Source organism: Neopsephotus bourkii, unplaced genomic scaffold (assembly GCF_033783945.1).
Source record: "Neopsephotus bourkii isolate Nb327-2 ecotype Australia unplaced genomic scaffold, CSIRO-AGI_Nbou_v1 NB_787, whole genome shotgun sequence".
NCBI lineage: Eukaryota > Metazoa > Chordata > Aves > Psittaciformes > Psittacidae > Neopsephotus > Neopsephotus bourkii.
In genome coordinates this window covers 1497087-1569175 of record NW_026901283.1, presented here as the reverse complement: position 1 = coordinate 1569175, position 72089 = coordinate 1497087, and the positions used below count along the sequence as shown (strand labels likewise).

The 72089-nt window shown below is 46.0% G+C and overlaps 1 protein-coding gene across 3 annotated transcripts; it reads left to right on the top strand.

The window, feature by feature from the left end:
- The first annotated feature begins 35615 nt into the window (after nt 1-35615).
- Nucleotides 35616-49468, top strand: PITX2 (paired like homeodomain 2). Of its 3 annotated transcripts, XM_061355220.1 has the most exons (5): nt 35616-35753; nt 38040-38095; nt 38279-38416; nt 46213-46418; nt 48155-49468. In XM_061355220.1, the coding sequence occupies exons 2-5, from the start codon at nt 38050-38052 to the stop codon at nt 48716-48718; spliced, it is 954 nt and encodes a 317-aa protein (XP_061211204.1). In that variant the 5' UTR covers nt 35616-35753; nt 38040-38049; the 3' UTR covers nt 48719-49468. The 3 variants fall into 3 exon arrangements, with proteins under 3 accessions (XP_061211204.1, XP_061211203.1, XP_061211202.1); XM_061355219.1 differs by lacking the exon at nt 38279-38416; XM_061355218.1 differs by lacking the exons at nt 35616-35753; nt 38040-38095; nt 38279-38416 and adding an exon at nt 44909-45391.
- Nucleotides 49469-72089: the final 22621 nt, after the last annotated feature.

The window sequence follows — 72089 nt, the reverse complement described above, 5'->3', positions numbered from 1 at the left end:
CATACATTATCTGTAATGTATAAAGTAATTTAGCAGAGGAAACACTAACATGCAGAGGCAGCTCTCCCATGCTATCCACATGCACAACTGTCAATTTACTGCTGAAATGACACTTTGGTGCACTGAACTGGTTACATTTGTTTTTACTTTGCCCAACTGCAATTAAACCTCCTGTCTTCGATTCAATGAAGTTTTATCCACTGGATCCACATGTATCTTTTGTAATTACGTCAACACCTAAGCTTTAATGAAAGCTTTTACTAAATGTAAGACTAATTTTTAGGATGGCTGATGCACTCAAAAGTTACAAGACCAAATCCCTGTAAATACACCCCCAGCAGTCTTTTCATCATTCCAAAGGCTGAAGAACTGACTCTTCCATGATCATACACAGATAGGACTCAAACTTGGTGTCCTTGGCACTTGTGTATTAATACACAAGTCCCAGCTATAATCCTAGTGTTACACAAAATACAATTTTATCACAGAGAATAGAGTACAGCTTTCTAAATATTGTCATAAGAGACTTCAAGAGGCGCGCACATGCCTGACAGGCTACAACCTCATTGGCATTGCAGAGACATGGCACAATGCCTTCTACAACTGGGGTGTTGGAATGGAAGGATACAGGCTGCCCAGGAAAGACAGGCTGGGGAAAAGAAAAGGAAGAGTCACCCTCTACATCAACAACCTGCTGAAGTGCGCAGAGTTCTGCCTGGGGACGAATGAGGAGCAGAGCCAGAGTTCATGGATCAGGATTAAAGGGAAGGCAGAAACAGGGGAAATTACAGCAGGGATCAGCCTACAAGCCATCCTACTAGGAAGACCAAGTGGATAAGGCCCTCTACAAACAGACAGGTATGGCCTCTTGTTCACAAGACCTAGTCCTCATGGGGGACTTCAACCACACCAATAACTGTTGGAGGGACAACACGGCAGGGCACAGCGCATCCACAGGATTCCTGGGATGCACTGATGATAACTTCCTTCTCCAAGCAACAGAAGAACCAACGAGGAAGGGGGCTATGCTGGACCTTCTCCTCACCAACAAGGAGAGGCTGATAGGGAATATGAAGCTGGCTGCAGTGACCATGAAATGTCTATGAATTCAAACTGAGAGAGCTGGGATTGGAGAAGTCTCTACATAGACCTTATAGAAGCCTCACAGTACCTAAAAGGGGCCTGCAAGAAACCTGGAGAGCAACTCCTTACAAAGGCTTGTAGTGACAGGACAAGGGGAAATGGTTTTAAACTGAAAAAGGATACATTTAGATTAGACATTAGGAAGAAATTCTTCCCTGTGAGGGTGGTGAAACACTGGAACAGGTTGCCCAGAGTAGTTGTGGCTGCCCCATTCCTGGCAGTGTTCAAAGCCAGGTTGGACAGGGCTTTGAATAACTTCTTCTAGTGGAAGGTGTCCCTGCCCATGACAGGGGGTTTGGAACTAAATGATCTTTAAGGTCTCTTACAACCCAAAGCATTCTATGATTCTATGACCTTCTGTACCTCACACCCAGCATAGTTTCAACCAAGCTTTGATTATTCTTAACAGGTATGTACTTAACTTTTCTCAGTGTTCTCCAAGAACAGATTATACAGTCTCCCAACAGGGTATTTCAGTGTTTCATCTCTTCTAACAAAGTAAGTCACTGAAACCTTACTTCTAATCCATCTTCCTGCAGTTCAAGCTCATTACTACTTATCCTACTCACCACAGAGATAAAACTGTTTTAGAACAGACTTGCAGACTATTGTGTCATCCCTTCTGGTACTCCTTTCATCAGGTTAAAGAACCAAATCTATTCAGTCTGTCCTCACCTTCGTAACATCCAACAATTCCCAGTGCTTTCCTTCTGTTTCCCCACAACCAGTCCAAGTCTACTGACATATAAGGATCAAAACTGGATACAACATTCCAGCTGAAGTCTTACAGTGACCAGAAGGGAGGAAAAGAAATTGTGTCCTTCCTGTTAAAGTCCTGTTCAACTTTTTAGCAATAGAGCTAAAACGCTTCTCTATGCTTCTCTTGAAACTTAGCACCAGATCTTTCTCCACAAAACCTCTGCTTATCCCATTGCTTCTCCATATTTATGAAGGCAATTACAACTACCAAATAATCAGTCAATTCCACTGAATTTCATCTTGTACTTTACAGATAATTTAATTTCCAATTTACCAATATATTTTAAATTCTACTCCCACCCTCAAACACAATTGCAGCTCAAGCCTATCTTCAGTTCACTGCAGCCTTTAATAAAATAGCCAAGTCTCAGCGAACAGACCCCAGAGAAATTCTGCCTGGTAGACTCTTTCATTTTGGCCACAAATCACTTTTAGCTCTTCTATAGCACAATTGCCCAACTGATACTGAGCCTACCTCACAATAGTTTCACCTAGCTCACATGTCTTGAATTCATTATGAAAGTGTTGTGTAAGACTGTTTTAAAAGCTTTTCTGAAGCCAGGATAGAGGGGGATTTATTGCTTTGCCTCTATTCACAGATATGTTGCCCTGCCATAGAAAGGGGTTACATTAGTTAAACATGATTTGTTCTTCAGATATTTCTGGCTGCTCTTCGTCCTCTATTTCCTAGATATTTCCAAACTGTACATTAATTTGTTCCAGAATTTTACTAAAGATTAAAATCAGTCTGAATAGCCTGCAAGGTCCCCTGCTCCTTTCACCGATCCCTTTATTTTGAAAGATAAGCAAGCATTGTCCTTTTTCTCACCTTTTAGTACCTCATCCACCCTCCACAAATTTTAAAGAGATGCTTATTAGTCAACTGAATAGATCACTATGGTCAAGAACAGATCCAGATGACATGTGATAAATCTAAGGCTTACTTTCCTAGGTAATGCAGAAACATCACCTCCTTTTCAGAGGCATTAACTGCACTGGACAGCAGCGTGCAATTGGCCCATTCCGTAACAATGGACTCAAAACAGTTAAAAACTTCAGCCTTCTCAGAAGCCATCCTCAGAGGCACTGACCAACTTTATGTATTACATCCCAAAATTTTTACTCTCCTGAACCAGGGGCAAAGCAAATCCTCTCAAGCAGTAAAATGGAGAAAGAAATCCTGCAAGCTTTCAGACCAGATTGATCACTCAAGAGACACAGCTAACTCGGGTAAATGTCCAAACTCAAGGTTGCTTTCTGAATTGATGCTCTTGAGGTTTAGCTCATACCAATCATTAGTCACTACCATTTATTAGCTTGCAGATAAACTGAAATAGATCCTGGGAAAGAGAGAAAAACATTCTCCCAGGACCTTGGTTATTGATTTTATTTATTAACCAAACTTAAGCTAAGGCAAAATTAATAACTTTCTACATGCGTAGCAGAAACTTGGAGGAGAGCAGGAAGCTTTGTAACACTGTGTGAAAGCGGGCCTCTCCCATTTGTATACCTCTGAAGAGGTCAGCTTCTATCATAGGCCTCACAAATTCAGGACACTAAAGATCAGTGAGCATTAAACACCAGGATACAGAAGCAAGGCACGCACCAGGTTATTTGGGAGGCATACCAAAGGACTTCACCAGCATAGCTCTTAGAATTGACCCCTGCCACACTGATTCTCAGACCCTAAACAAACAGGCGTGCACGAAAAGACATTGAATTTCTCATGTCTTGACAGATGGAAAATTTGGAGCTGACTAAACCCATGCCCAACCCTATATACTTAGCCCAGATAGCACTTTATTGACCCCTGGCTGATGGAAATGCCAGAGGAGTATCATCTGAATGTGACCCCTTAATGTAGTCCATGTGTGAAAACCTTAAGAAACAGTTCTCTTTCCAGTGGAGGCCAGGAAATGAATGAAAAACATCCGCTGAAGTCAAGGGATTTACATTGGCATAAATCTGACACACAGAAAAGTTAGAGATCCAAACTCTGTCCTGCAAACTGAGGCCAAAGGGATCCCAGGCAAAGATTATCTACAACAGTGTCCATATTCATAACCCCATCATTCAGTTCAGAATCATAAAAAAGCCAGTGCCTTATTCTGTAACACTAATGAATATAAAATATTGTCCTGAAATAAGATTCCTTTGAAAAGCATTTTTACATATAAATATATATACACACATATAAATATATGTAGGCCTAAAAGCGTTTCCAACTCAATTTTTTCAAAAAAAGCCTACAGACATAAAGTACTGAAATTGTATTGAAATTCAATAGGAGACTTGACTACTAAATCTTATTTCAAAAATCATAGTGTAAACTAATTATTAATAAAAAGTGGATCTTCAGAAACATTTACTTCACATACATATTCCCAATATGTATGGTCTTTGCCAAAACAAATTTGTATTTGCTTCAGTGCAAACACGTTTATACACCAATATTTATAGATTATGTGATAATGAGTCACAGTGGTGTAAAGCCCATTTTCTGTGCACCGAGATGAGTGTAAGAATATTGAAATTAATTCTAACTTCCTTGTTGCTTATGGAAGGGCATCCTTTTATTGACATCTTTATTTAGCAAAAATGCTTTGAGAGATGTATTTGACAAATAATATTGCTCTTACATATCTCATTGCTTGAAAAACATGACTTCTCTGAGGAAACACTAGATCTTGTAACAGAAATATCTTTAAATCTTTTAGATAGCCAGTCCACAGGGAAAGGTTTAAGAAAGGATCAAAGCTTGTCCTTTCAGCTTGAATTATTCCATTACAGCTGAATGTGACATAATTACAAAAGATGTTGGATGTGGAATCTCATCAGGATTATCTGACACTCATCTTTGTTGAAAAAGTCTCCCCAGCTGTTGCTCTGATAGCACAAATGTGACAGGAGTGCAGAACACAAAACTAGTTGCAAGTGACCACTGCTTTGGGGCTGATTTGGGTTCCCTGCAGCACATTGTGACTTCTCAGCCAGCACAAATATTGAGGCTGTTTAAGACTGACTTGCAGGTGAGAGGGAATACCAAGTATACCATTGAATTTCTGAATAAGAAATTAGCTTAAAGGCGCCCATAAACCAATATCTATGTCATTTAGCTGATGCATATAAACAATCTTCTTTCTTATGTAAGGTCAGCATAGTGCAGCGAGTAGCTGCTTGTGTTGTTGGTTTGTTTTTTTCCTCAAAAAAGCCTGCTATGTTGTCGGAATAGGTTTTCAAGACAAGAACACATTGCTGCTTACAATATGTAACACATCCTCTTTACAGTCTACATTTCTCTCTGCACTTAATGCATTCTAAACCAGTACATACAACCTCAAACAGCAAGGAATACGTTTCTTATAGTGCCACTATATTTTTTGTGTGTATGTATGTATATTTTCCTTTTTTACTTCTGTATAAGGAGCTCAATTGTAAACTATAACATCAAACATCAAATCCTGAATAATTACTCATTCCAGAGGATTTGGTAGCTGTAAAAATACTTTTCTTTCCTTCCTTGTCATGGATTACATTTCCTTCATACATTATTAATGAAGTTAAACTACTAGTAACATGCCAAATGTGCTGCATAGGAGATTTGTGCCTAATCCAGCACAAAACAGGCCCAGTCACATAATGATAGAAAAAAAAGAACAAATGTCAACAGTTTCACACTGGGACTAGATTAAGCAGACCATACTTGCTGATTCCTTACACAGGGATTATCTCACTTTTAGTGCTAGGAGAAGACAAGCCACACTTCTATGTTATTAACACAGAACTGCACCTCAAAAAAAAAAAAAAAGACAGCAGCCCTTGAATCTGCTTACAGATAGACTACTGTTTATTAAACATCACAAACGCCCCTTTAGATGACAGATGCAAAAACAGGATGCTAATAATAGCATAGATCAAAAAACGCTATCTTACTGCTTTAGATCTCAATCCAATTTTCAATGGAATTTGTGGATAGTCCTTAAGAGGATATTACTACACAATTAGACTCCAACTGAATGCAAATTAAATTAAAAATCACTGGTGTCTATGGGATTTACCTTCCTACTATGGAAAACTTTCTTTGGCTTAGGACCCAAATCATGCCAACAGCTAACAAGTGTTAGCCTGATAACTAAAGTGTTCACTGAAGCCAGTAAAACAGTGCTCACTCTTAAGCGTTTACAGGATCAGGCGTTTGGCACAAAACTGCCTGTCAACTAAGCAATAATGATGTCCAAACAGACTAGAAATTGCCTTTTTTTAATCTACCTGGTTTACAAGTTATATTTACTAAGCCCCCTGTGTCACAGGCAGATGTCTACTGAGATAAAACAGTAATGGTTTTGTAAAATGAATATTGCTTTAAGATGCTTGGTGCTGCATCAGGGATGCTGAAGCCACAACACTGACTGCAGAGCCAGTGAAAACTTGCTTTGTCATTTCAGATTTGCTAAAAATGTTCAGGGAGTAGCTGTCCCAGCAGACTAGGCAAGATCAGGTGTCATCTGTCTACACCACTCTTAACTTTATGCTGGATCAGATATCATCTCTGCTACCACAGCTGGCATTGGGCTGGTAGCAGCAGCACAGCATGTGCTATGCCTGACTCAACACAGCACAACTGAGTGCACATGCTGATCCAGACCTAGTTAGTATTAGCAGAGATCTGGCAGGGAGGACTGTTGAATCACAGACTAAATTTTTAACTCTAAGTTGCTCTTTTACAGGTACACAGTTTCCTCTTCCAACTTCAGCCCTGTCCAAGTCAAAGCTACCTAATCTCTGGAAGCTACCGTCCTCTTCATTGTGTCAATTCACCTGCTTGTGAGGCTGGACTCCAAACCAGATATGTTTGAAGGGACCCTGAATTTAAAAGTCAAAACATTAAATGCACGCTGTGTTCATGTTTTGCAACTTGGGTTGCTTCAGAAATCTATACAGGAACTTAGAAATATCTCAGTGGCAGCACAAGGACAAGTCTTTTCCCAGTAAAGGCATGCCTTAAACTAGTTTTGACAGCACTTACAGATAGACATTCTGTAATCTATCTGCCCTCTACCCAGGATAAAATGTCCAACATGCATTAGACTATATAGAGCTATTTCTTAAATCAAATTAAAACTTATTCAGCGCACTGTACACTTATTCCAGGCACTCTTTTTCACAAGCAGAGGGAAAAGAAGTTAACAAAATGAAAGTAGAAGGTTATTTTGTGCAAGCTCTAAAGTATTAGTAAATCTAAATAATTATATAGTCACTAGCACATAAAAGTTAATTTGCTTACTAAGAGCCTGGTTTATACTCCCTTATTGAGAACGTGAATCATTGCAGTCATGAGAACCCATGCCTTTTAAGTTTCTTAGGACCTTCCACTAAAACTCATGAAGAAAACAATACACTGTGTCCCGATGACCTTCCTGCATTTCTCCTGCACAGACACCTTCTCCCCACCCCCACCATGGCAGGCAGTGAATGGGGAATACTGAAGGCAAAAGGGGAAGAAAATAACCTAAGTATATGCTTAGAAGAGATGGCTGAGATGCCATCTCTCTATAAAGAAATAATCCATGGATTGCTAGAAGGTGCAGCAGACTACCTCCATGGCGCTCCTCTGCTTCATACTAGGCTTAACATTTGTTCCCCTCATAGTACACTCCAGACCGTATAACTGTGTGGATCTACTCTGCTGGAGCTTTGTACAAATACCCCGTGAAATGCAGTTCCTCACTGCAGAAGGGGGCCCATGAGGAAAATGCTAGTCAGCATCAAATTCTTTCCACAGCCTATGGACATTTATTAATCCAGCCCTTTTCCTCCCTAGTCTGGGGCCTCAGATTTCCCTAAGCTCCGTTTGGACCCCACAGGCAGCAAGAAATGGTGCTTCTGAAGAGGTTTGAATATGAAGGCTGGGGAACATGCTAGCATACAGGTTTCCTGCTTCACAGATCTCATTGAACTACGTGACTTTATAGCATTGTCTAAAGACAGTGGAAAATAAATTTTAAGCTCAAGTTCATGTGACTTTTCTGGCACCACTTGCAGTTACTTAAATATTGTTTTTTGATCCCATTAAATGGGTATGAAAGGCCTGGCTTCAAAGCAGTAACACCATGAACTGCACACTCAGCTTCAGTAGATTCTAATTCATAATTGCAGCCTATGCTTTACCCAGTTTCAAAGTAGTTACCAAGTCAGAAAACAGTCATTACGTTACATTCAGTAAAAAGAGTACATCCCAAAAGAGGTGTCTTTAAAGAAAAGAAACAGGACAACTTTCACTGACAACATTTATCCTTTGTATTATGCAAAGCTCTCCTGATTCATCACCTATTCATCTGCTGCAGCCACATCACTGGCCAACATCTGTTTGCATCTTAAATCATAGCCTTACTGTGAACTCTCTCCAGTTATGTCCCCCTGATAAAGTACAAGTCCCTTTCCAACAGGATCTACTGGAAGTAGTTCTAGGAACTATTGAAGGATTACGGTATAAAAAAAAAAATCCACAATTATTTTTTGTTTTAATTGCTATTTCACTAATTATAGTATTTCTTTTAATTTGTTACATTTGACTATTTTGTTGTTTTAGGCACTTCAGGTGAGAAAGGTCCCAGAGCAGTACTTTGGGTTAATGCAGAGAAACTGTTTCTGGTATTACTCCGTTCTGGAGGGAAACAGCTTGATTTCAGGACACTGGCCCTATTCATACCCTGTTTTTTTGATCACTGGCTTTTCTCCCCCATACGCCTAGGCCTGACTCAGGCATCATGCAGAAGTCTTGTAAACAAACACATCAATCATCAAGAGCATGTCAATCACTTGGTGTGGCAAAGGTAGAAAATTATGAGTAAAAAGCTTTTTATGCTAATATGGAAAACAAACTAGATGGCTAGTTACTGGAAAATATGGGCCAAGGGAGCTAACAGATGCAGTGAGCAACAGTATCTTTTAAGTTTTGTAGGCTTGCAGAATTTCAGCACCATTCAGAATTTTAGCCTTTAAGCAGTAATTTTGGCATGTGCAACAAGGTTTCTTGACAGCTCGCAGCATTTAAAAAAACATATATATCTACCTCGTAACATGCAAAGAGATTTCCCCCAAGAACAATAGGGAACACATCCTCCTGAACTGGAATACTTGATATTTTCAGCCCATATGGGGTTCCTGAAGATACACTCTGGACATTTATATCCCAGAGATACATTTTGACACAAGAGGTTTTCTGAGGAAGTCTGTGCCACATATTTTCACCCTTCTCTGTTTAACCCATTCCAAGAGAAAGAGAAAGAACTGCCTCCTTTTGCCTAGTATACTCCTTATTTCAGCAAGGAGTGTTGTCTTGGTGCTTTTCTTATTCACCAAGACACGCAACAGAAGCAATCTCCAGACTTCCTCCAAATGCAACAAGCAAGACCAAGAAATATCTGCAGACCCATCCCGAGCAGGGAAAAAACTCTCTTCTTGAAAGATAGTTAGCACAGTTACATGTTGGACAGGAGGTTTTACTTGTGCTCCAGGTAACATTTCCATATCAAAAAAGCCAGGAAGCTTGCAACATTGGAGGCTTGCAACACAAGGACATCTATCGTTGAACTCTGGTTACGTTAGGCACAGTACAATTAAGCCAATTAATGTTTTACAAGTGTGATGTTGGTATTCTGCAAGGGATATTTCTCCATTAGAAAATCCTGATACTTAAAATGGATTCAGAGGGACTAATAAATTGGTCCAGTAGGTGTTAATCAATAATATACATGAATAACCAATGAAAAAACTGTCACTGGTATGCCAAAGGGGAAATCATCCAAGAATGAAATCACTGCAATAATACAAGCGCATTGTATCCTTCAACAAATACATGTAAAGCATACTGGATAGAGACCAATTCCCAGTACAAAACCATGTGCTCTTTTAGAATGCCTCAAAATACATGATTTTATAAGGGATTCTTAAAGGGATAGATTTTTTCCCTAATTGTGAACACTGGTAAGTTTAATTCAAAGATGCACATATGCTGTGCTTGTAAACTGGATATTTTGTTTAAGTTTTGCAGGATTATTTTTTTCCCCTTTTTAATTATTCCTGCAGACAGCTTTTTGCCAGAGCTCTGAACCCCAGAAGAAAATCCCTGGAGATTTACATGAAAAAAGCTTGCCTTCCCTCTTATTTGCCTATTGAACACATGCACAGTGACAGATTGTCAGGATGGGCAAAGCCTATCCTGTTTTAACATCCGAAACATCTGCCCAAGATCCTCAGACAGTCTGCATGCATTTAGAAAGCTCTGACTTCAGTCAGGTTAGTAATGTTCATTTTAGCTCTCTGCAGCTTACAGTGCTGACCACAGCTTCTGCAAGAGTTGAGCTTGTGATTTTTGCCATTCAGAATTCCCTCTCAGGTATAAACTACTGGCCTCCTGTTTGTTTGGCTGTCTACTTTAGGACTTCCAGTAAAAACCCACAGAACATTTGGCAAAAATACTTACTGTCTTTGAACTTAAACCAGGCCCCAGATCTACATATTAAATGCTTGAAGTTATTGCAATTACTTGCTTTGATAAGGGGGAAGTTGAACTATGTCCCTCATTTTCTAAGAAGGAGAAAATGAACTAATACCTTATAGGATTACTTTTGTTCTTTTCATTAACTGTTTTCCACCCCCCACATCGTCAAAAACCCATTGGCTCATTTGGCCAACCACAACTCCATAATCTCGCATCCAACAGTGCTGAACAAATGGCTGCTACAAAGCTGGCACAGGAAATTTTGACTCAAGATTAGCTATATTGATGCTGAATATTTAGATTATCAATAAAAGACAGGTGAAAAATCCTGAAGATACCCAGAAAAAAAAAAATAAATATTACATCTTGCAGTCCACATCCCTTGTAAGACTTGGAAGCTTTATTTTCAATGAATGGCTACTTTTTGCCAACACTTGAACAATAAAATCTACATTCAGTAAACCTGATATTTTAAAGCTTCAAATAAGTAGTGTTATAGCCAGTTGTGAAAAACTGCACTTGTCTCAAGAAGCACCAAGAGGCAGCTTGTCAGAAAGGGGACTGCCGCTTGTCTAAAAAGCAGTAGACAAAGGCAGCCTCATATCTGAAGCCGTTAACCTGGTGGTGATGGACAAATACCTTTCAGAGAAGTGCAGTAGTTTTACAGGTTCTGATACACAATGTTAACCTCAGCACTATGAAACCATACCACCATTCAAGTCAGTGAAAGTTCAGATCTCAGATGATGTTTCCAGAGAAGTTTTGCCTGTACTGTTGTTCATTCAGCAACTGGCATTATATCTCTGTACTGAAATATATATCTGTACTAGTACTTACTTTGTTGCTTCTCTGCCTTATACTGGCATTTCTTTTTAAAGCTTGTATTCCTTTGGATCAAATAGGTGTGATAGACTATCTATAATCAGGAAGCAAAGGAAAGAAAATTACAATAGAGAGCAACCAGTATAGTATGTGCCTGAACTAGGTATACAAGGTAGTTGATGTAAATTCTCCTCACCTTATCCTATTTTATGCTGTTGCCACTCATCCCCACCACATCAAATTATATGACAAGATCTCTGCTGTAGAGAGCTTGGCCCTATGTCTATTTTTATTGTGCTTCCTCACAGGAGAAAGTTTATAGCAATAGAAGCTTTCTATTGTATTGACATTTGCCCTTCATCCCTGAGCTAGTCCCAGCCACAATAACTGACACCTAACTTCATATGGACTCAGACTGCTGTTCTGGCAGCCAGGAGTTCCTAGTGTGTTGAAATGTTACAGCCAACTCACTTTTGCTCAGGAAAGGGTGCTTACACTGAACAGGAAAGCAGAAGCCTTTTCAGGCAGTAGGAGTACCATTCCAGTGACCTTCTGTCAATAGAGGAGCCTTCCAGGCATGGGTTAAGCCAACATTATAGCTACTTCACACTAACAGGTAGCTAAGCTGGTGACCTGCCTGCCCATCTTTTCTGCAGTCTTGCAAAAGACTTCATCTAGGAAAAAAATAAACAGGAGGCCTTTGACAGGCAACACAAACAGAGTATGTTTTGTCAGTAACACCATGTAAATCTAGCAACAGATACGATATGTTGACACAGACATAATAATGTGCAGCAGGAGCATGAGTGTGCCTAGCCCTCCCACAGGTATCCAGCAAGCTTTTCCTACTCAGATCTGCAGTGACTGGACACATATGGCAGGTGCAGGAGGTTTTAAGATTGCTCCTGCATACCTGCTGGTGCACAGAGATTTGCTGGCTCTATTTAAGGCATTTACCAGATCCTGCAAACCCTTCTAGGATCAGAATTGATAACTGCTAGATTGCACGCAGGATGATTCTCATTAGAGTTGATGCTAACAGAACTATCAAAACTCAGTGTTTTTAAAATCCTGTTCTTTCCCATCTCTGGATTTAGCAATAAAATTTAAGGCACATGTTGGCAAACATTAGTAGTTATGTCTTCAAAACAAAACATACAATAGCAATAATCATGCACTCACAGGACACTCAAAATAATGGATAAAATTCTACAAACCAATAAGAGGCATTCAAATATTATGCAGGCTGAAAAGGTGTTATATTTAATATTACCCTCCAATGCAACTCAGGTTGTTGTGTTTGGTATTTTCCGTTAGCACTCTACAGAGAACTGCCCCAGTCCCATCAAAGGTGATTGTTATAGCTCCCAAGTCAGCAGGTATTTTAATTAAAATTCTGACTTGTGACAAACTAGGTGATCGCAAATGAAAGCCTCAATGCATTAAATAAAAAAGTGATAATAATAATTAAAAAAAAGAGCTAGAATATCTTAGAATCATAGAATGGTTTGGAGTTGAAGGGACCTTAAACATCATCTAATTCCAACTCCCCTGCAACAGGAAAGGACGTCTTCCTCAAGAACAGGTTGCTCAAAGCCTCATCCAACCTGGCCTTGAACACTTCCAGGGATGGAGCACCCACAGCTTCTTTGGACAACATGTTCTAGTGCCTTACCACCCTAACATTCTTAGCTACTCATCCGTCATTATAAAACAAAACCCACTAGTAGCTTTTTTTAACATCAGCTAGACAAATGTTCCCTGCAAAATTCTTGTTCCTAGCAGGAAAACCATGTATAGCCCGACTTCAACTCCTTTTTTGCAAATCTTTCACTAATCCCTCTTCAATTTAAACTATTTTGCTCAAACACATACAGTATCTTGAGAAACCTGCAGTAGTAAATGTGATTAGTGTCAATTCTGGCATTCCTCAAAACCTCGAACTTCAGAGACTTGTGCCTATTTGGAAATGTTTTCAGCTGTTGGTAGAAAATGTATCATAACACTATGGTTTGCAGAATGATTTCCTGCACTTATTTAGACATGCTTAAATCGAGAAGAAATCATCAGTTTATATCATTCAGGAAATGAATGAATTCACAGTGAGAATAAAGCAGTCTCCCGAGTACCTCCAGGACAGCTGGTCTCTAGTATCCCTGTTACTCATTATTTAAGTCTACAGTAGGTAAGTAACAGCCCATGAACTGAAACATATGCACAATTCAGCCCAAATATTTTTTTTTTTTTATCCCCTTATAAATTATTCACATTCAGGGTTTTAAGGAAAGCAAATTAGACATACCTCCACTATTCAAGTTGTGCTCCATGCTTCCTACACTTTAATCTGTATGCCTCTCTAAATAGATATTCGGCTGAAGCGACCATCCACTTATACATTCTCCAAAAGGCACTCACGTATCTAACTGCAATCTTGATCTCACTTCTGTCACCTGTACAAGTCTTTGCCATCATTTTTATTTGGGTTTAAACTTCACCTCATCTGCAGTTTTCCCCAGATAACTCCACCCTCAAGAAAATAAAAGCATGGGAAAGCAGGTGTGAAAATTTACCAGCCAAATGGTCAAACTATCTGCATCTGAAGCCTATTAAACTGGTAGAGTCATCATGGGTAAGGGAACTCAAGTATTTGAACACCTAGCTCTGCCATAGAAACTTCCAGGACAGCCTTAAGCAAAATAGGCTGTCATCTCCATTATCTGCAAAAATGCAATAATAAAGCTGCTTCTACCTCCCAGCCTACAAGAAACTTGGCAGGTCATTTAGGACCTGCCTACACAAGGCAACAAAACACCATGCTCAATGAACATTTGAGCCAGCTTATAGAAAGCAGCAAAGCTACACACACAGCATGATGCTGGTGTTCCCATCAGCACAGCACTATCTCAGCACAGTGCTGGATCCACACTGATTTGGTGCAGTGCCTTGTTGGCAGAAACGAGCTGCTCCCAGACTCCACCCAGCTGGTTCTTGCTCTAGTAGATGATGCTGCTTGACACAGGACAGGAATACACTGAAACTGCACCCATTCAAACACATAGCCGTGGTGAGACCACAAGCTGGTCATGCACGACAAAAGACACCCACTCTTGTCTCAAGTTAACCTAGAAGTATGCTGCCATGTAAGAACATGAGAAGGTGACCTGTGGTATTAGCTTAAACCAATAGCTTTGCCAGGGAAACTTTAACAACACCTTCAGAAGGATCAAGAGCTTACCTGAAATCAGAAATGGGATTCTTGTGAACAGGATGATAGCATGGAGATCTCAGTGATATTTGACAAAAAGGGATAGAGGAAGGGGAGGACTTGAAGCGGACAACATTGTCTCCCCTGGACCAAGCAAATTATTTTAGAGCAAGATTGCCATGATTTAATGGATAGTGGGGCAATTTATCTATTTACAAGAACTGAGCAGAAGCAAATTTCTAAAACACGCACGTAAAAAAAAAAAGGTATGCAACATCTAGTCTTTAAACACAATAAGCTCTACAAGACCTCTAAGACTTCTGTTGATAAAAAAGTGGGAAAGAAACTAGTGACGGAGTTAGATGCTGTTTATACTTTGTATAAAGTAGTAGTTACACAACTTAAGTCACCAGATATCCTCCCTTACTTCTCATTACACTTACCTCCCAAAGACAGGTAGATAACTCCTTCAGCCTCTGCTTATTTGTTTTACTGGTAAAAGTGGTGATATAACCAACTTCCTTACAGTTGCTCCCAAATTTACGAAGTGATTAATCACCAACAAGTAAATGATGGCAATGCCCATCTCTTCAGTGGATTATGTTATCACTACAATACATTATAATGTTAAATTTACATGTGGTTCAGCTCACACTTCACTTAAGTATTCAGCTAATGAGGGCTTTCCCTTGGATAATCTTTGCTGTAGCAGCAGCCTTTCCAGATCACAGGAAATCTTTGCAAAATTTAACTCTGCAGTAATCTTAACAATGAATTACTAATTTGTTTGGGTTTGGGGTTTTTTTGAACCACCTATATCATCCCAACTATTAGCAGTTACTTCCAAAGCAGCAGCTATGAAAGTGGAAATAAAGTGAAATATGGACATGAATCAAAACCCTTGCAGGATCATGCATGTTACCTCTTCCCCTGCCAAGCCACCCATCCATGTTTAACTAAAATCTGCACAGAAAAGGTGCATAAAATAGCACTTGTTAATTGGCTCTGTAGTAAAAGCATCTGAAAATGAATTCTAAACATCTCAACACAGCCAGCAACACTAGGCTTCCACTTGATGTACAATCTTTGTCATACTCCTTGAGGATGCCATCCAATGAGATGATATTCAACCACATTATTGAACTCATGGGCAGAAGCCTGTGGCAGATTACATGTTCTCCGTTCATCATTTACAGCAAGCAAAGGAGAGCATTTAGATATCTTTTCCTGCAAAAGGTTGTCCCCATTACTGAGGGATCAGACTATCGCTCAAGAATAGCAAGTCTGGCACTGCCAGAAGTGAAACTTGGGGGAAAAAACATTGTTTGGTTGTTTTTTTGTTTTTGTCGCTCTACATGAGAGCTTTGGTCACTGAAAACATCCAAGCAACATAAAAATGACCCCCAAAAACCAGCATGATATTCTGACAGTGATGCATTGCTTTTCCTTATGTCAAGGGAGCACACATCTCAACAGCTGGCTGATGCAGGAATTGGACACACATCCTTTCACTGGAATACAACCTCCTTACGGGCCTTGCCTTCATTCCAACTTGTCAGGAGAATTTCTTCCACTGCACCCAAACATATTGCAAGTGTTTGTCCTGTTTGGTGAAAGGACAACTCTTCATTTTTTTCCTCTCAGTGTGCAAGATGCAGGCCCAAGGAAATCTTCCTCACACATGAAGCATTCATAAATAAAACTGTGATTTAAGGTAATTGATTAAATAATAAGCAAAATAAGCTATGAGACACCATTAATGTAAGCGGTTTTCAAAAAGCCAACCTAAGCATACAGGACATTGTCCAAATCAAATATGTAGACTCAAGATTCCACATAGAATTTTCTTGCATAAATTTAGTTTGAGATGGGTAAAAATATATAGTTTATGACAGCTCTATTATGTGAGGAGAAAAAAAATCCCACTTTGTAAAAGCGTGGTTGAATATAGAATCATAGAATGATTAGGGTCAGAAAGAACATTAAGATCGTCTAGTTACAAGCCCCCTGCCATGAACAGGGATGCCTCACACTAGACCATGTCACCCAATGCTCTGTCCAGTATTGGAATGTAAATATCCGAGCTCCTTATCGTATGAAGTCTTAATGTTGAACTGTATTTTATACACACCTAAAGTATTTTCTAGAAAATGGGGGACAAATCCCAGTGTAATCTTTAGATAAAGTTATTTCAAATGCCAATAGCTGTGCCAGGACCTAAACCTGAGGCTCTTTCAACATTTCCATTATAAAATCTTCAGGGGCTTATAACTCAACCATAAAAATTTAACTCAGGATGAGCTCTGCCATGAGAATGCTCAGCCTGGAATACATACAGGCTGTGCCCACAGACATGGGAGAGTACATTATCTGGGCATACAGTCCAGGGTCTCTCCCTAAAAGATCCTATTTGCATTGCCAAATTTCTATTTGTACCAATCACACACATGGGATCAGTTTCAAGAGAACAGCAAGCAAAGTGCATTTCTAGCTGCCTGCCTTGTAAATCTGCACTGGGCAACTGAAGAACAAAATCCCTTTCTTTGTAAAGTGGTAGTCATCCAAAAACGTAAACAGTATATTAGAATGATTAAAAGAATAAAAATAAAAATGGGCACTTTCAGATAAAGTCTGTCCTCAAAAGAGATTTTCCTGATCTACAATATTAAGGTTAAAATAAAAAGCGCTTAGATACTGTACTAAATTCCCAAAACTACTATTTTTTAAAGCTGATACAGAAAATAATAAGGCAGGCCAACCTGATGAGCCCTTCCTTCTGGTCTTGGGCAAACGAATAAAGATAATTGTGAAGCCAGATCTGATCCTAAAAATTCTCTTCAACAACATGAGACTCTGGCAAGAGCAAGGGAACGGGCTGGCTGGTTATTTTAGCCAAGTGCACATGTGCTACTGCCTGCAGCTCACAGCTGCTGAATTAGGCAGTGGGAGCAGGCAGACACACGGGCAAGCATCTTTAAGCAGAAAAGGATACAAGCAGTAACGTTTGGATTCGCATTTCAAATGCACCAGCGTCCAGTGGCACTTCAATCCAGTGTAACACAGCAGGCAAAGCTCTGCTTTCACTGTGCTCAGCCACAAATTAAAACAAACAGAGGAAGCATTTGCCCGCTCCACAGTATGGCACACTAGGAGACTATCAACTAGATTAGGATTAGGGCTGATGCTGGCTCTGAAAATCTAGGAGGGAAAAAGGCAGCTGTGGTTGAGGAGGGTGTGTGTCCCTGAAGCCAGCCATCCTCAAACCTGATGTCTTCTTGTTATGTTCTAAATTCAGGGACCAGCTACCTTCCAGAGATTAGCCCTATAGCATTGTGAAGAGACAGCTAATCCTTCACCCTCTCTTCAGAGTTTACAATTTACCTGGAGAGACAAAATGCACACAAGCATGACAAAAAATAAAAATCCACAAAGAAAAGAAGTAGCAGGGATAACAATTACAAATACCCATATGTAAACTGGCTGTAGGAACAACTCAAGTAACAACCAAATCACATTAAAACCAGCAAGACACCAGGAGGAGAAGAGCTTAACCATTCAGTGCCATTCAGTTTGTGCCTGTTTCAAGTGCCCTTTACAAACACCCATCCTTCCTTTCCCAGCAACAACCCATTTCTATTATGTTTGCGGGTTCCGCTAAAGAGAAGAGCAGGGGTCTGCCAACAATTCCTGATCATTGCTACGTGCCAAACACAAGTCAAGAGCCAAATTATATTTTTCCATTGTTTCTGGGGCTGTGCGTTTATCAGCAACAGGCACCCCTAGCCAATGCACACATATTTCAATCCTCCCCTCACCAACAATCAGGTATGACACGAGTCTTCCTCCCTTCCATCTCTGCTGGGATGTGCTTGGAACATTACCAGGCAGCTCCTCTCCGGTCTTCTACTTGTAGCTGGCAAAGGTATTTTATTAAAATGTAGAGACTCTTTACTATTCACATTTGGCACTTAGATCTCTACCTTGTTGAGCTATGTATCAACAGCCAGGCACCTACCCACCAAGGAGCTCCTAACCTTTTCCCAAAATTGGAGTAGTCACAGGAAATTAAAAAAAAAAAAAAAAAACTATTTTAAATGGCAATTCTAAATTTTGACATCTGGGACAAGATGCAAATCCAAATCAAAACAGCTGCTGAACATTCTAAAGTCAAGCCAGAAGAAAACCCATACCCAGGTTTGGAGGTTTATTGTTATTATTTTTTTTATTAATATAATTGAAATGCCTTTTCTGCACTTGATAACAAATTAAAAGCTAGTGGAAAGTCAAGATTCTATTCATTTCAGTACACAGCTTCCAAGTTCTGCTTTCCCTTTTCCTCTCCCAGGTCTCTTTCATCATCACACTATTTCAGTGTATGAGTTAACATAAATAATGCCACAGGGCCTATGTCTCCAGTAACTTATCACATATTTCACTAATGAGAAAATTGAGACAAGTTGACATATATTTTTACTAACAACTAATTTAAGATACCGCCTCTTATTTTATACGCTTAAATTCATATTTTGAATGAAAAAGCCAACATCACTGCTGTAAAAGCGTATTGTAACAGACCCCATGTGCCTAGAGAATCTGTTATAATTGTGTATTGTATATGGTCAAGAATGAAGGAAGGCGTACATTCTTGAAAGCTTGTCTATTTTATACACCACCACCACCACCCCCAACTCAGCTGCCTGACTGACAGGAAAAGTATGTTGCTTTGGGAGAGACAACACATCACCGCTGTATCTTGGAAGCAACAGTGGTTTTGCATCCATATGTTAACTGAAACTAATGATGAAAAGATTACATGAGTGTCTCCTCGGTTAATAAAAAAAGGTCACATTTGTAATATAGAAAGCATGAGTAGAGATACCACAGTAGCACACAGAGACCCCAGCGGAGATGCAGGCTCTAGAATAGTAGGTGATGATAGTAAGAGCCACATTCTCAGCAGCACAATCTATAAAGGTACATCATTAGACAACCTATACAACAATATAACAAGTTTCCGTATAACAGATTTTACAGAGAGTGACTATTCCTCATATTTACATAGAAGAAATACAGTTTGCCTACAAAAGAAATCTTCTTGATAAGGTACTCTGAAAACATACATTATTTCCTAGATTTATCTTCTGTTCCCATATATATTGGTACAGTTAAGCACACCAAACTGAGGTGTGGGATCCTAAGGATGAATTCCTCACTCCCACCCACCCCTTGTTTGGAGCACAGACCCCTATGGGACTCCACGCACATTCCACACAGGCAGCAGTAAAAAGTGCTTAATGGTAGCCGGCTTTGAGGGTTAGAGAGAAAAATGTTCACCCTAATGCTTGAGAGCCACAGAACTGTGCTTTAAAACACTGTTTCAAAAGAAGTGGGGATAAGGGACTCCAGAAGCAGAAAATGAGAGGAGGAAATTGCTTTTCAGTTAGGTAAATTTTTCCCCTGCACCAACCATGACAAGTCCTACTGTCACACACACAAAACAAGAGCTTACAATTAAAAGGCTTCTTGAATTGGACCTGCCAACTTCTGACCAGAGGGTCAAGAACAAAAGCAAACATTAGCAATTAACTCTATGGTACAATCATCTGGATAGCCAACTGTTTTTATACACCTTCCCCCACATAACTATTACAGGAGCCTCACCCACAGAACAAGGGTTCATGTCCTGGATGTACTGCTGTACTGAACTTTGGCTAGGGGAAAGTTTTGCTAGCAGCTAGCTCCTTGATTCATATTTCTCTTCAGCAGCTGTGATTTTGTTTGGATTTTGTTAGGATTTTGTTAATGTGCAAAGCTCTCACTTGAATGGAAAAAAAATGCCTTTCCATTGGTCTGTACATTTCTTGAAGCATTCTCTACATCTTCCCTATTAATTGACCTCATCTAATCAATACTCAACTTACAAATATATTATTATTTTTTTAAAGTCAAATACAGATACCACACTTCCCAGGCTCTGCACAGTAGCAGCTGAATGGAACACAGGAGCATACTGACACTGTGGAGTCTTAAATTCTGTGTGTTTTCAGTGATGCAGGAAGAGTCATGACAGGCCATGCTCAAAGACCACAGAACCTAACCATGGATGTATCCTTTGCATGACCAAATACAGCTGTATTTATAAAAGCAGCATCCTGAAAATAAGAGCGAGACCAAAGAGAACATGAAGGAAAAACATGAAGAGTAAAGAATTAGTAAGACACAAAGGAAAGACCATGGGGTCCTACGAGAATAAACACCACTTTGCAGTGGAATCATTGCATCACACTGAAAACCAAATTTGAACACACACCAAGGTGGGCCTATGAAAGGCCTGCTAAAGACAGCCTCTGCTGGGGGTAGCAGGGTGACCAGGTATTCAGGGTTCGCCCCACTCTGAGCAGCAAAATAACTGCTGCTGCTCTGAAACTGTACTTTATTAAAACAATAAAAATACATTATTCTGTGATACAGGGCTATGAACCACTTGTCTTCAAGTGTCAAATTAGGGAAGTCTGGAAGGAAAACTAGCCTTAAAATATCACCATGGGCAAAGATACTTCAGGACAGAGCATGTGCAATGGCCTCATTGACTGAGAAGGACCTCAAGATATTCTGTGATATGAAGCACAGAAATCTCAGTTCCATGTTTTACAAACTACAGAGAGCATACAGTCTTTATTGTAAATACGCATTCTTTCAGTACTTTTTCACTTGAGATGCTTACTAAATTCTCAATTGATTCCACCATAGGTTTGAACGAGTTTTCTCTGGGGCTTTTTTGTCAAAGGATGACAGTCAATTTTCTCGTTAAAACCGCCCTATCTAAAGCATTCAGAACACTATCAAGTCTTTTGCTTTTGACTGTACACACACCGAGTGTACATATATGTGTGCATATACACATTTCTATATATCTTTATTTTGAACCTGCTACCTGATAAAAATTCTTCACTTGGCAGCAAGTATTTACATCAATATTTTAAATACTCTGATTTCTTTTAAGGTATCTACTTGCGCTCTAAAGAAATCTTACAGGTTTAAGCAAAACCCTTTGCTGATCATAACCATCAGCAGAATTTGAGTATTCCTGGAAGCCTTCGTCTTCATCCAAAAGCAAGTTTTGTAGAAGATATTTTAAATATAGTCAGTAGAGTATGCATTACCCTACCATGTTCAGGTTATATAGCTGCATAGAAACCCCCCCAAAAGAAAACCATTTAGAAGTGAACGCACAGATAACAAGAGGTTAAACAGCACCATTTGGTCAATTTCCATTTTACCTTGCAGTCAATTCTGACTATGAAAATAAATCAAAATTCAAAACCAAAAATATTTTTCAAGTAAAGCCACAGTAATTTTATTTCATTTTTTTAATATTCTCAGTATCCTCAAATGCAAAGTCTCTTCTGGCCAAAAGACAAACCAGAAAAGCAAATTATAAATATGCCTGTAAGGGTACCAGATTAAAGGAACTGCACTCTCTTTTGGCATGAATTACCCAGAGTAGCATGCATCCTTATTTTATGTTTGGCCTGAATGCCTCCACTAGCCTACATTGCAAGATTTTTGCTCATTCAGTGATCTTAACACATTTTAAGCAGATGTATGATCAAATGTATTACATGCCAATCTGTTTATCATTAAAATGAAAAATCAATATGTCCAATTCAAGCGTAAACAGGAGTTGAATGTTCAAGCTGTCATTGAAGATGACATATAATTATAGAATATGATTTGTACTTGGCAAATCATTATTTCCTGAAAAGGGCAACAGACAGTAGCAAGAAACTTTTCACAGCCAGTCAGTATAGTGCCACTTATAGCCAGGGAATTAGTTTTACGAATGCAGAATGATACCTATGTAGCCAAAAGGAGCAATAAGCAAACAATCACTGTTAAATTTGATCATTATATATGTCTAGCTGATGAGAGAACATGTAGCTTTATGTTGCTGGGCTGAGTCCAGATTTTTATTGAAAACAGGAGTACTGAACAGAAGAACTTCAAAAACTACTACGAGGTTTCTGTTCTGGACCATTAATTTTTCAGTCAAATCAAACTATCATTTAATTGAATCCTGATGCTAGAACTTGGATTCTACATGAAAAACTTGAAACTAAAGCATATAGAATAATCTGTTATGTTCAGCTGTTCAGCCCAATATGTCTAGGAAAAAAAAAAAGTAAGAAAGACAAACTCAAAATAAAGTTAGTCTACTTTCTGTGATGACACAGAGCTAACAACAAAAGGAAACAAACCTTTGTCCTGGCCAAGAAACTAAGCCATTAACTAAGCATCCACTAGAAAGAAATCATAATTTAAAAATGCACTTGTAAAAGGACAGGCAATACTCAGCAAGAATGCGTCTGTGCTACCTGCAAAAAAAAAATAAAAGAAAGAAAAGAAGGATTTTAGGCATTCTCTTTGAATCAGTACAAAAAAAATTGTCCTTCAGGAAAAGCAAAAAACAATATCCAAAGAAAAGCTACTTCTAAAACTGTGTTGAGTCAAATACTTAAACACTATGGGAATGGAGCAAGGAACCACTTCACTGCCATACTCTTAATTTGATACCTAAAAGAATTTTGCATCAGGAAAGGAAACAGGAGTCTTTCCTCTCCAATTTTGAATCACAAGTTACAGAAGCCTCCAAACATGGCATTTTGGGGGCTTCAATTAACATTTTGCTCCTCTTTGCATCTCATCATTCTTATTCTCCCCCACTGCTAAGTCACTAGTTAGCACCATCTGCATAAGGAAAGAGGAAAGCCCTTCCATGTCATTCAACTAACCAGCTGTGAACTTTTACAGACAGACAAGAACACGCTGAAAGTATATGGCAGCCTTCAGTTAGGAAGGTGAAAGTATCCTGACTCTGCTGAACAGTTGACAGCTTCTATTCTCACGTGGACCAAAGCATCTTAGTCTTTCAGTCTTAAAATAGCCTTGGTACACCAGAAACCATCCAAGATTTCAAACAGCTATACAGAAGCCAGTATGCTGCTGGGTCACAAATATAAACAGAAACGGGAAAACCCTTATTGAATCTTCCCAATATCAGTTATATAGATGGGACAAAAGATAACCGGGTGCAGAAAAGGAGGTGGGGTGGTGAGAGGGAGGGGTGTATAGAAAAACACAAGTCTATATTCTAATTAGTCTTGCATTTTGCCTCCGAATCAACTGCATTCTTCTCCAGTTAGAAAGTTCACAGCTGCAGTCTATAAAAAAGATTGGTATTTCTGTTTTGCAGATACACTTTCACATGTAAAGTTCAGCTAGGATAACAAAGTAAAAGTAACATAGTCATCTGAATAGGAAGAGTAAATTTTACAATTGTGCCACTCCACAGCACCTTTATTCCATTGACACCAATGAGAGCACTAAGCACTTAGTGCATTTACAGATTGTATCAGCAAGATCACTGCCAAAAGCTAAGCACCTGAGCACTAATTCTGACACATTTAAATGTATTCTTATTATTACGTTTCCCTCCTTCCCCTCTGATCAGACTGTTTACAGAACTAAAGGATATGGTTTAATATCTGCATTACAGGTACATTTATCAAACCCCCATCAGAGATGCAGCAGCCTCCAGATACCAAACAGGTATTCTAGCCTGCTCACAAAAAAAAGCAACCAAAAAAAACAACAAACACTAATTTTCAAACAGCATGTGTTGAATTGGACCAGTTTCTTTGATACTTGGAACTGAAGTTATTGCATAACAGGCCTACATATAACAGCTCAGTGGTTTAGAATTCCAAGCTTTGTTAAAGATCACTTAAATGCTAGCCTGCTAATATAAGATTAAAATTCTCTAAACACGAAATGTGACACTAAAAGTCACATTGCCTTTGCTCAAAACCACCATCTCCTATGTCCTACTAAAACTAGGACTATCTAACTTCTAGGAAGAGGTCAGTGAAGTTTTTCATATATAAGATAGGGATACTATAAGAAAGACTAAAGCAATTTATTTTTTCGGTTACTTGGTTTAAGAATAGAGCACAATTCTCTTGTGTACTCATTTACATATATTCAAAGTATTAACACTCAGAAATTTAGCAATCTGGATGCACTCCTTACGTTATCAGAGACCTTAATAATAAAACCAGGAGTGGGGGCACAACCTAGCTTGCCTTCCGCTCTTGCACAAGAATTAAGGAAACAAGGAGAACAAAGGACTACTGCACCACAAAGCAGAAACATAGATTCTCTAAAGAACCAAGGTGCCACCTTCCTTGAAAAAGCTTTATGCCCCCTAGAGAGTAATGAAAAGATAGCACAAAAAAGGAAACTCAGCGTCTCAGATATACACAGAAATTGCCAAATCTAGGACCAATGGAGCTCATGAGAGTGTAGAAAAGCAGAAGTTTCGTGCACAGAAGTAATATTGTTAGCCAAGAACAGTTCACAGATGGTTGCCTACCGCATGACCCACAGGTAAAACCCTCTTGACCATAGGGTAGGGCAGCCTAGTCCGCTCTTCAAGCACATGGGGTCTTCCTAACATTCGTTTTGTCACATTAGCCAAGTCAGAAGACATAGTAACTCAACAACAAAGTTAATCAGGTCTCATCTAGCTTGTACAAGACAACTACTAGAAGACATGAACTAACTTGACCACCCACACAACAAAACCACCCAAGAGCTAGAGAAATAGGGTAAGACATCAACTGTAAGCTATCCACAGCATATCTTCTTGAACCCAGTTACTTAGCTTTAAAGCTCTTTTCTAGATATAAACTCACAGGGTAATTTTGCTTCATTATGAGAGATTATTAAGAAGTGTGAAAAACTAAACATTACCTCAGTGGAAAAGAAAAAAAACTCCAGCAAACATCAGATTCGACCAAAGAGCAGGAATATTAGACTTTTATGGTAAACATATATATATGCACACACATATGTGTGCATATTCATGCCACCCTCAGAGTTAAGAAAGAAAGGGAAAAAATTGAAACAAAATAAATTACTAGAAATAAAAAAAACTCTTCTTTTACCATAGATTTCTGGAATGAAGCAAAGCCTGCCTAATCTTCAGCTTCCTAAGATGAACAGACCCTCAACCCCAACAGAAATAGTCGTTTCAGAGCTGGTATTTAAAGTGCCAACACCTGACTGCAGTTAACAGGTGTTAGGAGTTATGGAAATAGTGCTGTTGATTACTACTGGATGTGTTTTCCTCTTGTACTCACAGTTCCCTCGTGCTGCTTATCATAATACCAGTACTTTTGGTTGCCTGTAAGAATGCTAATTTTTAACCGTGCACGCAGCACTTGAGTGTTGAAGAAGTGTTCTGAGTAAAAATTTCATCATTTGACAAGACAGTAATTTATGAGAAGAGAAAGGCAAAATAGTGTTTCCATTTTAAAAAAAAATTATGTGTTTGAAGAAAAACAAAACAAAACAAAAAAAACTGTTTGAGAAGGTTGAGAAGTTTCAGAATACCTGGGATTTTTCACTAATACCCAGCATCTGGGGGAAGATGAGGCTCTGCACCAGGATGAGTTTTCTGTATCTCCAGGAAAAATGCATAAGGCTACATTCTAATCCTCACATAAACTGTGTGTAAACATCCCCAGAATGGAAACCTAGAGTAAATGTGCAAGACCAAAAATCTGTGCAAGACCTTGAGAAACAAAGTCAGTCTTCTGGGAGGGTGCTGGGATAGGAAGATTATAATGAACTCCGTAGTTCATCCTTCCAAGTCAAGCACAAAAAAAACTTAAGGAATGTCTAAATGACCTAATGATGCCTTCCTTTTGTATTATCGTATCATCTGCAAATACAGGATTACTTACTGTTTGTACCATAGCTCAGCAGGCGTGACAAACAGCCCAAAAGTGGAACGTGTTGTGTTTCATTGTGCTTCAATAGATTAGGAAAACCCACAGACAGGTTTTCTAAAGAAAGAGCCTGTCATTTGATACAGACTCAGCAGCCACAGCCTCTGCTGCACATGAGTTGATGTTGTCTGGCCTTTTCAGGTACCAGACAGTGACAGAGTTTGGCAGGCAATGATGCTACTGCCCATCCCACCCCTTTCTGTACCCACTGCTGCTATTTCAGGCAGACCAGGCACCACAGAGCTCCCTACCTGCTTGTTCCCAGGAAAACTTCTGCCATAGCAGCAGCTGTGGCTTCTGCTTTAGTATCTGGAAATCTTTTTCTCTCACCCCCTGTCTGTGAAGTGCCAAGAAGGAGCCCAGCTGTTCAGCATTTCATTGCTGATTTCTTTGGGAAGGCCTGGAGAAGCCACAAGTGGGCTGCCTTTCTTTTCTGTGGGAGAAGAGGAGCTCTTTTAACTGAAAAAAAAAAAAAAAAAGAAAGAAAAGCAGCTTGAGGCATTTTCTTGCTCGTTTTCCCTGTGTGAACTGAAGAATCTCAAAATCTTCATGCTAACCGTATTTTGAGTCTCTGCTGTCTCCCAGGTCTCAGAGCGGCAGAGGGAGTGTCTCTGCCTATTGCTCGTTGCAGCACACATGAGGCAAAGCCTATATTTCAGGCTCTTCATCTCTTTGCAGAGGCGGTGCAATCTGCTACTGAGCACACTCAGAAGAGATCTTATCATGCCTTTTAAAAAGAGTTTTCTCTCAAAACAAGCAAAGTGGGAGTGGCCAATGTCATCTATATTCATGCCATGTTTTATAGCTCAAACATCAGATCACTCTTACTGTAACCCAGTTTGTAAAGTGTGTTTGGAAGGAATGAAAACAAAGCAAAAAAGTTGGGGTTTTTTCACTGCTTGCAGATCAAAAGACTTACATGCTGTACTTTCACCACAAAGCAAATGTTTGTGCTATGCAAACTCCCAACAATTGGGATTATAATGAAAGCACTAACAGCCATTTCTGTTGACCTACAGCTCACTTATAATCACAGGTATGTTCAGTAGCTTTTAAAATCTGAGAAGGCAGAAATAACTTCCTGGCTGTTCTTATTTCTCAGTGTTGTCTGAGCCTCCCTGCTTATATTTGGACTTCCATTTCATGGCAAGGTGGTTGCCACAAAGTGTTTGTGGCCCCTTGTGTTCCCCGTGCTCTGAAGCAAAAAGGAAAATAAAGACAAATGGGCTGTGTGAAAATGTTTGGACTCAGAAATAAGGAGGGAAAACAATAATCAAAATCAGTTATAGCTGCTCAGTAGCAGGCAGAGACAATCTGCTGCAGAAATGTCTCTTTCTGTCTCCAGCAACTTTTTTCTGCCAAAATTAAAAGGTCTCACTTCCACCACAGCCCCCCCCCCCCCCGAAAAGTGTACATGGGGAGTATATTAGTTTAAATAGTGTGATGCTGAAGAGAGGAAGGCACCGTGGTTCTTATCCTCAGAAAAAGTGGCATCACTCAACCTTGCTCAGGATGGTAAAAGCCTTCAAAATAACGCCAGAAGACAGCAAACAGAAAAAAGTGTGATAAGCTGGTGTGGAAAGAGTTTAGTTGTGAGGCTGATGGTTGTAGTCACTGTGAGTGACTTCATAAACACATGTTCCATGATAGTCCACGGAGCATAGCTAGTTAAGGTCAATGGAACAGGGATGGTCCAGCTGAATGAAGAACTGGTTCAGTGTCTCCATGAGATTATATCAATACTATCAGCAAAAGCAGCTGGAAAGGAGCCTGCTCCTTGCTGCACCAAGCTGTGACTGAGTTTAGCAGGGTGGTACAACACCAGCAGAACCAGCAGACACCCTGCTTTCCTGGAAAGCAAGGTTCCCAAAAGGAAAGAAATGTGGAAGAGAAACCTGCTGGCAAGGTCTCCTCTTTCTTTCTACTGGAGTGGTTTGAATACACGGAACACTTCTTTTTTCTAATCATGATTCCCCAGAAGAAGCACAAGTATATCCCACCTTTCCTCTTCCATTCTGACCTCAAAGTCAGTGCCTCTTCTGCCTGAGGGAAATTAAGACATTCCTATAACATATCTATAAACTTGTCTTTTAGTTTAGAGTTTGGACTGTGTGGGTTTTTCTAACCTGGCAAGCTTTCCAACTCTATTCTGCATTTTATTATACCCACACTCTGTTTTCAAACACTTTTAGGTAAGCTGTCCAAACATGCCTGAAAGTATGGCTTTATGTGATTGCCTCGATGTCATCAAGAGCCATTTTACCTACCTACCACATTAAGCCAACCATAAATTTAAATACCAGATCACATCATAAATTCCATCAGAACAAATATTTTTCTGAAAGCATTCAACATTTTCTCTAATGGAGGATGTCAGAACAGTTTCATATAAAAGTAGTGAAGGGAAAAATATAATACAGCAGGAAAACAGCCCTCAGCCCTGGTGAAGAAAATGTACCATTGCATTTTCATGTGAAATGCTTTTCAGAAGCGGTGTCTAATAAGGAGCCAGCTCTTTGACACGGTGTATTACAGTGAGTAAGAGAGCTTGGCCACACTCCCAGGTGGAGAATGACCACCAAGTGCCACCGGCTTTGCCCTTCCTCGAGCAATTTCCCCAGATGGCACTTAATGCTTTAACCTTTCCAGAGCACTGGGGCACAGCCTGATCAGCACTCTTGACCGCCTGGCAGCAGCTTTAGCGTGGAGGGAGCGCTGCCAAGGGGCTGGCGTCAAGGTGATGAGGCCTTTCCTTGGGGTGGGGGCATCGGGGCCAGAGCCTCCCCTCACATTGACGCAGCCTCCCCTCACATTGATAGCTGGCTGTCCCAGTTAAGCAGCTGGACAGCTTTTAAGCTGTTTCCCTCGCTTTCAGCCAGCACTGAAGCCTGTCTTGATGATGGCAATGTCCCGTCTGCTGCCATCATAGGGGAAGGCAGTGGCAGGTGTCCCTTCAGCACAGGAATATGGCCTCACTAGGCCAGGCAGGATTTCCCCCCTCCTCCACATTGCACTGATGGCAGGGATGAGGGTTTGTGTTATCCTGCTGTTCTGGATGTGTTCTGTAGATGTCCCAGCCACGGGTGAGAAGGCACAGCAGTGGCAGTGGGGCTGCTGAGTGGCCACACCTGAGGTAGCCATTTTCTGCCCAGGACCAGTCACAGACTAGTTCACTCGTCCCCAGGGGCCAAGTAGTGGGACAGCCCTGCCACATGCGAAAACCTGACTGCTGTGCCCAAAATCTTACTCCAAAACTTCAAAGCACACCCAGCACCCCTTCCTGGAGCTTTTTACCAAAAACCCCAGCAGCCCCAGGGTGGGAGATGTGCTCTGGAGCCTCCATGGCGAAGGGGAGCAAACATTATGAGGGACTGCAGCCACGGGTTACTTGCACCAGGACAGGGACAGCCCGAGAAAGCAGAAAGATAAAATGGTTTCTATAAGAGATAATGTGAGACAGAGGCAGATACTTACTGTGTGCATCTGCCTTTTCAGCAGTGTGTAGTTCAGCAAAGAAACCAAACCCAGGAACAGATCCATCACAGATCATTGCACTGGATGGCCATGAAGACATAAGTGAGAGGAGAGCAAACCCTAAGCAGTGAACATTTACCTTGTCTTCTTCAATAAGCTCCTTCACAATTAAACATGCCCAGCAAGCAAAACAAAAAAAAAAGAGGTACTCTTGTAACAAAACCATAATACACAGATAATATGGAGTCATTCTGGCATGGTTTCTCCTCCTCCTCCTTCAGAAACCTTCAAAGGCCATGGCCGGAGATCACGTGTGAACACCTTAAGCAGAATATTTTGAAGCTTGAAGGACAGACTGGCAGCAACAACAGCAAGTGAGACATAGGAGAAGCAGTCACTTGATGAACGTGACAGAGGCTCCCTGAAGAGGGTGAGCACAAACACTGCCAGTACTCACAGCATGAGGGATGAGTCCCTCCGCGCTGTGCCGGGCAGGACGTGTGACACCTGCCTGCTTTTCCAGATGAGAGCAGCAAGGAGGCTGTGACACTCCAACACTGGCAGCACTGTTGTTGCTGTACCTGTTGTTTGAAAAATGTGACATCCCCTTCAGCCTACACCTGCGGCACTTACCATAAGTTCTAATTTTACTAAGTATGGATGAAAATGAATTAAGCAACTACACAGCAACCCTTGGTTTCCATAAGCTTTGAAAAAGGTCTTCAAAGCAGCATAGAAAGCTACATAAAAAAAAAATCCAAATGACACCCCTTCTAGGGTTTCTCTGCTAAGTACACAAATCCCCTAAATTTGAATCCAGCTCCTATAAGATAACAAGGGGTGTTTTCACTCACAGCCTTTGCTACAACATGACACTGATGAGAAGGAAGTCCAGTGACAGTATTGCAAAGCATCAGGCACATAGGGAGAAGACAGACATGTTAAGTATAGTGTGCCGGACACGGAATATGAGCAATCTATGGGCTGAAAAGTCCTGTCACAAATGACTGAAGCCATACAATGAGGCTTGAAAACAAGTGCTAGGCCGTCTAATCCGTATTGATAAGTGTTGCCACCTTGCAAACCAGACTTTGAGGAGCTGAGGCTCAACAGTGAATGTAAGATACTGGTATAACCAGACAGTCTGGGTTGCCATAGCTGAGCACACAGCTGAGCAGCTGGCCTACTGGACGTGGGAAAGGGGTGGCATGCACAGACAACAGGAATGTCGTCAGCCCTGCTTGATTGGAGATACAAAGTGGTAGGACTGGCATTTGGTCAGAATGGACAATGCCCCTTCAAAGCTAACAGGGGTATAAAAAGTGAAGCAAAAACCTGCTGAGCATTCACAGCCTGGGTCTGGCTGCTGCTGCGAGGTGGACAGAATCAGAGATGCCAAAACAGGTGTTAATCCTGTCCTTCAGCTTTCTGACACCAAATTAAACAGCAAACATGCATTGGGGGGGGGGTGTCAAAAAAAAAAAAAAAGGGAAAGAAAAAGGGGGGAAGATGATGCCCGTAAAGTATGGTTTGCTTTGTCTTGAAAAAGAGGCAGCCAGAGCAGGAAAAAGAAGGAATGTGCATGTGTGTGTGCACCATGTGGGACAAAGGCAGCGCATTTCTCTTCAGCCAAGAGCGCTGCTGTCATCTGTCAGTGTTGTACGTCTGTGTACAAGCAACACCAAACACTGCCTTCCAGTGCCTTCGACAGTAGGTTTTAGTGTTGATTTCCTCGTCTGAATTTTCCTTTTGGCTCCCCTGCTCAAAGTGTACACATGTAGTTTTGATAACACTCAAACAGCTGGCTGCAGACAAGTCTCAGGCTTTGCACGTCTGGTGGAGTGTAACACGAACATGCACACGCACGCAGGCACACGCACCGCTCGTTCTGACCTCGCTCCCCTTCAACCCACTTCATTCCGAATGTTTTCTTTTACATCTCCCTTCCCAGGATCCCCTCTCCACCACCCAGGGCTGCTCCCAAGACCTGCTCTCGGGCCGGGGGAAGGCACGAGGGGGCCATGGTCAACGGGTGGGAGCGCGGTCTCACACCGCCGGCCACTCCGCAGCGCCCCGCGGCTGCTCCGCTCCCGCGGACTCCTGGGCCGCTGCGCCGGTGGACCGGGAGCTGCGGAGAGCAGAGGCTGGGGCGACGGGCGAATGCGGTGCTGCTGTTACAGCAGTGGGAACGGGAGACAAGAAGAGTTTGAGTCGTTAATAAAGTTCTGATAAGCAAACTCTGCTGTCAAAGATTCCATCCCCCCGCTTTTTTTTTTTTTTAACTAAACTCTCCCCCCCCTTTTTATTTTCTTTTTTTTTTTTTTTTTTTTAATTTTGAAGGCAGTTGATGTGGTAATTAAGAATTTGGTGAGAGCCCGGTCAGGTCACCTCGTTTCTCAGATCAGAGCCCCATCAGAAATTCTTTCAAGTGTCCTTCTGCGTCGCCAAAGATGACAACAGCGAATCAATAAGTGCTTGAAATGAAAGGAGTTGCTGGCTAGCCCCCGAGGCTACAGATTTTCGCACCGCCGGTCTTTTTTTTTTTTTTCTTTTCCTTTTTCTCTTTTTTTCCTTTTTTCTTTTTTTTTTTTTTTTCCCCTAAACTTCTCACATTCCTTTGCACTGCCTCTCCTAAGACGAGCTACATTTTTATCCCCAGTCTCCTGAGGAAGGTAAGAGCCCTCCTCGCATCCCCAGTCAGCAGGACGGGCCCCGCTGGCTACTGCTTCGCCTTCCCGCTCCCAGCAGCCGAGAGAGAGCGGCAGGGAAGGGAAGAACTGAGAGGACACTCAGCTGCCGCCTCGGGGAAACCGGACGAGGTTTGCGCCTCCTCTTTCTTCATTCCTTCCTCCCGTCCCAAATAAAAATAATAAAAAAAAAAAGGTGAAAAATTAATAGAAAAGGAGTAAGGGATCAAAGTAAGGGAGAATAAATACGGAAATCGCTGCGTGAAGCTTCGATTACTCAGTGCTAACAGAGGCTGCTCCTCTCCGGTTCGCACCGTCATCCTTACCCCTAACGCGCCTCAATTTAACAATCTTCCTAACGACCGACGTCCTCGGGAAGTTTTAATTAGGTAATTCATTAGTGCTTCAAAACAGACATTTATATATCCTTTTAGATCAAGTGGTTAAGCGCTAATTTCGAAATGATTACAAAACACTGGAATACGTGAGATACAGTTATTTTAATTTATATGCAAATCAACGGGTCCATTTGAAATGCTTAAAATTTTAACAATTATTGTATTGCAACATCGGGACCAGGCGCCTGAATGAGCAATTTGGAAACCAGATCTGGACAGGAAGAAAATATTCGAGCGGCCCAACAAATCAATAATGTTTGAGTGTGTTAAACATGGCCAGCTATAAGCTATTTACATACTCGTTTGCTGTCAGATAAGGAGCTCAGGGAGGTGGGAGGAGAGGCTGAGTAGGGGGGGCAGACGGGAGGGAATGTTTTTGAGGGCTGAGATCATAATCCGGGAATGAAGAAAGTAAATGGTCGTGAATTGCCCCATCGCGCACTTTCGAGGATAACTCCTTTCCCGTCAGTGCCCTCGCGCAGGCGGCCGGTGCAGGACACTGGGGGATGTCTGAAACATGGCTCTATGTTTAGCCACTTCTAGACACGCTCTGCCTTTTTGTTGTTGTTATTGCTGTTGGATATTTGTTTTCCTTTCCCCGTCCCCGAGCAAAACCCTTAGGGGCGGCAGTGGGAAGTAGTCTGGGTGCTCGTCAGGGCCGAGCCCCGGGGTCACCCGGGGAGAAGCCCTGCTGGTCCCTCCGCCCTCGGGAGTACCGCTGGCTGCGCCAGGTGCCTGTCAACGGATAGCCGGGACAGCATTAAGGAAAACAGCTTTTCCGCCTGTCGGGGACATGAACAGCCCCGGCCCTCCTTCCGAGCAGTTCATCAAGGCGGGGGACCTGACGGGGAGCCCCCAGCCCTGGCTCTGGCGTCCCGGCCGGCCCACCGCAGCTCCCCTCTGCAGTCCACCAAGGAGAGGCTCCGTGGGCACCTCGGAGCTTTTAAAGCTGCTGTCCCCGAGCTGGCTGGAGGGGGGAGCGAGGCTATAAATACAGCAGCCGCGGCCTTTGCTCGCCCTGAAATCTATTATTACATTTATTGCTTTGACAGAAGAAAAAAAAAAATCTGCGTATTAAGTCGGCTCCGTAGTTTCCAGACACCCTGGAACCCCTCTTCCACGGCAGCATGTCTAATGTATTCCCTGGTGATCCTGGACATTAATTAGTTGTTTAATAGGAGTATGACTAAAAATGTAAAAGAAGGATTAGGAGCGTGAAACGTATGTCCAGCTCCTTCCACACACTCGAGGAGGGAATGAAAATCACCCTGGATCTTATGTTTCTCCGGGAGCCATTTGCATTTCCCACCAGCTGCTCACCTCAGCCGCTCCGGCTCCAAGGCAGCCGGACCCCGCTGCAGCTCCGAGGGCGGCCCCGCTCCGCAGCCGCGCTGCTAACGCGGGCACCGCATCCTGCCCTGTCTTCGCTGCCCAATACACAGCGCAGCTAGGGGGGTGGAGGACACGCGCACCAGCGCAAAAACAAAAACCGCTTTTTTTCCTCGGGGAAAACCGAGTGCCACTCCGTCCTGGCGAGCGCGATGCTTTACGGGGCACAGCGCTCCCGCGGATAGACACGCAGGCAGCCGAGGACACGGTGAATTAATTGATTTCTCCTTAGAAAAATCAAAACTGCACTTTGATTTAATTTCTGGCCAGAGGATGCATTCCCTCCGCTTGGCGCGGCCGCATTCCAAGGGCTGCTCCGGGCCGGCGGGACAAGGGTAGCCGCGCTCCCCGGCAGCCACCCGCGGGAACCCTGCCCGCCTCTACAGGCTCGCTCCCCTGGCAACGACTTCTAAGACCCCTGCTCTACCCTAGAAATACCTAAAATTCACACCAGGCTGAAATAATTTAAAAACAGCCCCCAAAAGATCAGGTGCAGCCTCCGAGTTAAGAAAGCTCCTGTTTTATTTTCGCGTGGTCCCTCTACAAACAAAGCCGCGGAGACGCTGCGAGAAAAAGCCACCGCTTTACTTTGGTCTAAATAGAGGTAACCGACTTCGTTATTTTCTTAAACACGGAAAACATCACAAAATCGAAAATGAATTCCTCCTTGGGGCAGGCTCAGCGTCGTTTAGGGAAAAAGAGGAGAGACTCTGCCGTAGTGTTTTCCACGCTACCGGGCGTGAACGAGGCAGGGCGAGTAACAGGGGTGAACGGCAGGATTTCGGCTACCCAGGCCTTGCGCGAGAGCCATGGGCACCCAAAAGAACCCTGGGACTGAAAACAAAATGGGGGTGGAAAGAAATAATATATACATATATATCTATGTATATATGTGAATTTAAAAAAATAGAGAAAGAAAACAAAAAAAGGAAAAAAAAAAAAGTGGGTTCAAACGAAAACCGAGACCTCTCGCAGGGGGTTGGCGATCCCTCTTCACACCTGGTGCAAGGACTGCCGTAGGCTGGCCCGGGAAACTTTGACCACAGTTACTTTGCCCCCCACCCCGGCCGGGCGGAGCGGGGCGCGCCCTGAGCGGGCGCGGAGGAACCGCGGCCGTCCCCGCTCACCTCGGTTCTCCTCTGGCTACCTAGCCCTCCGCCGCGCCGCCTTTCCTCCGCCGCCTTTTGTGCTTCCTCCTGCCCCCTGCCCCCTCCGCGGCCGGGAGCTGCCGCCACCTCTGCGCCCGTGCCCGCGGAGCGCCGCGCAGCGCTGCGGAGCCGCCCGGCCCGGCCCGGCCCGGCCCCGCGGCGGCGGTGGGGCGCGTTCGGCGGGGCTGGCGTGACGTCAGGGCCCGGGGAGGCGGGCGGGGCGGGGCGGGGGCGCGGAGGGCCGGGGAAGGAGGGAGGCAGCGGCGGCTCCGCGGCCCCGCAGCCAGCGCAGGAGCCCGGCGCGGCCCCGCCGCCCCCGGCAGCACCGGCACCAGCAGCGCGAGCGGCGGGGCGGACAGAGCGGCCAGCCCCGGTGAGTGAGGGAGCCTCAGGGGGTGGCGGCAGCAGGATGGGTGCGGGGCTACGGACACGGACGGTGCCGGTTCTGTGCGTCCCGGGGCGAGCGCGGGCCGGCGGGCAGGGTGCTGCGGGATCGACTTGCTGATGTCCTCTGGGAGGCTGCGGCCCGTCCCGCAGGACCGGTGGCCAGGGCAGCGAGAAGGGCCTTCGCGCCGCTTCGCTCCCGTGCCGGCTCCGACGCTCTCGGTCCCGCAGAGAGGGCGCGCAGGCAGCTCCATCCCTCCGCGGAGCAGCGCAGTCGGGAGGGGAAAGCAGAGTCTCGGGGCTCTAGAATATCGTGAGGGAGCGTCTGCGGGCTCCGTGGCCGGGACACCCGCGGCACCGCCCGCGAAGGAGCTGCCGGGCCCTGCTGCTGCTGCGGGCACTGGGGAGGGGGAGGCCCCGCACGAAGTCCCCCTTTCGTTCTTTCGTTTAAGGGCCACAGGCAGCTGCCTCGGTCTCTGACAAACAGCCTCCGCCGAAATCATGGAAAGCGGTATTTCGGGCTGTGTTGAGATATTTGTTAGGGGACTCTGCGTGTTTTTGAGACGGATTGGTTTAGATTTTGTTTTGTAGTTTTGTTGTTTGGGGTTTTTTTTCACCTCGAAAGCATACCGGTAGATACCAGTAAGAACAAAAATGACCCGGTGTGACACCGCTTTTCGCCCTGCTCCCCGCGGTTGCTGCAGCCGGGCTCTTCGAGCAGGTTGCTGCCGAGGGACTCGGCAAGGCGCGGAGGCAGAGCAGGCTCGGCGGCCGGTGCGAGGAGGTTCAGCTGTCTTTAACTGCGAGCAGGGGGGTGCTCGGAGACACGGAAAAATGAGAGTGGAGTTGCTTTCAGTTGAGCCGCCGGGCTGGAGACAATAGGGAAACGCTTCACGCTCCCTTCGGCCCTGCGCTGCTGTGTGGCTTGTACAAAAACTAGATAGGGCTGAGAGAAAGGGAAGGAGCAATGCGGGCAGCTGAGACCGGGGATGAAATAGGAATCCGTCCGGGAAAGGAATTTTTCTCCGAGGAGACGGCGATTCTGGAGCGAAGAAAACCTTGCCCTTGGTGGCAGTGTGTGCTTTGGGGGAGCGGGGTGTCCCCACTTGTGAGATAAATCAGGCACCTAGGCAAGTGGGCGAGGAGGGAGGTTGAATTTGTCCCGCAGGGCTAATCTTGGCGGAGACCTATCCCCATTTAAGAACCGTTGGGGAAGAATTAAGATTCTCTTAATCGCCTTCCTGCTTAATTTAGGCAACTCGTGTGTTAGGCCGGAGGCCCGAGGGAGCAGAGTTTCCTCCTAGAGTCCTTCGGGTTTGAATAGAAATCGCCGTATCACGACAACGACCCGGAGGAGTCCCAATAACCTTACCTTCCCATTTCGACCCTCTTTTTTCCTACTTTTTTTCCCCTTTTTTAAATAACATATATATTTTCTTCCTTTCCTTCACCTTTCCCTCGGTCTCATCCCGGCGGGGCCGGCGAGCACTGCTCACCCAAAACGTGCCTCGGCTCCAGGCCGCCACATTTCTAAGCTCCAGCTAATAATGCCCCCAGTTCAGACATTAAAAAAGAGGCGAAGAATAAGAAGACGAAAGATTACCGAAATGATGGTGACATGCAAATTTCCCCCCGAAATTATCATAAGTAAACATTTGAAGCCTGGACTAATAAAATCCCATCTGTGTTACTTCATATCGAGTTAGTAGAGAGCTGTGATAATGAATTTTGTAATATCTCACGAACAGACATCTCAATCAGGCACTAATCCCGTGATTTTACTGCCCGACCTCTCAGACCGGGGGTGGCGCCGGCGGCGGCCGGGGAGCGAGGAGCCATAGCCGAGCAGCGGAGCCTCGGCGGGCGCAGCCGCCACAGCGCACCTCCCGCTGAGCTGCGCTGCGCAGGGGCCCTTGTGGCCGGTACCGCTTCACCCCTGGGACCGGGATCGGGGTAGGGCTGTCCCAGGGCAGCGCATATCCACGAGGTTACGGGCCTTCCTCCACGCCCTCAAATAACGAGGAGCGGAGGGAGGCCGAGCGGTCCGGCGGGCTGGGGAACAGATATGGGGAGTTGCGCCCATGCAGTGGCTTGACTCGGGTGGGACCCGACGCTGAGGCGAGGTGGGGGTTCACGATGCAGACAGCACTGGAGAAAGTTACGGTTCCTGCAGCACCCTTGCGACATGACTCCCGCTGCTGCTGGGCTTTTTTCGCATTGATTTTTCACTCCCAAAGTAATTGTTTTAAAACTCCGACGCCTTCATCTTTTGCAGATAACGGGTAATGGAGTCCAACTGCCGCAAACTTGTCTCCGCCTGTGTTCAGCTAGGTAAGAGAAACCTCCTCCTTCGCCGAGGCGAAGGCACAGCGGCCCCGCTGCCTTGCGGCGCTCTGCGCGGGTGCGGACGCGGGCGGGGCAGCCCCCGGCAAGCAGCGCCGCCTGCCCGGAGGGGTGCGCAGCAGCGGGCGCTGACCACCTCTTCCCTGTGTGTCCCCATGTCCCTGCCCCCAGGGGTGCAGCCCGCAGCCGTCGAGTGCCTTTTCTCCAAGGAGGCGGACATCAAAAAAGGGGAGCTCGGCGAGGCGCCGGAGGGCCACAAGGAGCCCGCCGGCTGCAAGCTCCTCGGGCGGCCGCCCCCTGGCGTCAATGGTAAGCGGCGGCCTCTCCGCGCCCCTCCGCGGGCCGCGCTGCCGGGGCGGAAGGCGGGAGGTCAGCTACAGGCCCGCCTGCGCGGCGCCAGGGCGCCCTCTGCTGCCCGCTGGCTGCGCAGCTCTGCGCCCCGGCGCCATTTGCGCCCGATGATGCGCGGCCGCGGAGAAAGGGACAAGGGGGGCTTGCGCGGGCAGGAGCGCGCTGACACCCGCCGCTAGCGCGTCCGTCCCCCCCACCCGTCGCCAGAACCATCCCGGCTGTCAGCGCACCTTTCAGACACCCGCAGCGCCGCTCTCGTATTTATTGATATTGTCTGTGTTTTCTGTCCCCCCTCCCGTAAACAAGCCGCCGGCCCGGTCCTGCCCCCCAGAGGCGGCCCCCGCCGCGCCCCTCCCGCAGGCAGGGAGAGCTCCTGCCTCTTTTCCCCCTGCCCGCCTCGGGGGTCTGATAGGCGAGCCTGAGGGGTGGTAAAGCAAAACAGCAATGCAAACACATTACAAAGAAGAAAACAAGCGCTCTGTATTTCGAGAGACTGTTTAATCCAAGATAAACGTAATTTTGTTTAAATAAAATATATTAACCTGAATTAATAATACAGGAAACTACAGTGAATTAATAATGCACGTATTCGTGGTCCCGTGGTTAAACACTTCCTTGTAAGAATACTGAGCTCGCTGTTTCTCAAATAACACCCAGTGATTTCAGGAGGGGCCATGTCTCCTTCCAGAGTCCACCCTCCCCTGGAGACTTTAGCCAGGGTTTGCTCTAGGGACATCAAACCCCCCTAGAAGAAGAAACGCTTAGGTGAAAGGTTAGCCGGCAAAATCCGGGGTAATGCCAAACGCGAAGTTAATACGAGCCGATAATTTTTAATCCCGGAAACATACGCGATATTAAATTGTGCACAAATGGGCTTTACCAGGGTCTGGCGCTTTTTCCCCCGGCCAGCAATCAGTGTTAAATAACGTGGAAAGGAAGGGTGACATTGCTTTATATATGGTTTGCGAATAAGCAAGGCCTCCCTGCCCTCCCTTGCCGTCCCTGCAGAGGAACAGGTGGTCTTAATCAAAGCCCTTCTCCCGATCTAATGGGAAAGTGGGGACCTTTCCGATAGGATAAATTTATGAGCCTTTCCAAGTCAGCTTTATTCGACTAAGTATTTATAAAACTAATATCCACATATGCTCCCTGACACGGTAACTTTTACTTCCCCAGCCGAGAAACAAATGGTTATTTTCTTAACCATCAATTATGAACCCGGATTATTGTAGTACACCCAAAATTTCCTGCCTCGTTACCATATAAGCCGGTCTGTCCTTTACCCGTCGGGCTGCAGAGGTAAAGGGGGGAACTGCTATCTAAACGCGTTTAAAACCATTAATTAAAATAGAAGTCTGAGCCGACGAAGCAACGCAGGGTTGCCTGGCCATTAAGTCCTTCCCTTTCACAGTGATGGGAAGCGCGGAGTGCCGTGGGTGCGGCTGTATCTTTACAGATATGGGGATATATCCCTGGTGGTGTGGGGATGATTCCTATGTGAGTCCTAGCCCGTGTCTCTGCGCGATGGGGCAATGGCAAATCCTGAGGCTCCCTGTGCTGCTCTGGCGGCTCTCTGCGAATCGGAGAATTCACGGGTGTTTTCTTGCCGTCCAGGCGGGTTTTGTTGGGCCTTGCCTTTGATCTGCTTTTAATCGGGGATTTGGGCATCAGGGACCACTTGCTCTGCGGGATGAACCTCTTGGGAAGGCCGGAGGGACTCGGGACGCCACCTGGCACCGGTCGGGCCGGGAAATTCCGAGGGCGGTCAGGGAATTTCCGGGGTTAGGCACCGTCGGTGGGCACAGGGATAATAATGGCTAAGTAGCGCCACTGGTAACGATAGTAAAAAATGTGAATGTTTGGTCAAATCGATGCTCCTACGCAAGGAGAAAACGAAATTCAGCAGGAGACCCCCCAAAGCTGGCACCCCGCTGGAGGTGGAAGGCTGGGGGGGGGGGGGGGCACCCCAACAGAAACGTGTCCCTGGCCACAGCAGGGAAAGGAAAACGGGGAAAGTATGAAAATACTACTGCAGCCTGGAGTGTGAAAAGCAGCAAGGCGGGATCCGCGTTGACCCAGGGAAATTACTGCTGGGTGCCCAGTCCCACTAAATTAGGGTAACTTCAGCGCACACTTCGACAGCCCCACAGCACGTGCAAAGGCTTGTGGTGGGTTCATTCGGGTAGTTTTTATCGAAGGCTGGAAGATGCATAAACTATTTGAGCGGGTACATATATATATGCATATATATGTATTTAATCTGTACAATTTGTGAGCTCTGCCAATTCTGCTTAAGGAATCCTTTCCTGTAATCGATAATCTAGGTACTGCTGAAACAGCAGCCTTCGACATGGAACGTTGAAATTGCAACCCCCTTGTATCGCCAGTCAGCATCACAAATTGATTGTTTCAACCCTTTATTTATATATATTTATTCTTTGGTTTGAATATTCCGTAACCTGACATCCGTTTTTCAAAGCCAAACCAAAACCCCGGAGCCGGTTCAGTTTTCCGCCCAGGTCAGGTGCAGCCAGGGCAGCGAGCACAGCAAAGCTCCGCGATGCCTTTTCTGACTAGATGATGGGCGCGCAGTTTACGCCCTTGCAGAGGGCGCGGGGAGGGGAAGACGAGGCGGAGCCGGTGCCAAGCAGCACCCCCTTCCCCTCCACCGGACGTGGCCAAATCTGTCGCCGGAGCTGTGACCGGCGCGGTGGAGCCGGGGTCACTCCGCCTGTGCGCTGCCTTGCGCGGCGGCGGGGAAATTGTGCGTTTCTTCCTGCTAACGCCGAGTGCTAATTGGAAGTTATTTATTGCGCTTCGGATATATAATTTTGTGTCGTCGTCTTCCCCCCACCTCGCCCCGTCGTCTGATAGTAATATATGCAGCGGTTGTTAGCCTCACCCCAGGGAAAACTAAATGTATAACGAAAGCTTATTCGTGAGGAGGAATATACTAAGGGAACAACCTGATGTCTTCTTAATCCCATGTAAAAAGCTCTGTAGTCTTCCTAATATTGACTGAATGGGTAATTAATGGCTCTTCATCGAGGAGAATACCCGGTAATCCGAGATAGGCGAAAGACAACAAGCCAAAGGTAAAAGACAACAAGACTAGTTAGAGACTCCGCATGAGAACCATTTAGGAGAGCATTACGCGTAGAAACAACGATCGCGTAAGGAGATAAAGGAAAAGTGAGAGAATAAACACCCACCGTAGGTCTGACCGTCCACCGGCATTCCAGCCCAGCTGCCTCCCCGCTCTCGGCCTGCCTGCCTCCCGCACAGGGGCCGTCACCGCGGATCCATGGCGGCCGGCAGGACCGGGAGGTCGAAGACACCCTCGGGGGGGCAAAAAAAAACACCCAAACCAACATAATAAGATTTTATTTTTAATTAAATAAATTAAAAAGGAGACGCAGAAGGGGGAGAGGGGTGCGGAGCAGCGCCAGTTCCCCAGTTTTCGTGTCGCAGGTTGCCCTTCAGCGCACGGGGGCGTGCCCCCTGCCAGCCTTGCAACATCAGGCAAAGACAAGGAGAGAAACCCCTCCAAATCGTTTATTTTGGGGGGTGTCAGACATTCTGGTGAGCCGGCAGGGGCGGCTTTGCAGCCAGGACCAGAACCTGGAAGGGGATGGAGCTTCCAGAAGGGGGGGAAAAAAAAAAGAAACTCCAGAAAAGCATTTTTGACATTTTAATTGTAACCTTTACCGCTAATATATTACTCGGTTGACTACAATTAGGTTGTTTTTCGGTTGTCTGACAGCTTTTAAAATATTATTTCACTCGGGAAATAAAAGCTTGATCTCAGATTATAGGTGGGTATTTTTGGATTTACGTGATTTATGGTCACCATGACAACTAATGCTGCGTGGTAGCTCCCCTCCTGCCCTGGCTGGGGGAGTTTTAATCCAAGGCACAAAACGAAATGCCGGCACCCTCTCCCTTCGGATGCGGGGCTGGCCCTCATCAGCTCCCCTCTTCTGGGGACGCGGGAACGGGCGGACGGTCTGTGCCCGCTGGGGCTGGGGAAGGTGCGTGAGGGACGCGCGATGGAAGGTCCCTGCTCTCCCTGTCCCCCTCCCTGGGGGGGCCGGGACCCGCCGAATGGCCCAGAATAAGGAGGCACCGCCGCTGCGCGCTGCAAGGGCACCAAGCGCGTAAAAAGCGCTCTGCGCCGCGCAGCCAGGAGGGACTTTCCGTTTGGATTCCCTGAGGAAGAAGCCAAACTAACGAAAATAAACGAATGCAAAATAAAATAGAGGAAAAGTAGGAGGGAGAAAGGGCTCGTTTGCGGGAGGGATGCGTTGCCGCTTTGAAAAAGAGTTGTATCGCCTCCCCGGGGTTTTGCGGGCCGGTAGCCCGGAGAGGGGCTGGAGAAAGGCCGTGCCCCGCCCCGAACCCCCCCCAGCCAGGCCAGGCCAGAGGCCAGGGTAGTCCAGACCCCTCGAGGGGAAAAGAGGCGCGGAGGGGGGGGGGCTGGGGTGAGGGGAGAGCCGAGGGCCGATTTCTGGGTGCAGGACCATGGATGTAGAGAGAGGTTAAGAAGAAACGGGGATATGATTGGTAAACAAATTGTGCAGAACGGAGCTGGATTCATATTGACTTAGTTATAGGTCATCTGCTGCTGGTGCAAAGGGAGGAAATATTTACTTTACACATATACTTTATGATCTTGGGGGAATTAGAGGAAATTCAATAAGAAAACGGCTAGAATCATTTTAAACCCCCTATTTAAAAGACTTAAGCAAATTAGAGTCTTATCAGATTAAAATCCACTACAAATGTAAGAGCATTGTCTCCGTCGAAACGCTGTGGGGTCTGAGGAAAGAGATTCTTTGCCAAATCTCAGGGATAAAACCACGTCATTTAAACACCAGATAATGAGCAGAATGTAAATTAATTTAACCTTCTTTACTAACAGGCTGCGAATGTAATATGTATAATTTAGTGATAAGTGAGATTGTGGGGGGTGATACGTTCCTCGGACGAGCATCAGAGACTAAGAAGGACCCTTGAGGGGGTGGGCAGGAGAGCAACGGGATACAGTAAAGTTTGGGAGCTGGGTTGTGGCTATGGAGGGCCACTGCAAGGGGAACCTTTCAGTAACTTTTCGATGTAGAGGGACTGAAGACACAGACACAAACTGCATTTTGCACTGGGCTCCCGGGGGCTCCCCACCCTGAGCAGGGCCGCGGTACATGGCTCGGGGAGAGGCTGTCTGCCCTAGGACGCCCTGACCGGCACCGGAGGACAACCTGTCCCCGCCCCACACCCGCTTCCCCCTCCTCCTGCCGGACCCGGGTCCGCAGCAGCCTCGCCCCGAGCCAAAAGCGAAGCCAGGGGGACCCCACAGCTCGTCCCTCTGCAGTTTCTGTCCGGGGATCTCTGCCCGGGGCGAGGGGTCACATCCTGCCCCTCCAAGCCTCGGAAGGCGGTCGCTCAAGGAGGTCGCATGGGTGAGATTGGAGTGCCGGAACCCGGCCCGGTGCAGGGCCTGGCCAAAACGTAACCGACGTTCTAGGGCGCGGGCTTGGGTTCGGGGGCTGCTCTGAGCGCCGGGACGGTCCCCGCGGGTCCCCGCCGCGCGGGGGGAGCGATCCCTGCCGATAACGTGTAAAACCGGGGAGGAAAACACCCCTCGAGCGGTCGCTGTGGGGAATCCGGGCTCAGAGAGGGGGGCCAATGACAGTGGCATGGAGAGGATTCCCCCTGTGTTCTTTCTCCGCCCCCGGTGCTGGCAGAGGGAGGCCCGGCGTGCAGCCTCTTGCCCTGTGTGCAGCTCCCCATGGAGAGGCTGCTGCTCTTTCTGCCGCCGCCCGTGCCTCCCCGTGGCCATCCCTCCTGTCGCGGCGGACCCGTCGTCTCTCTGGCTGTGACCCCGCCCGATTGTTTTCCACCCTCTCGGACAGAGGGCGACGGGCCCGGGGTCCTCCACTTCCATCCTCCTCGTTGCAGCGCTTCTGTCAGTGCCGAGCGCTCCTCCGGTGCTGAAGGCAGTGCGGCGGGGCGCGGAGGGAGCGGGCGTGCCCGGAGCCGCCCTGACGGCTCTCCCCGTGGGCCGGGCTCTGCGGACACGGGTACGACCCCCGGGGCGAACCGGGCGGATAACGCTGGGCTTAAGGGGGGGGCGCGGGAGGCGGAACGCGGGCAGGGGCGGGGCGCAGCGGGGCGGGCAGAAGGCGGTGCGGGGCGTGGCGGGTGACGTGCGGCGCGGGGAAGGCCGCCGCCGGTTTAAGATGTCAGGCCAAGAGGGAAGCGACTGAGCTGGTGCGGTGCGGGGCCGGCCGCGCGCGGCGCGGATCCATGCGCGGGCAACGCAGCGCAGCGCCCCGCCGAGCCCCGCCGAGCCCCGCGGCGGGCCGGGGGCCGCCGGTCGGCCGGGGAGCAGCCGTGTCGCCGTGACGGCTCGTGCAGGACCGGACTCGCCCGCTCGCCTGTCGCCGCCGCCGTCGCGCCCCCCTGGGCGGCGGGGGCCTCCTGGGCTCGCCGTGCAGCCCGGGCGCTAGCCGAGCGCCGCCCGCCCCGCCGCGGCTCCCCCGCCAGGCAGCCCTGACACCCCGGAGCCGCTGGGCAGCTCCGCGCCCACGGAGGGGGGCGCAGCTCCGGCCGTCGTACACGTACCGACACCTACAGACACACGCACACCTTCTCCTACCGACCCCCCAGGCACGCACGTAGAGTTTGGCATCCTTTTGCCGATGAACTGCATGAAGGACACGTTAAGCCTGGAGCGCCTGGGAGCAGGGAATAAGCTGTGCTCTTCTTCGCCTTCCTCCTCTTCCTCCTCCTCTTCATCATCTTGCCACCACCACCAGCCCGCGCTGGCCATGGCGACGGCGCTGGCGCCGGGGCAAGCGCGCTCCTCCTTGGAGTCCGCCAAGCACCGTCTGGAGGTGCACACCATCTCTGACACCTCCAGCCCTGAGGCCGCAGGTAAGAGGGGGCGAGTGGCTGGGACTCCCTGGCGACCCGCTGCCCTGTCCCGACTCCGCCCGCCCCGCCGGTAGGCCCGCGGCCAGCGATGTGCAGCAGTCGCCCCTCTGACTGGGAGCGCCTCGCACTCGACAGAGACGCGCTTCGTGGGGTTTCTTTTCGTGTGCGGTGTCTGTGTGCTGGCGTGTGGGAAGATAACGACATGTGTAAAGACGGGCGAATAGCGTGTATAGTGGCTGGCGAGTGAGGTGGATACTGATGGGCGAGTAATATGGACAAAGACGGAGATATACTGTGGATATAGACAGACAAGTCATATGGGTATAGACGGATAAATACTATGGGTATAGTCGGACAGATCATATGGGTATAGGTAGGGGAATGATGTGGATAGAATGCGCGAATAGTAAAGGATGCAAGCAGAAGAATAGCGAGATACAGGCAGGCGAGTAATACGGTTACAGATAGGCAAATAATACGGATTACGTGTATGCAGATGCGAGATACAGACTGGCAAAAAATTCGCGTGTATCAATAGGTGAGAAACCTGCGTACACCGGCGGAGGGGCGGCTCCGTCCGCTCCCCGGAGGTGGCTACTTCCAGGGAGGAGCCGCCCGCGGGTTCGGAGGAGCCGCTGGTGCGGGCGGCCGGCGCGGTTAATCATTACACCGGCAAGCCGCTCTGGGGGCAGGCTGTGGGACCCGGCCAGCTGGGGACGAGCCCTTCCCCGGCCGCGGGAGAGGAGAGAGAAAGAGGAGGCTTCGAAGGCTGAGGCGCCCCTGTTTTCCGCGTTGTTGTTTTTTTGTTTCCCCCCTTACAGAGAAAGATAAGAGCCAGCAGAGCAAGAGTGAGGATGCAGGGCCCGAGGATCCCTCCAAGAAGAAGAGGCAGCGGCGGCAGCGGACCCACTTCACCAGCCAGCAGCTGCAAGAGCTGGAGGCCACCTTCCAGCGGAATCGCTACCCGGACATGTCCACCCGGGAGGAGATCGCCGTCTGGACCAACCTCACCGAGGCGAGGGTTAGGGTAAGTCGCGACACGACACGCCGGCTCCTAGCAGCGGGGCTCGGGGCTGGGAGGAAGGTGAGGGGTGCTGCGATGTCTGCAGCTGCTTTCGATTTCGGTTTGTACGCAAACTCCAGAGCCTTTGCACAAAAGCAGGGCAGAGCAGGACAGTTCTGTCAAAGCGAGATAGATTGGGATCGCTCTCTCACTCTCTACCCCCAGAATATGGTTTGCTGCACGTTTCGCCCTCGCCGCGCAATGCGTCCTGCTCCTTTTGATCGAAACGCTAATGAAAACATTAGCCAAGAAAGCAACTCGGAACAGGCTGCAACCTGCGCTGCTTTTAATGAGAAAAAGATGTGAAATACACAAGGGCTTTTACTTCTCTCCGAGGCACTCCCGACGTGCCCTTCCTTGCATTTTCTCTTTCTTTTGGTTTCACAATTCGACGGGCGTCTCTCTCCTCCCTTACCCCCTCTGAGATTTATGGGACCATCACGGCGCTGCAGAGTTGCCGAGGCTGGATCCTGCTGGCTTGCAAACGCCGCGCTGAGGGCGGGGGGGGGACGACGACGGACGGACGACATCCAAAAAAAGAGCCCCAGACGGGCCGAACCCCCATATTTTTTAAATCCCACGTAAATTCTTTCCCCGCGATAGTTTAGGGAAAGCGATGCAATGCGAGTCAGCGCCGGAGTGAGTGGGGCCCGCGGTGTGCAGGGCCGAGGCAGCTCCGCAGCGGGAGCGGGGCCCGGCCTGGGCCGCGCTAGGGTACGGAGTGGTGTCGGACACGGTACGGCTTTTGCGGGAGGTTTTGGGTTCGGGAGGTACAGAGAGGCCATATGGGGCCCGTCACCGTGTTGTCCGGGCGGCCCCTGCCCGGCCCAGTGCGGGGGGGTCCTGCAAACACCCAGGGGTGGCTCCAATACACATGGGTGAGGCTGCTGCTGGCGGCTGCCCGACGGGTCAGCCACCCAGATGTGGATTGGGAAGGACACGTTGTCCCATTGTCTGAGGAGGGTCCCTTGGGTCTCATTTAGCACATTGTTAAATGGCGATTTTTTGGGGTTGGGGTTTTATTTCGGTCTCTTTGGGTTTTCCTTTTCTTTTTGCCAAGGAGCAGTCGAACAAGTTTGTTTAGAAAGTGGTTTTCTGCTCTGGAAGCTTTGTAGCTTTAACAAACTGAAGTAAGGATTTATTAGTAGCTGGCTTCCCCCTCCTTCCTCGTAATAGGAAACATCGCCTTAAAATTCCACGGGTTTCCGGGCATTTTGCCCTTATTTTTGCACTTTTGTATTTCCCCTGGATGGCTCCAGCGCAGAATAAGCCAAGGAAGGAGGGGAGGAAAAAAAAGAGAGAAACGAGGAACATGACAGTAACGATAGAAACATAGAAGAGGGAAGTGTTTGCCGCTGTGGTTCGAATGAGAGCACCGCATATTGTGCCGGGGGGTTCGGGGAAGGGGCACGAATTTACCCTGCTGAGACCCGGCAGCACCAGGCCCGGGGGGTGCTCGGTGGGCCCGGCAGCACATCGCTGCCCCGGCTCAGCGAGGGGCTCCGCAGGGGAGGTGGCAAACCTCTGTGTATGCGTGTACGGACACATCTTCATGGATGTGCGCATGCATATATGTATACCCGTACATAGGGACAAGCTCGGCTTTTGCCGAGATCTTGCAAAAGGCTGCAGCAGTGGTTCCTGACTAATTCGCTTCTCGCATCTCCCTCCCTCCTTCCCTCTCCCTCCCCATTCCAAAGGTTTGGTTCAAGAACCGCAGAGCCAAATGGAGAAAGAGAGAAAGGAACCAGCAAGCCGAGCTTTGCAAAAACGGCTTCGGTCCACAGTTTAACGGCCTGATGCAGCCCTACGATGACATGTATCCCGGCTACTCGTACAACAACTGGGCAGCCAAGGGCCTGACATCCGCTTCACTCTCCACCAAAAGCTTTCCTTTCTTCAACTCCATGAATGTCAACCCTCTGTCTTCTCAGAGCATGTTCTCCCCTCCAAACTCCATTTCCTCAATGAGTATGTCTTCAAGCATGGTACCCTCTGCAGTCACCGGGGTCCCCGGCTCCAGCCTCAACAGCCTGAATAACTTGAACAACTTGAGCAATCCCTCCCTGAATTCTGCGGTGCCGACGCCAGCCTGTCCTTATGCTCCTCCAACACCTCCGTATGTTTATAGGGACACATGCAACTCGAGCTTGGCGAGTCTGAGACTTAAAGCCAAGCAGCACTCCAGTTTTGGCTACGCCAGCGTGCAGAACCCTGCTTCCAACCTGAGCGCTTGCCAGTACGCGGTGGACAGACCCGTGTGAGGCACCCAAGTAGGAAACACTGCCTGGGAATCCCTCCCGCTTCCTGCAGAGACTGAGAATCACGCTAGAAAGTAATGGGCACTAGAGAGAAAGAGACAGGAGGAAAAATCAACCAGAGAGAGGGAAAAAGAGAAGGGGGAAAAAAGAGGAAACCACTGAAATAAGATAGTTCCTTTGTTTTCAAAGGACCGTCTACAGATTCTGAGATCTTTCTTTCACTAAGAGTATTTCAACAGTTACAAGGACATATATATATATATATATATGGACAAATGTTTGACTGGATATGATATGACATTTTAATGTTACTATAAGCTTGTTATTTTTTAAGTTTAGCATTGTTAACATAAAAATGACTGAAAGGATGTATATATATCGAAATGTCAAATTAATTTTATAAAAGCAGTTGTTAGTAATATCACAACAGTGTTTTTAAAAGGTTAGGCTTTAAAATAAAGCATGTTACACAGAAGCGATTAGAAGTTTTTCGCTTGCGAGCAAGGGAATGTATATACTAAATGCGACACTGTATGTTTCTAACATATAATTATTAAAAACAAAAAAATTGTGTGAATATCAGTTTTAGAATAGTACCTCTGGTGGATGCAATGATGTTTCTGATATTGCAATGTAAAACATGCCCTGTGTATAACATTTCGTACAATTATTATTGTTTTACTTTTCAGCAAACATGAAAAAAAATGAAATGAAATGTGTTTTATTTCATGGGAGTAAAATATACGGCATACAGTTCTGTCTGCATTTTTATTTACCGAGACAAGCTGCGCAGTGGTAACTGCTCCGCAGTGATTGACTGGTCGCTGACACTGGACCTTGCTCTCTAGAAACACAGGGCAGTTCTTTTTATTGCAATACAAATAAGTGCCGGCATTTTTTGTTTCCACGCAAAAAATAGATCACAGGCGCTAACGCTGCATGGTAGAGAAACGCGCGGCTTGGACCCGCGGAATCCCTTTATTCCCCCACGCAGCCCCGAGAAAATGGATTATTTAACATCGTTGGCCTCGGGAATTATCAGCCCCAAAGTTGCTGTATCTCGAGCATAAATTTCTCCCTCTGTGAAGGAAGCTTTTATTACATTAAAGAAGAGGGGGTGGGGAAGAGAACAGAAAAAAAGGCAAAGAAAAGCCAGTTTGCAAACAAACTGCTCCTGTTCAGAATAATCTGTCCCCTCTGCCGCCCCCAGCGCTCACCTTCTTTCCCTTCAGCGGGGAGATCCTTCATGTACTATTGCATTTCTATTCCAAATCCCCCTTTCAGACATGAAGAGAAACAAAGAACAGCCCAAATCACGGCGGCCCCGCGGAGCGCGGGGGTGAGAGGTTAGCTCCGCGTTTCCTGCGACTCCGTGCTGCAACACGTCGTTGAAGGGAAAGGTCGTGCTCTTCTGTGTTTTGTTTTAAATAATATCGACCCATTCATTCTCAACCTGCTTGTTCCTGAAATTATACAGGATTATAACTTTGCCATCGCCCCGGACGATTGAAACAAATCAAGATGAATTGCCGCTCGGCCCTCCCTCCCTCCCGGCGGCCCTCAACCCCTGGGCGGGCAAGGAGGGGCTGCAGGGGGGTGCGGGGCTGCTCCTGCGGCACCCGGCGAAGAAATTCCGCAGGCGCGTAAACTGGCGAGCAGTGGAGGGGACGCCAGGGAGGCAGTTCACGCGGTGGGGGGCGAGTTTGCACCGTGCGCGGCTTTTGCGCTCTCCTTGCGCGGGTAGCCGGGGATAGGAGCAGAAAAGAGGGGGAGAGGTCAGCGCACTGCTCTTTTCCATGGGGAAAATGCTTCCCCCATCCGAAAACGGCGTCGTCCCCTTTCGTGTTCGCATTTGCAGCATGAGCAGACCCCATCCCCACTTTTTTTCTTTCATATATTTTCTTTAATTTTTATTCCTCCCCCCCCCCCCCCATTTTGTTTTTCTGTTTGTTTCTTGGGGAGGGGTGGGGGGTGCTTTTCTTTTTTTTTTTTTTTTTGTGCATGTGTGTTGTTTTTCTAAACCCGTTTTCTGTTTGTTCTCCTCTCTGTGTTGTTGCCAGGGGATCAGTCAGAGCCTCTGTGCTTGGGGCGGGGGGAGGCGGTGCCCCCTCCTCAATACCGGCCTTCCCGCCGTTCCGAGCCAACGCCGTTCCCGTCGGTTTTTTTCCGCACCGTGTCAGCACCTAACACGGGTGAGTGTCACAGGGGCTTCCAAAAATGTCCCCTTCCTCCTCCTTGTCCTCTCCCTCATCGCTGGGCAGCGGGAGGGAAGTCTGGGGGCGACGGCGACGAGGGGAGGGCAGCTGGGACCCCCCCGGGGTGGCGGGAAGTGGAGAAACGCGAGTGCTTTTCTGCCCCAACCGTGCCGGCCGGCCGGGCTCGGAAACCAGCAAGCGGCTCGCTGCGGGTATCGGCACGGTATTTTACATGCTCTTCTCGGCTCTCGTTTCTTCTCGGCGGCGTTGGTTATTTATATTCCTCTCGTATATATATATATATATTTATATATATAAAATATCCATGTATTTATTTAGAATATGTGTGTGCGTTGAGAAGGGATATGTATTAATAGATAGTATACGCGTACACGTTTAGAAGAATAATATATACCGTTTCCAGACAAGAAAAGAAAAAAAAAATTGGATCAGAGTTTTCCACTCTACTGTGTAATGGCTCAAATGATGAAAAATCAACGTGACCGCTCAGAGAGGACATAAATCACTCCGAGTGTAATCTGAATTTCTCTTTCTCCCCCTAGCTGAAGCCTTGAGGGTCATCATTTTTCTGCGCCACTTGACCAAAGATATAATGTTTTGATTAGGTCGTAAATCAAAATCTTGGCTCGTGGTTTTTCTTTTTCTGATTTTCCTTTTTTTTTTTTCCTTTTTTTTTTTTTTTCCCCCGGGGGCTTCCCTTCCCCTTATCTGCGGTGGCAACGCGAACCTGGAACAATGGAGGCCGTAGAGAGGGCTTGGAAAAGCCACAACGAAATGAGGGATTTGCAAAATGCCTATTTGCAGAAGCGGCGGGGGAGAGGGGTGAAACACCGGCCTCGCACCCTTCAACCCCCCCCCGCCCCCCCCGGGGAACCCTCAGCAAGGGGCCTGCTGCTCGTCCCCCCACGCCGGGCGTGCGAGCGGGCAGCGCCGTCTGCTTCCCAATCCACATCCCAATCTACATCCCAATCCACATCCTAACCCACAGCCCCCCCGGCTCACGCATCCCCGCGGCCCTGGCCCCGCCGCCCCCCTCATCGGCTCTGCTCTTTTGTTTTCGGACGGGACCTCCGCACTTTGGACGGCGGCGGCGCGCCCAGGGCAGGGCTAAGCGCGGTGTCGGTGTGTCCCGGGCGGCTCTCCCGCGGGCCTCTCTCCCTGAGCGGCTTTGTGCTCCTGCGCGCCCGCCCGCGTATGCAGGCACGCCGGCCTCTGCATACCTGTACCAGGAAATAAAAGAAACTTTTCTGGGTTTGTTTTGGTTGGGTTCTTCTTTTGTTTTTTTATTGTTTTTTTCTTTACGACATTCATTAGCGTTTTTGAAGGGAAGAAACTTCCTCGGGGAAATAGTTAACATCTGAACCCGCCCGTTTCTACGCCCTGCGGAGAACGTCTGCCGCCCCCCATGCCACGCCGGGCTGCACGGAAGGGTTTTGGGGGGATACGACACACGAATGGGGCTCAAGACGGGGACCGGCTCACGGCTAGCCGGTCCTCAAACCTACGCGTTTTCTGGGCATATGAATTATCTTGCTAAATGCCTTTTTGATACCGTGTTATACATATGCAGGGCTGAATACTGGGGAGATAGACTGTAGCAGTCAATAATGCAGGATCCTGGGAGAATTTACACCCTCGGAGCGCCATACAGTGACGGACTAATCGATTACTAAATCTGGAGTTTTCCAAAGGCGAACTTTTTTTGGGAGTAATTCCTCCAGTTTCCTACTCCGTCTTCGAGGCGAAAAAAAGAGGAGAAATAACAGAAACGCTCCCTTGCGAATTTTTAGGGGCAAGGTATATTTTATTTTTTAATTAAAAATAAAACCGAGGTTCAGGCCGCTTTTCGCGAGCTCGGACCTCCCTTGTGCAGGCAGAGCCGCGGTCCTGAAGCGGGCTGAGCCAGGCCGCTGCTTTGCTCCCCTGCACAGGGGCGCAGGGAGCTCTGCACTGCCCGTCCACCGGTGCTGAATGAATTCCTCCCCCGGGTCCATCCACGGTTTCGGGGACTGGGGGAATTTACTTTCTTGCCTTCTCCCCTGCGGCAGCGACCACCCCGCGCCTCCGCAGAGGGATATGAGGGGGCCGCGGGGTCACTCCCTCACACGCTGAGCCGGGACAGCGAGCGCCGTCGCTGCCAAAGAGGGGGCAGCGCCAGCCCTGCCTGCTCGGAGGTCGGGCTTGTGCCCTCCTGGGGGGGCAACCGGCCCGTCCCTGGCCCCGCGACCCCGCAGGGCAATGGAGGCGGCGGTGCGACTGGGGCCTCCCTGGCTCCGGCCCCGCGGGGGGACGGCAGTGTGGCTGAGGAGGGGCAGGTCACCTCCCGGCACCGCCTCGGTAAGATCCCGAGAGGGATCTAAGCGGGGAGAGGGCGTCCGGGCCGCCCGGCAGGTAAAACCCTTGGAAAAGCCCGGGGGTCGGGGCGAGGCGTCCCCAGCCCCGCCGGAGGGAGCGGAGGAGGGACGCGACCGGGAGAAAAGAAAAGCAATGGAAAAAAGAAAATACATAAAACCACAAAGCCACAAAGCCCCCTTGCAGCCCACCCGGGAGCAGGCGCCCGCGCGTGCCTCGCTACGACAGTAAGGAAGAGACGGGAGCCTTTCGGCCTCAGGGAGGGAATCTTTAGGAAAGGAGCGGTGCGAGCCCAGGGTGTGTGTGTGTCTGTGTACGAGTGTGAATGTAGAAGAGACTCCTTTCCGGCCCAGCGGGGCTCCCCACCGAGCCGGGGTCCAGCGGGAACCGTCTCAGATTCACGCACGCATATACATATGCACACATAAATATACCTGTACAGGTACATGTGTATTACACACACACATAAGCGCACCCCAGGTGCTGTGCGGGATGTGCCCTATCGCCTCTACCCTCAGAGGAGCGGGATGGTCCTGCGGCCGTAGCTCCCCCACGGCCACGTAGCGACTGGCCCCGCACAGCCCTCATGGGTGAAACCCAGACTTTAATAGAGAAGGGCGACCGTGATCGCCTGCTACACTCCTCTTCCTTTTGACCTTAAAGTTTTCCCCCAGCTCCTCCGCTGCGGGGCCGGGAGAGGAGCGGGGCCTCCGACCGCAGTCCCTCCCTGACCGCCCGGCCCGTGTTGAACGTTAACCGGCCGGAGCGGCCTCTCGGTGTACAATGCTACGTATAAGAAGTATAATTTCTAAGGTTGTAGTAAAACGTCTCGTAAAGTCCATCTATAAATCCTAGTACGCACTTGGTGCTCCGCTTCACATCTTATCGTTGCAAAGGGGTTTTTGCTGTCCCCTTTTCTCCCCACTTTTTTTCTGCCCCGAAATCCCGCCTGCAGCCCTGACTCCGGTCCCGCATACCCTTGGTGGGTGCGGACCGGATGCACCCCTTCCCTACCCTAGGAGGAGAACGGGTCCCCGCAGGGAGACCCCCGAGGTGCCGGCGGCCGCAGCAGTCGGGGGCGCGGGGGCTGTCCCTCTCCCTCGGAACCGTGAGTGGGGAGAACAAGCGCGACAGACACTGTCCTGAACCCTCCGGGGCGGCAGGAGCCCCCTCCTCCAGCCAGCTGAGGGGGGCGGCTCGCAGATGTCCCTGCTGCTCCCGCCCTCCCACAGGGACTGCGCCTCAATGTGTGTGATAAGAAGGGATAGTCATATATGGCAGCAAGGTCCTATAAAACTCAGCAAGGCTTCCCCCTGCAAATTCGTTACGTGTTTTTCTCCCCATTAGAGGGAAAAAAAAGAAAGAATATTTGATCTGAAGGGAACGCAGTGCTGCGCAGCCTTGGCAGCGGGTTAGGATCGATAAGCGTGCAGCAATCAATGCAGCCCAGTTTAAATGCATGACCGAGATTTATGCAATTGGAAAGGAACCCGAGAAACCAGCCCCTGGCCTGCTGGGTGTGTGTGTGTGTAGAAATGGCAGCACTGAGGAAAACACGAGGGTGGAGCCGGTCTCATCACTTGATGTGTATATTTAGTGTGGTCGTGGTTCTACTGGCTCACAGGGGACTACTTCCATGCTTAAAGTTATTCACATGCTTGAGTGATTTGCTGGATTGTGGCCATATGTAAAGCAATAAATATAAGTGGCTACTTCTGTACAAATAAGAGGTACAGAGGTCTCACAACTAATTTTTCAGCAGATCCAGACCTTGTACTTTCAGGATAAAAGTGAAGAGAACTCTTTTCTCTCATTCAATTAAAAAAACCCTCACCAACAATTAAGGTCACCAGGACAATACAAGCGTAAAGGAGCATAAAGCCCTTCCTTTATGAAAATCCTCACCAGGCACTTTCAAGGCTGCATTATCTGGAGAGGAGCAGGAATCTACAAGCCCTGTACCGATGAAGTTGTTTTCAACCTTCTGAGCTGCAAATTCTTGCACCCACTTTGGTGCATGCAGAGCTAAGTTATGAAGCAACTTCTGGCCAGGCTGGAGGACAGCCTGTCAGTGTCAGAGTGGGTCCCAGCCCTTTTGGTGCTCCTTTGAAGTCAGCAGAGCCTGAGCTGGCAGCACTGAGTGTGAGGGGAGTTCCCAAGCAAGCAGAAACTCTCTCTATGAGGTTCGGGGTGCTTGAATTCCCATGATTTCTCCAGGCAAGGTCATGCATACTTCCCACTCCTAAGCCAGGATGGGAAGAGCAGTGGGGATGGAGGTGGCTCTTCTGCCCTTTCTCTTCTATCTGCATAGCCAAAGGCTCTGAAAATCCTTTTTTTTTCTTTTTTCTTTTTTTTTTTTTTTTCCCAAAGTAAAACAGAGTTTGATTAAAATAATAATATCCAGCTTTTGGCAATGCTTCCTATAAATTCATGGCTTTAGCCTGGACTGTCTCATGGCCAGACTGTAAATTTTTGCATTCTAATTCCCTGTGACAAATCTCTAGCCCCAGTCATTGTTATTGCCTTCAGCTTTCACATCCTGCTGGCAAAAACCTCCAACTCTGGTATTCTTTCCCCAGAACAGAAATTCCTACCACAAGGGCCACTATCCTGAGAACAATTTTTAATAAACATGTTGGAAAATGAAAACAAGACACGTAAAATATATGAATGCGAATAACATCAAATGAAGACTTGGAAGGGGTTTCAAGTAGTATTACAAATAGGAAATAGCTTTCCAGAGATAAAAATACTCCATGTGTTTTGTTAACACCAGCATGCAGTCAGGCTTCATTCTCATGGTGTATTTGGATGTTAAGGGACACCTTTGTCCTACTTGATGTACTTGTAACTGCTGGCTGAGCCAGGAGGTCAGAGACTTTAGCTTGTAATCAGTGGGTGACCGGCAACATCCCTGGCAAATAATGTCAGTGTGACACGATCAGGGCGACAGCCATTCTCACATGTCAACAGCTGTGGCTCAGAGAGTCTGAGCAAAGGATGTGGGGAGGAACATTTCATAGCACAGGCCATTTTATTAAGACCTGGTCCATGCACCTGAGATGCTGCTTAAAATTTTAGCTCTGGATACAAAGCAGGGAAAAAGGTTATTTGAGTTTGGTTTTATTCCCCCCCCCCCCCCCCAAAAGGGGATATTAATTACCCTGAGAAGCAGCCTCATCACTGACTTAGTGACAGTTGTAGGCTTTCAGCATCTTCCAGGGTGTTTCCTTTTAATTGTCTAGGGCACAGGGAATGTTGCATTTTTTTGTCTTCTTAACAAAAAGGCTTCTGAAACTGGAGTACAGATCTAACAATTCTCTCCATGACAATGGAGATGGCCAGGCACTGCCATTAGAGGCCACTCAAATCCCCTCTGGTGAAACTGGCAATTCTGGGGACATAAATAATACAGCTTGGGAACCTTAGCAAGCATTGTTTAAGTGGAGATATTAGGGACCTACACTAGTCGTCATAGTGTTTTCCTCCTTTTGCTAGAAGAAGAACCCATGACATGCTCATTGATCCAATGGGGCATGTATGCATATGCTTAAATCCCATCAGATTCCAAGGAAAAATTAGCACATATTCATCTTGTACTGGAAGACAGCAGGGATGGAGCGTGTGCCTGCAGGCCATGCTGAGTCAGGACCAGGGTCCATAGCTGGAGAGAAAGGACTTCCCTTCTTATGGCCTTAGACAGGCTCATTTCATCTTGCACGGCTAGGCAAGAAGAATAACTAGGCAGGTTCCACTGTGCCTGGGAAAAAAAAGACTTCATGACCAGAAAATAGTCTCCTGCCACAGAAATCGGTCAGCTCTTTGAGACCAGGGTATGCCTGATGTTTAGGGAAATGGATGAATTGAAATTGGAGGAACTCTTCCGAAGGAGCTCTTTGAAGGCTTTTCATGGATTGAGGAAGACAACTTACAGCCCAGTGTACAAAGACCATGCTGGCCTTGCCAGGAGACTGTGGGCATGAGCAGGCACCAATGCAGTCTCACGTTAGAAACACATTATATTAGAAATCACATCATTAGGGCAGTTCTTTTACTTTTCTCTTCTGGCTGGAGAAATGAAACCAAAGAAGAAGAAAGAAGGAAAGATGGAGCAGGTTGAGAAGAAAAGAGATCTTATTTCTGGTCCTTGTGAGATGCCTTGTGCAGAAACTGTCACAAGAATAAACCTTACTCAAATATAATGCCACCAAAGCAGTCATATGAAGAGATGTCTGTGTGCTTTTTAGATCAGCTCAGGGGTGGTATGTTATAGGAGTGATAATTCTAAATCTCATTCTTTGTTGATGCTTCCCAAGCAATTATGTTTTACTGGTTTACTTTAATGGCACACTTTCACTTTCTTAAAAGAAACCTAGTTGAAATAAGCTTGCAGAGGGAAAATAGGACAGCTAAGTCAGTAATCCTGATGCAGTTTCTATAAAGGTAATGATGATTCTCATAATTTATTATTTGTTATTCTTCATGGCATCTGATTCATTTCATTGGAAAATTTAGTTTACACATACATGCAAGCAGAGCACGTGGAGAGCTGTGGGCAGAATGCCCACCCTGACGATCCCAGAGGATTATGAATGCCAAGCTGTAACGAAAGAATAGCAGAGCTTAGCATAAGCCTTAAGAAGAAATCCACAGGTCCTATCCTGCCAGTATTTCCATTGGAGGGAACTGTGGAGTGCTTCCTGTTGAGAAGGTACCTGCTTGAGTGCAGTAAAGTGTCTCAGCAGGGCAAAGAAAATCTTGCTCTGTCATTAGGAGATGCCTGATTTGAGGCTGTGAACATGGACTTTAGCCAAATGAGTGAAAAGTATAAAATCACAAAAAGCAGTTATTGATATCCTGGCAAGAAACCCAAGACTGCATCTGACACTCATCTATGCATAATGCTATAGTCCAACACTACTTAACTCTTAAGGGCATGACATTAGACACGTAATCCTGGCTCTGTGGCCTCTGTGATTAAAATGCTATTATGCAATCTAGCTTGTAACTGGTGCTGGAAATGCTTACGGTACCCTGAGGGGCTCTTGATGTTTTAGACTATAGCCAAAGTACTCCTGTGAGAGTTGCTGTGAACTGGAGATACTGTACTAACCAGTCTTTCAGATGCTTCCCACTCTCCTATTTGCCCTGTGCAGTGTGTATGGATGGGATCTCTCTTTCTTTGGAGACTGAACTTTTCTCTCCTGACTCCCACTGCCAGCAAACAATAAAATCCCAAGGGAATTGGGGGGTAAGTTGGGTTTAGGCCCTCAGCACCAAGAGGATGAGGCTGTTGCTGGATGCTATCCATGTGAGTGCAGAACAAACTTATGCCTTTAACACAGAGGGTCAGACAGACACACCATGTCTCCTTGTCCTTTCTACATACAAGGCCCTGGGCTGTGGTGTTACTGACCCATCCTGCAAAATGGCAGCTCCCAAAGCTGAACCTAACTAACAAGGTGTCAAATTGGCCGTGCATCTGCTGAACTCAGCGAAATGCAGGACACCAGCACTAGTTCATGTTTCAGGGACATGGACAAGGTCAAGCCGCTAAGACTCTGTTTAAACTGATGGATCTGGGATGTTTCCAGGAGTTCAGATCCAGGTGCATATCCTGGCTGTCTAGCTTGGTGTAAGGCTTTAAGCAGTGAAAATGATGTTGAATAGTTAACCAGTTAATAGTTAAAGAAACCAGGCATGCAAGCGAGGTAAGAAGTGTTGTCGGGTCCTTGGTGTGTGCCAGAGGAGACAGGCACCTGGAAAGCCCTGTGTATTTCATATGCCATGCAGGCTTTGTCAGGTACCTTTGTCAGGTACCACTTTTGGCTGCTCTTACCTGAACTACAGCAACAATTCTTTCCCCTTTGGTGTGAAGATAAAAATGTGTTGGTGGTTGTGAAACACTCACCTAACATGATGAGGAAGATCATTTCAGTATATGGACAGCAGACTAAATCCCTAACTTCTACCTAGCAATGGGTACTTACTGAGCATAATGCACACATTCATTTTTGTTATTATTATATTATTTTCATACATAAGATTAGCAGTTCCAACTCCAGGCCTTTTATTCTGTGAAGAGAATAATCTTCACAAAAGTCTCTGAAGACAAAGTGGCTTGTTGGCCTATAAACTGGAAATAGCCTACCTCCACTGAGAGTTACAAAAGGTTTCAGTCTAAGGCAAGCATAGCTACAAGAGAAACTGACTCAGAATGAAGCAGCCACCTCACTGCAACATCATTAAGGAAAGACTTTAACAGGCTGGGACAGATTTATAACAATTAATACAACTTGCTCATTATCTGAGACAAGACATCTATAGCGTATAGCATGTCTCTGTGTGAAATTGTAGACTTATTTGCACAAGTGTGGGCTGATTACATTACATGTAAGTAGCGGGGTGAAGCAGGACATTTGGTCCAAATACATGTAAATAGAATACCTAATAGTTTAGAAAAAGTCATGCTGTGGGTGATTTATACCTCCCTACTTTGTCAAATACCTTTGGCCACGTTAGGCATTTTCATTTCATCTCCCCAGGGAAAAGAGCACAGTATTTTAGGGACTCGTCTCCAGAAAAAGTGCCACAGTGGCAGAAATGCCAAATTTTCATTTCCCTAGTGGGTGGTCTGCTGTGAAATCCCCAAAGGGTGAAGGATCTAGAGCTAGCCAGGGCCTCCCTTAAGCTGAAGCATTTAAGAGATTTTTATGTGTAATTTAAGATGTTTGCTGAGAAATAGAGACTCTGATTTAACTATTTGCAGCTTATGATTTTTCCATTAGAAAATCTTAAGGAACCATCAGCACATTCCGCATTTGACTGACCACAAAATCACAATTTTTTCCCTCGAATCTGTTTTCCCACAGCAGTGCCCTTTGTTCTTCTCCTCCTCACTCATTTGGCTTATTTGGAAATTATCTGAGAAGACACTCGCCCACTGTTATTCACACTAAGCAATATGAGACTCTAAAAAATTGCCACTAGCTTCATTTGAGGCAATTTGCAAAGCAGATTTCATCTGCAAGGCTGGGTGGACTGACATCCCTGCTTAATGTTTAATGCAATTGTCCCAAATGTTTCCCTCAACCCTGTCTGTGCAGACTCCCCTCTTTGACACCCTGGGAGTTCAAACTGAAGAGAAGAACTATACGCAGCATTCTCGCATGTAAACCTTCAAGTGATCCCGAAGATGGTGAAGCTGCATTGCAATAGGCAAATGCAACTACATCTAATTGTCCCCCTTATTTAAGTGTTTTATTTTTTGTAGGAAATATATAACTTCTGTTTGACAGTGCAACAGGGTGGTCCTCTTTAAGTAGCCAGAAGAACCTGGAGCCAGTTTCCCCTCCCGTTCCCCTCCAGTAAGCTCTTTCTAGGGAAGTAGATGTGTGAAGGAACGGCAGACAAGATAGAGACCAGACCCAGATGTTCCTCTGAGAGTTGACTCTTAACTGGGATAGAATCCCAGCTGTTTGCTGACTCAGGGGGATCCCAGGAGAAAGCTCTGGGATTTGCCATGTGTGCAAGAAAGGCGCAGCCTGCACTCCCCTATGCTGACTCTCACCAGCTTGCAGCTGCAGGGGACAAGCGTGTGCTTGGCTGGGGAAACGATGCTGAGCTGAACAACCCTTTTGGGAGAAAACCTCAGCTCCCAGAATCGTGCCAAAGAGGTAGGTAGGTGCATTTCTCCTGGGACCTGCATTGAGAAATCCTGCTCTGTGAAGTGAACTACTGGTCATTTGTCTAATTTATAGGAGAAATGCTAAGGAAATGGCTCTGCTGTGGATGTGTTGCAGGCTGACAGCTTGCACCTGGCTTGTAAAATGTATTAGACATTTCTGGGCATATTTACAAACATCTCCGAGTTAGGATAATCAGCTACTTAGCCAAAGTCAACACAAGCTGCAGCACATACTATATCCCCAACCAAAACATACTTTCTGTGCAAAAATCATGGTTCAGCCACAGAAAACCTCCACACTCCAACCTGTATTTAATGCTGTTTATTCTGGGGAAGGCAGTTTCTTTGCATCATTGGTCCATAGGTCACAGCCTCTAACCAAGGGTCTGGCAGTATATGGCTCCACAGGCTGTACAGGTTACTTGCTCAGAGATGCTAACAGATAATGTGCTATGAAGACGGAATAAAAGCCTGTCCTTAGGGTGGTTTTTTTATACTTTTTCCAGTCTTCAGGAACAGATGTCACACATGCAAATGCCTTCCTAGATGGGTATGTAAGACTATTGTATATAAATTCTGGAGAGGTTCTCTGTTACCCAGGACTTTGAAGGCGTGCAAGGCAACTCTGTACACTATGCCTGTTCTTATTCATGGTGTGTTCCATTACAAGACATGGCCACTGACAGCAGAAAAACTGAACACCAGGCATGCTGTTCAGCTGCGTCTAAACTACTTTCTTAGACACAGAGGTCTTGCTGGGCTGCAAAACACCGGAGCTACCTGTCCTTTGCCACTTGAAGCTGGGTGAACAGGTAAAGGGAAAGAGCCTTGCTCTTTGTGGCTCAGCAGGGCTGTGCTGCCTGTGAGCCTGACCCTCCTTGGAGTTGGCCACTGCAGGCGGTACCCAGCTCCTGGGACAATGCATACTGCCAGCCTGGGCCTGTGAGTATGGATGGCTGAGGTCCAGCACCACAGGCAGAGGAAAACCTTGGCAGCTCCACAGTCTCACTTTCACTCATAGGCAGGATAAGGAGCACCTCTCGTCCTCCTTGATAAAGCCCAGCATGGGAGCGGATTTGACCTGCTCCTAAGTGTGGCTCAGCAGCCACAGCTCGAACAGCTCTGCTTCACACTGCTGCACCCCACATCTTCATGGTTTTGAGGCTTGCCTCCAGAAACTTGACTGTAAAGTGGCAGTGTTGGTGATGTTATGTCACAGCTTCAGCTTTTAGGTAGGAAGAGCAGCAGAAGTGAAGTACTGAAGAAGGGGGATTACCGCTCCTCTGGCTGCACTAAGATCCTCTGAAAAAATAGCTTATTAATATTTTATACCAATGCCTTTAATTGGTAGTGTTACTTGCTAGCTTTGTAATATAATAATCCTAAGGAAGATGAGTTAGCATTTAGCTCAGTGCTGCTAGCTAGCACAAGGTGAGAAATTCCCTGCTCAGAAAGGCTGCCATTTAAATAGATAAGGCAAATTGTAGGAGGAGAAACAGAGCTAGAGAAAAGCAAAAAGACTTGCTCAAGGTCACATGGCAGATCAGTGGCAGATCAACAAAACTGTCATTGTCTGAACTGCCAGTCTACTGTCCTGACAAACCATTGGAAAAATGTCTCTTGTAGCTGTAGCTCTCCCCATGTCCATAGTGAGCCTTGGCGAATAATATACCATAACTCAAACTCCGGCATCCCAGAAATAAGAATTCCATATTTTATGCACTCAGAATATGATCCCCTAAGGTGGCTAATTTGAAAGTGAAACAGTTTGTTGGATTGGTCATTTGTTTTTTGAAAATTAATTTGGAAAGCATAGACTGAAGTCTATTTTTTTTCTGTGGTATGAGGAACATGGTGGTGACCATAATCTTGGCTAAAATATAGGATAAGGAACTCTTTGTCCTTCCCCCCATGTGCTATTTTGAGTTGGCATGTGTTTACAGAGATAACATTTGATGTCATAGTTGCCACATTTGACAGAGAAAAGCCTGAGAGAACCATTAACTTTAGGACAAGTCTGCAATCTAAGGCATCTTTGTCCTTTGCTAAATGATTAGCTCAAAGTAATGTCTCTTCAGAAGTTTCCAGCCCAAGAAAATCCTACAAACAAACATCCTAATAGCTATTATAAAATAGAGAATCCTTTATACATAATATAATTTTACAGCTGTGCAAAATTAACTGATCTTTATTGTCCACAAGAAAAAATATTTATTTGTATTAATTTCTAAATGCATTATAACAACGTTAACCAGATTTGAAAGCATCAGTGAATGAGAGAATAGAAAGTAGAGACAAATATGGAGTCAGGATGTCAGATTTCTTTTTCTGCTCTAGCATTTGGTTGCTTTGTAACCCTGGGCATGTCACTTAACGTACCCACCTCGATGCAGCCATATGCAAAAAGCAGAAAGATTCTCTCCTTCTGCTGTAGACCCATGCCCATGTCCCTCCTGGGGATGTGCTTGTGAAGATTTGGGGAGAAGTTTTTTTTCTCAATGAATCTAGGTAATTCCCAATGAGCTGTGAATTCCATGTGATTATATTATTCAATAGATTAGACATTGCTGTCAAAAAGAATTGCATGGAAACTACATTCCTAGGACACTGTTGGTCACAGCTGCTTTGAAGGCCCTTGAGGGGGAGGACGATGCTGGACCCATGGTGAAGCCCTAGCACTTTATTCTCTTAGACATGTCCAAGCAAGCAGAGGAGCCACTGATATTTTGCCTGCAGCTCTGTATCTGGACTGTAAAACTCCCTTGCCACAATTATGAGAAGGAGAAGATGGAAATAGGATAAGGATAGCTTAATTTGTCTCTGAAGGAGAGGGGAAGACAGCACATTGGAGGTCCTTCGGATAACAGGCCCTAAGCAGCTGGGGGAAGATCTCATGCTGAAGCATATGTAATTTCACAGCTAATGGGTTGAGTGGGATTATTTTTAGCACTATTTGTGAAACATTTTTCCTGTTCCTTGAAGAAGTACTTTGGCAAAAGGAGTGGCAGAGATGTCTATGATAGTAAATGCTGCTATTAGGAGGCATGGCACTACATTTCATCCAAAAAATGTAAAATTGTCTTTTGTAAAGGACTATTTTAGGCACTTAAATTTTTTCATACTTTCCTTCATACTAAAAACATCCATGAAGGACAAGTATCTTTGCTTGATGACTTGTTTGGTTTTTAGTTAAATATTCAGCACAAATGGATAAGCCAGTGTTTCCAGGCATAATGAAATTAATATGTCATTTGACTCATTATCTAAAGGGAGAAAAACACCTCCATCCCCCTGCAAAGCACTGGCTTGTACGTACTTGTGAACAGGGATGAAAATTTGTTGATGGGGTTACTCTGATGTCAGGAACATGCCTTTCGCTTTCCTAAATAATATCAGCCAAATTTGTGAAATTCTATTTTGGACATACTCTGGAGAGACTTGCTAGGGTTGTGCAGATAAATTCTCTGAAGCTTACACATGCTGTAGCCCCCACCAGCTCTCATCAGACTATGGCTGCTGTAGGAAACATGCATCAATGTGTTACAAAGCCAAAACACTGCAGCACTTCCCAGCTGGTTCCCTGCAATGATGTGAGGTGGGAGCTGCTGCTTGCTTCACTTTCCAGAAGCAGCCAGTCATCTGCCAAACAGACCCACAGGCTGCTTGTTTTGAAGCCCAGCTCTCCAGGCCAGGCTCCACCACGCTGAACAGGCTTGTCCTTGGCCAGCTTGAAAGATATGAAGGAGAGTTTGTGGCCAAGTGGTGGCTGGAATCACCATTTTTTGCAAAGCAGACTTGCCAAAAGAATTAAGTCATCCAGACCAGACCCAGACTGAAATTTAGGGAGAAATGAGCACTTTCTCTGATGGGAAGCTAAAGATTACTTGAAACAGAAGGGCATGATGAGCTGGAGGCCATGAGAGACAGCATGGACAAGGGTGCTGTGGCATTAGGAAGAACTGCAATGGCTTGTATCCTCTCTGGAGTTTCTAAGCATGGTCAGGGGGCAATTGATATGGATAACGAAGGTGACAACAGTGGTTGGGGTTAGAGTTCATTATTGGTGTGGTGAAGAGCACACAGTGGAAAGCAGCTCCTGCCTGCTCACCTCTCCCATGGCCGAGCAAAGCCAGGTGGCTGCTGCTTCCACCCATGAAGGGCTCGGGGCTAAGATGGCAGCAGCTGAGGCTGGCAAGGAAGCAGGGCTGTCACCATCAGCCAGCCTGGGAGTGACGTGCCTCCATCCTCAGGATTTTGCACACAGGGACTCAGTTCCAGTCCATCCCTTTTTCTCTTCCCTACCTCTGGCAAAGTGGGCTGCCTCTGTCTTTGTCTTCTTAACCCAGGAGAAGAAACCAGTGGCTTGCTGCACAGCTGAAAAGCCTCAAGCTGAATCTTTACTCATAGGTGGGGACAGGGGACCAAAATGCAGGTCTGATGTGCAGCCTTCAGCTCCCAGGACAGTGCATATGTGTTTGGGACTGGCAGCATTTCAGACTTCCACAGAGCATGTACATGTCCCAATGTCCCAGATGTCCCCAGCCCATGTCAGAGTAGGACCTTGCTGTGTAATATTCCCCACACCTGCCATAGAGCTGCAATAGGCCCCAGAATGGAGACCTGAGGGCACACAGTGGCTCTGCTGCACTGACAGTTAGTAGCTTGTATCTATACATGAGCAGTTTTATGCTTATACATGGAGAGTTCTACTTGTTGTCATGATGGCTAGAGAAGGGAGATGTGGGGAGCAGAAGGTTATCAATCAGAAGTGTTTGCTTTAAGGTAACACTGAACAACACAATTTTCTGCACAATCCTTCTTCAAGCCCTATTCCATCCAATGGGAATAATTGCTAGTCATGTTACAGGTAAATAATGCCAGTGGGATTTGTACCATGTAATGATGAGTACCTGAAGAATAAAGTGTCACCTCTGAGGTATCCCAGTTTTGTGGAAACATCTAGCCTCTCTGTGCTCATTTCACCATGCTAAAAATGAGACAGTACTTTTCTTTTTTGTCTTCCTGAGGAAAATTTTACTTACCCTCAGGAAAATAGGGACAGAACAAAAGAAAAAAAGGAAAAACAAAACAAGCAAACATATGCAAACAGAATTAGATTGTTTTTTTCCTTAAAAACTTTGAATATTTTAAAAACCAAACATTTTTCACAAAACCCCCTCACATCTGTTATTTATGAAATTAAATTTTTATGTAATTTTTTTTTAAAACTGATTCCCATTCGGACGCCAACAAAACAAATTAGACACATGGAATACATGTTGTACCAGTAAGTGCTGGAGTCCCTGAAAGAATATAGCAGTGATTATTTTTTTTTCCTAAAGATTTGGCAAGGGAGGTGTGTTTGGAGGAGAGATAGAAGAACAGAGGTAGCTTGAGAACAAAGAGAAGGGTGATTAATAGAGTACAAACCTCTTTATCTTCTTTGTCACCAGATACCAAAAATATTCAGGTAAGTAAGGAAAATGGCAAGTAAGCTTGACATCCCAGATGAGAACCTCAGTCAAATGAAATGGACTTTCAGATAAATCCATTTTCTTGTTCAGATGAGTATATTAAAAAAAGGCACAAGCTTGTCAGCTTGGGCACTAGACTTATTTTTAAACATTTATCTAGTCAGCATGCCAAGCTCCTAGATATGCTCACAAGCAAAATTCTTAGGCCCAGTGCTTTATAACTGCAGAATGGTGCTGTTGTCTTTCTTAGGAAACACATTATTTCAGCTAAGTCTGCACACAGAAGCTGTGTTGCTTCGACCACTCGGGCATAAGAGTACCAATACAACCTTTCCTGCCTCCCCCATGCCGTGTCTGCCATTATACCAGTATAAAGACCCCATACTGATATTATTATTCCTTACTAGGGAAAGGAATGAATTGCAAGCACCATCCTGCCACTGTAAGTGAATTGATACCAGGAGCTGTAGATGCAGTTAAAAGACCTCCCTTCATGTTTCTACCCCCAGGTCTCCCACACAACTGACACAGTTACACTTTTACAAAATCTAGCTATAGAGCAGGCTTTCATGGACCAGGAGTCTTTACCCTTTTTTAATCCACTTAGATTAACAGCAGTGCACTGCTAATTCACATGGCAAAGGGCAAAGGGCTTTTTGCAAAGTGCAACTTTTTCTCGTAGCTAAAATAGATGAACCCACTTTCCTCCAAAGAATTGATTACTGGATGCCTTTGTGGGTTTTGTACAGCACTCTGGTTGCATAAAGTAGGTGTAGTTTAGCAAATAAGAAAGCTTAACCCCCCTTCCTCCAGCCATATGTGGGGAAGGAATTTGTGTTTAAGTCTGGGATTGTAAAAAATACAACAGCTCCCTTTTTTTTTTTTTAAACATAACATTTTTGGTTTTACATGTGATACCAAGCTTTTTAAAATAACTTCAGAGCCCTCTGAAGTTTTCCTAAAATGTCTGTTATGCTAAAAAGCTCAGTCTCTAGTAAACCAGCAACACATTTTAATGGGAAACAAAATCACAATTTTTTTATGTTAAAGGGCTAACTTTGTCCTCTTAACATCACTGCTAGGCCAAGGGAGCCTTTGTCCATAGAGAAGTTTCCTACGAGATGGACAACTCAATGTTATGGATTTATTAAATATAAATCGATTACATACACTTTACATACATGACTTGTTTAGACTGGTTTTTAGGCTACTCAGGATTTTCACTAATAGAAACCAAGCAATTCAGAATGGAGGCTATTGCTGTTCCCTCAGTTGAGCTAAGCTGCTAAAGGCATTTTTAGATATGACAATCTCTCCTATATACTACATACCATTTGGTTACATCAGTAGTGTTTGACCTAATGTGATAAAGATAAGTTCTGCAAGAATTCTAAGGGAACAGAAATATATATACATACATACAGAGGCAGGTGTCACCAGCCATGATTCTAAACTGGAGGGGAGGCACAGGAAGGCAATTTGTACCCGTTAGTTTAATTTTTTAAATCTCCTTTAGTATTCCCAATTTTCTTTCCAGAAATTTTCTCAAAGCAGTGGGAGATAACTCAGCAATTATATGAACATGCAAATATTTTATGATTTCTAACACTGGGTGCACTTATATGAACTCAGTCAGTGACATTATTCCCTTAGTTAAAGTTCAGCTTCTGCTTCAGTACTTTGCTGAAAGAACCAAACAGATTTTTCCCTGCTCGTTCAGCGAAGGAGTTACATCGGTGTTAACAAAAAGACTTTCTGTATGAACTGGTTATTAGTCACGTTCTCTTGGTCTGTCAGATTTTGCTTCCTTCTTGCCTCACACCACATCTACTAAATCTCCATTCATATATAAAGTAAGGCAAGTAGAATAAACCAGAACCTGACTTTTTTTTTTTTTGCATAAAGTATTACTAGAAAATCTCAGTCTGGAAACAAAAATAAAAAGCCTGGTGGATTAGTAGAGATTAAAACTACAGAATTAAAACTACAGAAAGTTATTTTCTTCCACTATTCAACCATGTTTGAGGGTAGTAGACCTAAATCTGTACTTTCTTGTGCTTGCTATTCTTTTAAGATCTTCTAGCAAAAATTGAGATTTGATTTTCTTGACAGTAAAATGTCAGCAGCAGCACGAAAAGTCAGCAGCTGCAGGAAAAGAAAGGCTGTTCTTCCAGGCTGTGATAGAGATGAAGACTGCACATCTCTTCCTCTTCTCTTCCTCAGGATCTGTTTCAGTTTCTCACCCTGTGATAAATGATACTTAGATCCAGGTGGATCTTGCTGTATCGTAGGCATGGCTTTCTTAAACGTAACACCGTGCTTTCTGCACTAGCATGCGGACAGAGCCACGTAGTCTGCGTAAGGAGCACATACCTCCATCCAGCCTCCTGAAATTACAGTGAGGATATGGGTGTAATCTGTCCCCCGTTAGGTCAGATTTGGAAAGCAAAACCTGATTTTTGTTTGTATAAAGCACAGAGCCAACGCTGTCACCCAATATGACTGTGATTCTGACAATTTCTGCTAATAACGATATCTTTGGTCTAATACATATGATGGGGTGCAGTGATGTTATCTTGCTTAATAACATTCAGACATTTTCAGCTCCCTTTCTGAAAAATTATGTGACACATTTAGTGCTCCATGGAGAGAAGGCTCCTCTTTAGTGGACCAGATGGCGGATTTAGGACTTTTAAAGTCTGTATCCAAAACCCACTGGAACAAACAGACTCGGTCATTTTGCATCCAGCGACTCTTTGCTGAGCACAAGAAACAAAGAGCTAGTTTCTGCATTCACAAAGATGCACAAAGCTGATCATTTCAGCTTTGTGAGGAGGGATTAATTCCTAGTGGCTGTATTTTGCCTGTGGGACAGGGGTGCTCCATATTACCATACCTTGTGGAAGTCACTCTGGTTCCCTCCTAGCCCACATATCCCCTTTACTCCCTCCAGATTAGGCAGAGGGCAAAGCAGAGGTATTGCATTTTCATATTTCTCCCCAACACAGAGTCAAGATGTAGCTGAGTTAGATGGCAAAACGTGGGAGCTAAGTGGTGCTCAGGGTCAGACTGCATAAATACAGTCAGTATTAAATTTGTATTATTTGCTTTCACTGCAGTGCCTCGGGTCTCTGAGAACTCTACTGTGCCAGGCACAGTACAAGTCCAGAACAAACTTATCCCGATATAGATTTGAATAAGGACAGTATTGAACCATGACAGATTTAGAACACAGCTTTTAAAGATATCATTAAAAATATTTTAAAACACTGGGGTTTTTTGAGCAACACCCTCCCCCACCCCTTTAGAGGGAAGACCTTGTAGGCACTAAATAAATGTTTACAGAAAGGTGTTTATGACTCAACATTAAATAATGATTTAAGGTGGAAATGTTGACAGAGCCTGAGTGCTAGCAGTATTTCTAAGAATCTCGATGCATCTGGGAATTTATTTCCTTTTACAGCCTATGATAAAGAAAAGAAGAGCTTTATCTATGTTTTAAAATAAAAGCAAAATTTCACATCAAGGGCCAACCAAAATGATCTATAATCTCTGGAAAAAAGGAACCTCTACTGGAAACAGGGGCAAAATCTCTACTGTAGATGTTTCAGCAGGAAAAACAACATAAAAATTATCTCCATATGTCACATAGATTCCTTTTTCTGTTTACAAGTAATTGTTTCAGAAGTTAGGATTTTTAAGCAGTGCTGTATTTTCATTTCTCTATTCCCTTTGTCTTCTTATCTTAAAATGTGTATTTGCTTCAGAAGGCCGCCTTAATTTTGACCCACTAGTGGCCTGGCTAAGCGCTGAGCTAATATTGACCAATATTTCAAAATAAATTGCTCCCTCTAGTGAGATCACCTCAGTACTGATGTCTAGCAGATGTGACTGAAAACTGCTTGAATGTCGTTTTCTGTACCACTCGATTAAGTGGTTTGCTCATTATGGATTTGATTCTGCGTTCTTTATTCAATAAAAACTCTAGATGATCTCAAGGAGGCTTGCCTGAGCAAGGAGTGCATGATAAGGCCTTCTGCATTTAAGATAATATTATTTACAAAGGCTTATGCCTCCTGTGCCATTAAAACCTTCCCTTAAACAACACACCAATTAACCAGCAGACCTTTGGAGAAGCATGCTAGCTTGCAGAATGCTAAAGCCTTTGCTATGAATAGGTTTCATACAAACAGTACTGTTATCACTGTCTCCTTCATTTCTTTCAGCTCCATGTTGTTTGACCAAAAACCCCAATATCTAATTACAGGTAGACCTCACACCAAACATGGGCTGGATGCTTCAGGGTGCTCCTCTACATCCAGCAGGCTTTAAAGTAAAAAAGATATTAATATGACACATTTTGTGGTGTCTTCAAAAGGCTCTTGAGCAAAAAGATATTAAAAAGGAACAGCATTAGCATTAATTTCAGCACCTTCTACCATGTTGGCATAGTAGTATCAGAACTAAAGCATTTCATAAGGAAATGGGTGCCGTTTCTCTTTTTGACTAATAGGCCCACTCTGGGAATACTCAGGAATAACTCCTAGGGAGAGAAGGACTAGAGCCCTGGGATGCCTCTCTGCCAATCTGTGTCAGCTACTCCTTAGCAGCATTACCCTGAAGCTGGCTATGCAGTGACTACAAGTGCTGCAGACATCACCACCCTCCCCAAGCCATGTATCACATGGCCATAGAAGGCCACTGCCCATGGAAGTCTCAGAACAGGCAATAGCCTTCTGTCCCCACATATGTAGGCAGCAGCTCCCTGACCAAAACAAGTGCAAAACCAGTAATCAAAGTCTTGTTACCAGCCATCCTGCTTCCTGCTCTCTGTGCGGCCAGGCAGAGGCTACTGCTGGTGTGGAGGGCTTGAGGTTGCCCTGCCATAGTGGCTGGTGCTGGACCTGCTGCCTGTCCCACCAGCGGGTCTGGGGGGCTCTTGGCAGAAGTTACCTGCCAGCATTGCCAGCCCGACACTGAGAGCAGCAGCACTAAGAAGCAACGCTGGCTGCCGCAGGGTGATTTCATTAGCAGCACAGCCTGATTTCATTAGTGGGATGATTGGATTAGCATCTGATGAGTGACTGTAACAAGAGTGCCTTCAGCCCCCACCCCTCACATGCCGGCAGCGAGGACACTCAACCTGCCCAAGGTCTGAGTGTTGCCAGCCTTGTGCAGAGAGGATGGGGTGCTGCAGAGCACACAGTAATGTGGCAGGGTGTTTCTTCTTTCTTTCTCCCTCTTGTAGCCCTGCCTGCTCTGTGGAGAAGACACAAACACTTGGCCAGCTCCTGGCCCCCTGAGAGAGGTCACCCTCATGATGGTGGCCTCCAGACTGCCTGGGACATGTTGTGCTGGTAGGGGACACCCCTTCCCTTGAGCTTGTCCCCACGCACCACCACTACCTGCCTGTGGTGAGGATGCAGAGTGGGCTGTGAACAACACTGATGGGAAAGCCTATGAGAGGAGCTGTGGCAGTGGTGTGTTTGGGGGCTGTGAAAGAAACTCAGTGCCCAATGGCCAGCATGAGGTGAAGCCACAGGTACCCTGGCCATCCGGGGGGGGGAACAGCTGCAGGAGGCTGCCATGCCGTGGAGGTCCAATGCAGCTGTCATTCAGAGCCCAGCAGCAGGGCAGAGCTCCTA

Coding starts and splice junctions, on each gene's coding strand:
- PITX2 (XM_061355218.1), top strand. CDS start 45,157: ATGAACTGCATGAAGGACACGTTAAGCCTGGAGCGCCTGGGAGCAGGG. Junction 45,392..46,212: donor CTCCAGCCCTGAGGCCGCAG/GTAAGAGGGGGC, acceptor CCCCCCTTACAG/AGAAAGATAAGAGCCAGCAG. Junction 46,419..48,154: donor TCACCGAGGCGAGGGTTAGG/GTAAGTCGCGAC, acceptor CCCATTCCAAAG/GTTTGGTTCAAGAACCGCAG.